This window comes from Cupressus sempervirens, chromosome 1, assembly GCF_028749045.1.
Source record: "Cupressus sempervirens isolate cs-2001-9-10 chromosome 1, ASM2874904v1, whole genome shotgun sequence".
Classification (NCBI taxonomy): Eukaryota; Viridiplantae; Streptophyta; class Pinopsida; order Cupressales; family Cupressaceae; genus Cupressus; species Cupressus sempervirens.
The window spans coordinates 55644563-55716651 of NC_143118.1; the positions used below are offsets into that span (position 1 = coordinate 55644563).

The following is a 72089-nucleotide window of genomic DNA, read 5'->3' on the forward strand; positions in this document are numbered from 1 at the left end:
ATTTGAATCGCTACTACAAATATTAGAGTAACAATGACTTGACGTGATTGTTGATGCAATTGACTTTGCTGATTCAGATCTCAATTCTGGCTTGATTTTTTATCCTCCTTGATCAGAATGTTCTTTGCAACTCGGTTAACTCGGATGCTTTGCCCTTTACATATATCCTTCAAATTTGCTTCCTTAATTCATCTTTTTTAATTCCATATTTCAATCCTCAACTTGACCTTTCAATATATGATTCACCTTGTCAAGTTAGCTTGAATACTCTTTTAATAAAATATTTTTTATCCCTTAATTCGGCTTGTATTAACCAATAAATTTATCAAATGTAATATATTGGCAATCAGCTAATACAAAATTGAGTACTCGGTCAACACAGAATATCCCTTTGTTAACCGACCCAACTTGGTTAGAATAGGAGTTCTAACATTAACCGACATAACTTGATCAATACTGAATTCATGTTGTCTTCCCTTTGTTAACCAATTGAATTCAATCAACATTGTCTCTGAACTTGGTTATTACTGAATGCTTGACATACACAAGAAACACCTTTGATGTCCAAGTGAGCTCGGCTATCACTAACTACTCGGTGAAGGATTGACATTTTGTGTAACATCAAAGACAATATACAATTGAATAATTATTTTCAACGGATACATAGTTTGGTATATTGGAATTTAAAAAATTGCCTTAAGTTCATCAGGGAAAAATAAAGTATAGGCATACTATTTTTGTCAGCGAAATCTGCAACTTTGGGATATGTTAGACTAAGGTGTCTACTTGATAAAACTATGTTCAATCAAGTTAATATGATAGTTGGAACATTTTTTGGATGGAAATTCAGCTAGCAATTTTTTATTGCATAGATTGAGTACACGAGACTATTTTTTTATTTGTGGCTAAGGCATTAAATTAACTTGTCAATTCAAAGACTTAGGAATGAAGTGATGACATCTTAGATGTTAACCATTACCTAGAATGAAAAAATATATATATATATATATATATATATATATATATATATATATATATATATATATATATATATATATATATATATATATATATAATGTGTTACTTGGTATTCAAGTTGACCAGTTGAAGAGTTAAAGAAATGGGTATAAAGCCAATTTTTTTGATGAGCAAAGTTTCCAATGCTTATGATATTTATTGATTGTTATGTGCGATCTTTGTTTATGTTGGATAGATTATGTTTTGATGATAAAATAAAAGAAGAGTTGTATGAGCATGATCAGATGTGAGGGGCAATAAAGGAGTAGTCCGATATTTTAGATATCAACTTTGCCAAGCTTTTAGTATTTCTCTATAATACTTGTAAAGTTGTATATTGTTGTAAGAGCAATTTGCTCACAATTTTGACTACAACTACTAATAGGGTTGAGGGTTTTAACAAGGAAATGTACACTATATGTATGTAATAGATTCCTAAAAGGTCAAAGCCTTTCACAAGGTACTTATGATTAGTGGATCATTTTGTAAGTACCATCCCCATCAAGATTTTCCTTTTGCCAGGGTTTCCTAGCTAACAAAATATAGTGTTATGAGTTTCTTTTTGGTATGCTTGTCATATCTATTTAGTTTAATTGTTTGTGCATGTTTAAGGTTCAATTTTTATGTCCATATTTGGGAAAAAAGTATTTTAATAATAATTACCTTAACCCTTCCCCCCCGCCCCCCCCCCCCCCCCCCCCCCCCCACCATTAGAATACTAATTAACCGCCCACCTCCCCTCCCCTCTCAATATTCTCTATTTCTAACAATTGGTATCAGAGCTTGATTACTTAGAAGAAGTTTAATAGATTGAGGGAGATCAATATGGATACAAAATATTTACAAATAAACTATGGGGAAGCACTTCAGGAATTAGATAAGGCTAATGATGAAAGAATGAGGGTGAAGATCAAGCTTAGAAATGCATAAGATTTCATCAAGAAGATGAAATATTAGATTGAAAATTCAAGATCCAAGAGGAGAGAATTAATTGATCAAGTCAAGGAATCATATTCAATCGTCAAGATGAAGAAGGAGAATGAAATATTGAAGCATTAACATGAGATCACATCATTAAAGATGAGTATGATGTTAGATGAACAAAAACTAGAAGAAAATCTAAAGATTGAGGTCACAAATTTGAAGTTGCAACTTACCAAGGTAGCATTTGAACTTTAGAGTACTAAGTTGAAATTCATTGAACTTGAGAAGTATAATAGCATTGTCAAAGGAGAACTCGTTCAAACCAAGAATCATCTAGAGAAGTTATATTCAAGCAAAAATAAACTTGATGAGAAACTAATGACACAAAAACCTAAAGGAGATATGACAAGTATTGGTTATTGTTGGTTATTTTCACCCCCGTTCAGCTCATCATATACAACCGATCCGAGAAAACTTCAATGGGTTGTATTCCACAGTGGGTTAACATGCTAAAATTGCAAGGTGAACATTTTATGTTATCCATGTTTTTCTATTTTGTGGAGTGACTTTCCCGTCCTTTGCAAAATAGCAAAACCTTCCTACATTAACCATTTTTTGATATTTCACAACGCTCCCTTTTGCCCTCTTGTAGAGTAGCACCGGTCATTGGATTTAAAGCTTATCTTCATCAACATTGGTGTTTTAAGCACTCATTAGGGATTATTCTGTTGTATTTGGGTCGTCCATTTCAAATGGAATATCTTAATCAATGGCCCACCTTTTTTCAGGGAAAGATTTGATCTTTTCCGCGCAGGTCAACTCTATAGGTATACACGGGTGGGTTAATATTGTGTGTTATCCCATCCTACATTTTTTGACAATGGTGCATTTTGGTTTCTTGCGTCCACAACACTCTTCCAAAGCCCATTCTTTATTGTTGAGCAACTTTTGACGGCTTGTTCCATGACGCTAATGTAGATGCATGCCTCTCTATTACTTGCAACGATCTTATTCCTCATATTTGATCTTTTACAGATGGGTGCATCTCCTTTTGGTTTTCTTGTCACTTCATGGGCAATTGCATTGTATGATCCTTCTGACTTCCAGTTGTTGCTTTTCTCTGCAACTCTCAACTCCATGGTGGTTGGATTTTGAACTTCATGTAAACATTTAACATCCTCCTTAGAGCACATGCAAACAAAATAACTAGTTTGGGCATTTCTTATCAGTAATTTGGGCACTAGGCCCATGGATTCCTCTAGATGCATTTGGATTCCTTATGGATTTTGGCCGGAAGCAAGCCGCAAGCCTTCGAATGCGTCTAGAAGCCAGCCACAAGCATATGGATGCAAGGCATTCGGAGTCCTGCGCTTGGCTTTTGGCCAAAATCCATTGGCTTCTTGACACATCCGAAGGGCTGTGGTTGGCTTCTAGCTAGAATCCATAGGGAATCTGGACACATTCGAAATTCGAAAGTATCCACCTAATCTAGGGACGAATCGGTATATTAGCTTTTTGGTTATAAGTCTTTGCCACCTTCATACTTCTTGCTCGTAATTAGGCATGCAGCAGAGTAAGGAAAAGATCTTATTTTGTGTGATGGCTCATATTAAGTAGCATTCAAAACATCATCGTAGATTTATCACAACTTCATACGGCCTGCATAGCATTTTCGTCTTGTTTTCACAATCTCAATTCACTTGCAAATCCTTCATAATATCTCGCAATCACATGCAGTTGTTATTTTCATTTGTCTTAAATATTGAATAGAGTGTCATCGTGGTGTGACCAATCCACCTAGAAATCTCCTACACATATCTTGTAATACTGTGTCGAGCTTTCTACTGGAAGACACAAGCACGAAAGTGTTGTGAGATGGATTAGAGGCTATTTCAAATATTGTTTGTTCTATGTTTGAAACCTTGGTCTTTGCTTCCACCAGCAATTGCTTAAGGACCGATTAAGCATTCAAGGAAGCAATATAACAATCAGATCATGCCGCTCTCGAGAATGTCTCCGGCTGCTCCCACCCACGCTGCGTTTCAAAATGCTAAACTTGCCCATCGTTCTCCTGTTGCTGATGGGGGAGATGCTTGTAAGATCCACGGTGGTCTTTCATTTGGTGGGCGAGCTCCAGCCAAACCCATTGCTACTGTGGAGCATGCTGCAGATTCTTCATTTACAGCGTCAGTTTCTGGGAGAGGTAGGGTTGGTTTGCTCACCCTTTCTTGTCCTTTTGTCCCTTTTTCATCGAGTGCTCATCCAGGTGTTGCAAGGTCTCCTGGCCTTGCCTCTCCTATGTCTTCTGGAGGAAGGACTTTTGCTGACGTGGTTGCCTTTGAAGTTGGCTTGCATGGTGTTGTCCCTCATGCCGGTCTTTTTTCTGGGCCTCTCGTCCCCATGAAGTTTCCCCTGTAAGTGTCTCAAACCCTATAAGCATTTCTTTAGACCCAGATACAATTGATGATATTTTCAATACGACAGAAGAGTTCTCTTCTTTTGCTACTATTTTTCGCTTTCAAGGTTTTTGGCCCTCTCTTGCTGATCTTCATGCTTGAATTTTCAAGCATTGGGAACCAATTTTAGACTATGATGTCCACATCTTTCCGAATGCAAAAGGATTCTTCATAGTAAAGTTTGAAAGTGCTAAAGATAGGAAGACTATTATGTGTGATAACAGTTTTTCATGGTAGGACAGATATCCACTTATGGCTAAACCGTGACATATGGATTTTGATTCGCTTACAGAATCCTTTATGAGGTTCCTATCTGGGTTCGACTTCCAAATCTCTCGATGCATCTCTAGCTAGATTTTGTTTTCGAAGCTATTGGGGATGCTATCGATGATTTTTTATGTGTATCAGACACTTTGAATACTTTCCATTAGACGTGTGCACAAATTCTTGTAGAGATGGATGTTTCAAAGGGCCTTCCAGAGAAGATTTGTTTGGAATCCTTGAGGGGTTCCTGGATCCAAATGTTGGATTACGAAGGTATCCCTTTTCACTGCAGAAAATGTCACATGACAGGTCACATAGCTACTCATTATGTTGTTGTGAAGACCAAATCAAGGCGACCACCCTCTTGGTGGTCAGGGGCCTCGTCTGAGCACTATACGATGCCTAAGTCCATGGATGCAATCCAAGAACCTATGGATGACTCTCCCCATGCGAACACTGTTGGCGAGCATTTGGTGCCAGTGGTAGCAGAGGAAGTCTGGACTTCAAGTCTGGATCCTGTTCCCTCTCCTGCCCCTACCCTTGTATCGGATGCTCTTTTTGGTCCTGTTGGGGCCCAGTCGTCTATAGACTCTCCTAGGGAGAATGTTGTTGCTTCTTATTCCCTTGGGTTCCACTGTTCAGTTTCTTCTAGAGATTGGGTTGCTGAGGCAGCAAAGGTGGAGGACAGTTGGACTGCGATAAAAAGAAAAAAAACTAAACCCTATGCTCCTCCTTTAGAAATGAACCTCCAGTCGTGCAAGGGAGGCTCTAAATCAAAGGGAAAATCGTGAGCTCCCTTGTAGTGGTTGGTTTATTTGGAGGTTGATCTCTGTTTGGTTTTTAGCCTCCTAGCTGGATGTTTGGTTTTGATTGGTGATAGGCTTTTTTGTCACCATGGGTACCCTTTTAGGGGGGTGACCGGTTCTTCTTTTGTCTATTGTACTTTTACATCTATGCTTATTGAAAATCTTTAGACTTGTACAGGGTTTCAGGCACCCTTCAAAACCTATTTTTCTTAATAAAAAACAATCATATCATGAAATACTTTTGCCTATTTATGTTATTTACAATTGATATAAGGCTCATAAATTTTAGCTTGGAGTTAAGAAGGTAATGTTATAATAGATAGAGCCTTGATCTGAAATGAACTATTTGTTTTCATTTGTGTAAGATTTGTAAATATGCTCCAGATCGAGCGAATTGTGCCAACCTATAATAACATATTATTTTCAAAATTATTGCTTAATTTGGAGTAAGATCCAACAGTGCAAGCTTATACAGAGGTATCTACTATATACCCTCTAAGATAAGAGATAACACTCTTATGAAATATTAGGAATAAATTGCAACTATCATAAATCTTTTGATAAGCGCCTAGGTCGAGCAAAATACAATGGCTATGATTATACAATGTTTAGACTATCACCCTAGAAAACTCATCAAAGAAGACCAACAAGGATGAGATGAAGGGTGTGTACTGATAACCATTGAACCATGGGTTATCCCTGCATGATAAGAGAAAGAACAGTTAGTAACAAATAAGCAAGTAATAAAAGTGTTTTAAACTGAGTCAACTCATGGTAGTCCATTGTATAAGTTTTGTTGTCAAGTCAAGTTGTGGGTAATTGTGTACATAGTGCCCACACAAATCCTTGGCCATGGTAGGTTAGTGTCATGTTTGTTGTTGTGATCACTAGAGGTCAAGGTTGCTAGCAGTTGGCAGATAGGTGCATGGAAGTTATCCAAAGCCTAGTTGGTTGTCTAGCTGAAACTCTAACACTAAGATGCTTAGTGGTTAAAGAGTGGTGTCCCAAGCCTAATCCCAAGGTAGAGAGGGCCTTTCTCAGTAGAGATTGTGTGGAGATACTAACAGTCCATGGTTGGAAGGTTCAGCACTTGGCAATGCATCTCCTCTCTTCCATATGTGAAGGCTTGCACAACTCAAGGATTAGATCTGCATGCAAGATAACAACATTTCGGGTATTTTACTTTTATATTTCTGCATTCTAATCTATGTATTGTTTAGACTGTTATAATTAGTTACATTAGTTTCTCTTTCATTGGATTTAGAATCAGTTAAATCTATTGCTCCTATCACTTGAATATATAAATAAAGGATGAAATTGTATTTCATGTGTAAACGATATGATGGCCGTTATAACTGTCCTCTCGTGTTTTTGGAAAAGAAATGTTATTTTGTTATTTAAATCAATTAAAGTAGGAGTAGAAATTTCAGCATGTTACACTTCAATCATTGTGCTTATTCTTCTCGTTGCATATGTGTATTTACTATTGATTATGTTGTTTCCATAATAGCATATAATTGTTGTGTATTACGAAGGAAGTCAAACAACATATATTGTATTACTAAGGAAGTTGAACAACATATATTGCAACTTTTACAACTTGTAACCAATTGACTTATAACTTTCCAAAATAGATCAATATGTTCCCAAATGGTCTCAAAGGAACTAATTAGACTCAAAAACACAAACAAACTAGAAACCAAAAATGACAAAACTTATGCTTAAGAGGCTCCCAATGCCCCTGCATCATAATGCTCTCTAAGTTTCTCTGCATAATGAATCCTGACTTGAAACTTTGGATACGTCAACTTTTCAGTTCTGTGAACTTAACTCCCAATTCATGATATTGAATCTTCAAGGATAGAGTAATGCAGGAGAATTCACTAAGACAGAGACACCCAAAATTGGCACGACATACATTTGACATCCAACCATGATCTTCGTGTCAGATGACTTGATCATTATACATTTGTCATGAACACTAATTAGCATATCTGATCAACACATATTTGAACCATGAACATTTGATCAGCACTTTTGACATCCAGTCATGAATTTTTATCAGCATATTTGACATCCAACCATGAACATTTGATCGATATATTGTAAGAAAGTAAAGTCCACCAATATAACTAAGAGGGTTGGGGGGGGATGGAAGGGGAGGACAGGGAACTGAATCAGTTATGTTCTTTAAACAACTTTTATCAACTTTAACAAAACTGAAATATGTAGCCAATAGATGCAATAACCACAATATAATAACCATGCAAAGTGACACAAGATATGTTAACTAGGGAAACCTTTGATTAGAGGGAAAACCCCAGGGGAATGATGCCCACAAGATGATGCACTAATATAGAAAGTTCATTGTTAAAGGGTGTGACCTTGTTTGGAGTCAAATGAATAAAATCAGTACATATGAGTCCCTATTACGAGACTTTGAATCCCTGTCAAGAGATTCCAACCCTATTAGCAGTCGATAAGAAAACAATTGAACCCATTGTTCAAATTGCTTAAGAACTATTGATTCCAAGAGAATGAACTGACTGAAACAACAACTCATCTTGCCAATACAGTTCCTATGAAGTTCACAACTTATCCTCAGCATCAAATACTGCTCTAACCTTAGCAAATTTGCATCCAAAGCTCGCATACAACACATATGACACACTGTCACACTTAGAACCAAGGAAACATATTTCCTTTATACCAAGTCCTAATAACTAATTGAGTCGGCCTTGAGGCTTTCCCAATGTATAATGAATAATATAGGACCGTCACAAGATCTTACAATTAGGTTAAACACGTTACATTACAAATTAAATCAATTACATAACTCAGTCAACCTCCAAGGAATAACCTGCATGTTATCCTTCAGAAGTCTTCACAAGCTGAAAACCAGATTCTACCATCTGGAACATAGCTTCACCAACATGTCTCTGACCAAAATACAAGCCTGCAGAACAAGTTTTAATCTCTCCAAGAAGATACAACATGAACAATGTACAATTTCCTGCAAACTGTCCTGCAGCCAGTCCTCTGTAAATCTTCTAGCTCACTGAAAACTTGATAACTCTTTCTGTGAACATAGACATAGCATCTATAAGCATCCAAAACTAACTGCTATCCCGGCTGAAAGCAATTCAGCAACCTCTGACCTCAACAAACAAAACTGTCCTCTGCTACTCTGTCAAAATTTTCCAGAAAGATGATCAACAGTGTTGAGTGAACTCGTAACAGTCCCTCTTTGAATTTTTGGAGGGTACAGCTCCCTTCCTCTGATATGAAACCTATGCTTCCAACTAATTCCTAACAAAGGGGTGTGCTTTCAACAAAAAAGCAGGAAAGGTGTCAAACAATTACCCGTCACCAGGAAGTAATTGCGTATAAGAAATTGGAATAACTCAAATGACGAAACACACATGTATAACCTCTAACTAATATCTTCACACAAAAAATGAAAATATAACTCAAACATCCAACACAAACCCTTTAACCAACAACACAAATGAAAAGCTTCATTAAACAGAAAGCACCACAAAGAATGCCTAGACTTGCAACAAGAAGAATTTTCTACCTACTGAAATTCATTCATACCTGTTAGCCAAAGAAACGAGAATCTTCATTTCAACTTTACTGAACAGCAATCAAAATTTGCTTTTCACTCAGTTGTCAACACAAAAGGGGAAATTTTGAAAAACTGTCTATCCTTTGTTTTTCCATCCATTTCCATATATAGTCTATTCTGTTGGACATTTTATTGGTCAATGATTTCAAAAGACTATTTAACAAGAACAGTAACATTCAAATAAATGGTAACCTACTAACAGCAATACATATATACATTTGGCTTACCAGTTTTCGGTAATCTGAACAGAGACGTCGAAGAAGACGCTTGATCCAATCATGAATGCGAAGTGCGTGTGTTTGATTTTCAAAGTGTTTGTGTTTGAATTGCTAGACAATATGACTGCAGCCAATTATATGTATGGTTCAAATGACACATCTGTAATATGTGTATAAACTGATGCAATTCATGTCCTTCAAACAAATATTGAAGGGTTTTGATGTCATAAGTCAATATCTCATAAAAAACAATTGCGCAGCATTTTGATGTTTCTTTTATCAGGCAGAGTAGAAATTGTTGTTTGTCTCTTGTCCGAGCAAGCTAGCTGTGTGTCCAGCAGCCCAATGATTTTACGAGGTTTTTGTCTCAACTGACTTAAGCTGTCTGTCTGCCTAATAGCCCGATCATGACATTAATAAAGCTTGCTTTGGGAAAAAAAACATTGGACTATATAGTGCACATATGGAATTGATGTTAAAGAATTAAGTTTAACTTGTTTGGTGTCGGCAAACTAAGAGAATCATTTTATTGGTCAGATGGTAGGAGCGATTGACAGCATCTAGAAGGGCCGTTATCTAACAATGACAAGATAGGAAAATATGCTTCAAGAAATGGCAAACTTATTAATTGGTTGAAGTTTGTTTCAACTTCCTGCGCCGAGTTCCAACACATAAAACTGTGAATGGTGATATCAAATTGATGATACTGTGAAGAGGCCAACTAGTCCAACACAGCGGCAATATAAGCAATGATTATTATAAACTGTCGGTTTCTTTTTTAATTAAGTAAACAATGCCAAATGCCTAATCATCTGTTTGAAGACCGACAGCTTTCAAATTCGTAATGCTAAACAGCAGTTGAAGTGGCAGCTGAGGATTAGTTGAAACCAACTCTATATGTACAGAGGGATCAAACTTATATAGTTCCATTCTTTCTGAGGATGAAATATAGTGATTTGATGCGAGATAAATAATACTCTGAGAAGAAAAATGAGAGCGTTCTGAAAAGAGAAACTAAATTTATGAATAGAATTTCATCAGTGTAAAATCAGCGGGAGATGTGCATTAATTGGATTTCATAAAAGGAACAGCCTGCTGAGAGGTTGTGTGAGGCATGAAGAACTGAAAATTTAATCATTCTGTGACTGCAGCCACTCAAATTTAGAACTGGTAATTGCTTGTAGTTTTTGAATTCTTATTTTCAGTCAAAACAATCAGTTGGAAGGTAGTTCTGGTATTTTGATATCAAGTGCGTATTCAGATTTTCATCAGATAACAGATATGACCAGGTTGCTATGAATATACTCAAACTGGATTGAATAAAAACTGCAGTTTTTGAATTCTTATTTTCAGTCAAAACAATCAGTTGGAAGGTAGTTCTGGTATTTTGATATCAAGTGTGTATTCAGATTTTCATCAGATAACAGATATGACCAGGTTGCTATGAATATACTCAAACTGGATTGAATATTTGTTGTGAAATTGTCACTATTTTCTTTTGGATTCAATTTGCAGAATTATTGGTCACAGGTTCAGATTGTGAATGAAAATTGTTGTTTGTAAGTGAATTTCAGTTTTAAGTCTTTTGACAGAAAGAGGTGTTTTAACTTTTGACATACCGGATTCTCAGATTCATTCATTGATCATACATTTTGTATTAACTTACACTTATATTCAAATTGATTGAATAATTGCTCAAAGTTCTAAACTTTGATCTTTGACAAAAATGAGCAGTTCCTTTGAGAAGAGTTGATGGTCTAAGACGGGTTTGGAGACTCGTTAAGGTTGGAGCCCTTAAAATTGTAACTGGATTTAAAATTTGTGAGGCTGGATTAGGACAGTAGATCCTAGCAGCGACTCTCACCATGGATTTCTCCCGCCTTAGGTTTCCATGTAATATTCTTGTGATTTGGTTCTTGATTTCACGGTACTTTTCTATCACTATGTTTAGATTCGATGCTCTAATTCAATCAAATCAGTTGACGTAACTTCATACAGTTTGAATTAAAATTAAAATTGGGTTTAAGGTTTATTCACTACTAATTCACCCCCAACCTCCATCCCCGCTCCCTCCCCTCTCTCTTAGTAGTGAATCTGTGTTCTCCATATTCAACTTCTCCCAAGAAAACTATTTAAGATCAGCTTATAATTAATGTCTCTTTGAATATAATTTTAAACAAAAGCCTTTAAAGCATACATTTCAAAAACACCCAAGATGAAAGTGATTAAAAATAGAAATCCTCTGATAACTGTCACCTTCCATGGGCAGTGTTATCTAAGCTGACTGTTGATTGTTATACACTTGTAATGCCTGTGTAACAGCTGCAATTTTATCATGATCAGGGATATGACATTAGCATGCTGAATTGCTTAGAATTCCATCAATTACCCAATCTCACCTGACTTTGCAACAAAAACTTGTGATGATTACTGCACCAAATTAAAATAGCATCAATTCTGACCAGCTTTTTATATTATTCTTTACAAAAAAAAGAGGTTCTGCAATGATGTTGATGTTATGTTGATACTCTTTTTTTAGATCATTGTCTGCTGAAGCAATTCCAGAATTATCTTTCTTTTGCAATTGACTACCGATATTTTTAAGACTTGTATTATTGGTCAATCAGTTCCTTAGCTTCTTCTAAGAGCTTGTTCATGTTGGACAAACTTTTTTGTATACATTCACATGTATACCTTGGACTGAACATCCATCTCTGATAGGGTTCCTTATGTGACTCTAAGATGCCAAGTTTAACAGTTGTATCTATTCCCATGTGAATTGCTTCTTGCAATTATTTCAGGGCAGTCTTAAGGGTAGATCCTTCCATCTTTGCTACCCTAAATATAGCGTTCCTGACTAACATCAAGGCACTATTATACTCTTCCAGCCTATCAATGAAAGGTAGACCCTGAGCCTTCAAATCTCCAATCCATTCTCTAGTTATTTTCCCAAACTGGCTATCAATTTGCAATTGGGGAATTAATTATTTATTCTTATCTGACATGGGATCTAACATGGCATCAGAAGGACCTGGAATTTGGGTACATAAAGGTGTCTGTGATGACCTCAGGCTTTTGAAAGCAAATCCACCATAGCCTTCGGGCGATCTTCATCTAACTTTGATTTTCCAATCCTTGTCGTCACCCTGTTATTTGAAAACAACCAATTAAACATATCTGCATCCAAATCCGGATCATCTGTATATTCCTCCTGATCATGTCAGGATGTTAATTTTTGGGAATCGCTGCAAATATATGCGTGTACGGTACGTGTTTTCCATGTGCAGCGATCACTTGTATTTATATTGAGAATAAACCAAGAAGAGATATGTCCCATAATGTCTATTCATTAATATAATGACAAAATTAATTCTATATATAGTTTAGTCACATAGGTTTATCCAACTGAAACTACAAAATATCAACACTCTCTTTTAGCTAGGGAGGATAAACACAATATTACCTCAATTTAAAATCAGGAATGGCAAGATTTACCATTTAGATATCATCTCGTGACATCAAGAGTAGTGGCGTCAGAATATCAAGTCACATGATATTCATCAAGTACTCAAAAATATCCATAGATAATGTATCCTCAGTAATACTTACCATAGAAACATTCATGGTCTATCATGATCTGCTTAGACATCATAAGATGTCCATTACAATAGAAGGCCATGGTCTATTTAAGGAACTTAATCCACCATGCAAGTAATCATCTATCATGATCTTAGACATCATAAGATGCCCACCATAATATAGACATCATAAGATGTCCACCATAATAGAAGATTAAGTTATTGAAAGATCGTCACCTTTCAATAACTTCTACAGATACAAGTGATAAATCATTTGGAAGTTGTCACTTCCATATGATGTACACAGTGGGCAAGCCCATTAAAATCATGGGGACACACAAATGGATATCAGACTCCCTCTGAATATCAATCTTCTAACCTCCTCACCCAAATGTTGCTTCTGATGAAGTGGCAAACTCCCTCTGAATCTAATATCAGTCTCCCTTTCCCTACAATAACATGCTCGAAGAGAAAAGAAAAAAATCAAGGCAAATAGCTCTTACAGTATGAATAGAAATACAAATAAGAGAAAGACTACCATTAATAGATGAATGTAATACTCAAGGAAAATACAATGACCAGGGAACGCAGGCTAGGACAAACTAAACATACGTCAAGTGACCACCATGAGCTAACTAGGTCAACAAGGTCAATAAGATATATAAATATTCATTGGTGTTATAAAGCGAATTGAAAACAAATGTTACCTTTGAGAAAATGAGTTGATCTCAAATCCTCCTTGTAATGGCAAACATGTTCTAGTATTATGGTACCCATTGTACTTACATCTGTACATGTTACATACATGTATATGTACATATGCGTATATGTCAGGAGTGTATCCCAAGTCTAGCCGACTAAGTGGTTGACACTCTAACACAAGGATGCTCAGGTGGCAGGACGTGATGGTATTCTCGTGCTCTCTCCCATGCAAAGTAGGGCCATTCTCAGTTGAGAGTGAGAGGGGATACACTAGGTCCACGGTTGGGTGCTTAAGCTTTTGTGAATGCTTCTCCTCTCCACCAATGCCTGGACTTGCACAAGACATATTAGGATTTCATTCATAACCAGATGCGGTTAACAAGTATCTTATTCCTTTCCATGTGTATCTAAATTCAATTATATGTATAATTAATTGTGTTGTTGCTGCATTACTTTCCTTTCTATAATTGAAAAGATATTTAAGTGTATCAACTAGTTGATGATCTTTATCATGTTCGGAATAGTTAGTTTTCAATTTCTCTTGTCATTGTCAGTTATACTATTTCCAAGAAACATTTAGTCTGTTATAGCAGTTAGTTCCCTTGCTATGAACATGTAATTTGCTCATTCTTGTATGTTAATAAAAGTCAATTAAAGGATATGAATTTAGGTCATTACAGGAAAAGAATGCCCCACCTATCCGAAGATAAGGATATTCTCCATGCAATTTCCTCCAATTTTCTTCATAACAATTTAAATTAACATTTTATTTTCTTCAGTCACTTGCGCATCTATTTCAATGCCTTATTTGTGGCTTTCCTCAGTTTATCTGTTGTTGTACTCCCATTATTATAAATTAGATGATGACGAAGATACTGATCAATCTCTTCAAGTTATGTAATTTTTATGCAGATTTCCAAATTTCTCCAATGAGATCTCGTACTGAGTCAATGAAAGAGTCTTTGATCTTTCATCTGAGATAAACTTGAACAGTGCTCTGATAACTCCTACATTTGCAACTGGCTTTGATACCATGTTAATTTTTTGGGGATCGTTGCAAATGTATTAGCATTGGTTGCATGGTATGTGTTTTCCAAGTACAACGATCACTTGTATTTATATTGAGAATAAACCAAGACATGTCCCTTCATGGGACATGTCTATTCATTAATATAACAATATTTTTAATTTTATATATATATATATCTTCAATAGTTTAGTGACAGGTTTATCCGACTGAAGCCACCAAAAATCAACATGGAATTTGTGAGGTGGCTATACTATGCTCTTTGTAAACCTTGGTGTGAACAATTGCCAAAAACACATGGCCTGAATTATCATCTTCTATGAGACGAGAGGTGATCTTTAACTTCTTGGTCTTACGAGTCAGGGAAGCATGCAATTTTTGAGCCATGGCATCCTTTGAAGGGAACTTTCTAGCTTCCCCCATTCTCTTGTTACCCAATGTAGCCTAAAGCCATGAAAGGGTTGATAACACTTGAGTTGTAGACTTTAATGGATCTAGAGATAGAAACATATTTGTTTTAATTGGCGGAGTGGTGTTTTTACTTAAGAGTTGAGAAATGAAAAAAATTCTTTACCCAAGACCAATTCGGGAACAACCATCAGAGTCCAATGTAGCGATTAGAACTTCACCCTTTTAGTAGTTGTGCCTTATGCTTTTTTCGTTCTTCTCATGAAAATTTCCTTGTCTTCTCAAAATGTCAAGTCTGTGTCTTTCATGTTTCTAAGTCAAGCAAAGGAGACTATGGTTGGTGCTGGAAGTATGATTAGGATCCGATAATAGAAATAGAACTAGCAAGGGGCTGAAGAAAAGTTCCTTAGATAAAGGCACAAAGTAAGCAAAGAAGAAGTAAAGCCTAGTTCCAAAACACCCGTTGAGATTGTGGGGATCGTAATCTTAAGTAGTTGAATAGACTATATATATGGAAATGAATGAACAACCTTAAGTCAGTTAAAGAACGACCTTCAACGCCCCATACCAAAAACAAAACATTTAAAGTAAATAGAAGAATAAAAGGGTTCTTATAAAGCAAAATGGAAGTTCCATTTTAAAGATTCGAGTCTAACACTATAAAAAGAATGCTTGTTTTTTAAATTTTAAAAAGCTGACAAATCCCAATGCCTGTAAAGTGTTTCAACATTTAAGGCACAAAAGGATGCAATTAAAGAGATCTAATAGAGATTCGTAATGAAAATTTCAATCACTCTTCAAAGATTGAGCCAAGGAAACTAGAGAGAAGTTAGGGCATCAAGCAAGTTGAGTCTACAAGGAGTGATCGCTAGTGCCAGTGAGTTCTTTCTAATTCCTGTCATTAATTGTTTCAAATTGATTATTGCTTGGGTGAATAGTTGTTAATCATAGTCATTTTTAAAATAAAAGGAAAGGAGGAAAGATGAGGTTTAAACCCCAAGGTTTGATCATTTAAATGAATTAGAAAGTGCTTTATTGGAAGTGGGTGACACCAAATTGGGGCATGTGAATTTAAGAAAATTCTGGGGCAAGGTTATATAGCCTAATAGATACCCGATCACAGAAAAATTGGTAGAAATTGGTCTTCTGGATTCCCTATCATTGTGCAAACTGCATAGTGTCAACTTGATTGTGGAGTGCATTAGTAGATGCAATCCAAACACAAGGCAAATCAGAACCCAAGATGAAGAAGTTTCCATCACTCTTTGTAGCAAGATGAAAAAGTTTCTTCTGATTGTTGATAAGGGAAGAATACGCACACTGGAATTTCACTTCTTTCCAAATCGAGTTTTAGCATGAAGAGGGGTGTGTATAGAACCAAGATTGCGGAGAATTGGTTTTATCCACCAAGGGTCAATCAAAACTGCCTAGAACTATCCCCTAGACATTTGTTAAAGGTGAAACTGCTGATATAATAAACTGTTACATAGACTCAAGGGAGATGAAGATATGATTTTCTTGGATGATGAATGTTCTTCTTCATCCAAATGCGCCAGGTCAAGATACCTAGATTGATCAGGAATGATTAGTGACTGGATACATCAATTATCAATGCATTTCCACTAAATCAGTTCTTTTATATGTCATCATATCTATTATATGCCCTAGTTCGCACTCACTATTGGTTGAGCTTGTAACATGTGCAAGAATTTGGAGAAGATATTCAGATTTATGACTTCTATTCCAGTTTGTAATCGCATAACAGTTATGTTAATTTCCACAGAGTGAATGACACCTTCACTATGGAGTTGGTATGTGAGTTGCAAGGATGTCTAGAGAGGAGGATTTCCCCTGATGAAAGACAAAATGAACAGCTCGAGAGATTTGATGGTATAGTCTGAAGAAGCAAGATATAGAAGTAAACATGAAAGATGTTTTCAAATTAGAATATTTGTGCAGAGATATTTGTTGTGGGAGAGCATAAGACTTCCGATGAAGAGGCTAACCAAATAAGCATCCATCATCTGAAGCCATGATGGAGATGGTAGTGTGCCAGAAATAAGAGTGCCTCATAAATTTTAAAATTCTCAAACCAGTGATATATATAAAGCAAAAATCATTAACCCATTAGCAAGAAAGAAACCCGATGGTAAAGGAAGTGAATTGGTTTTCCAATCACGTCAATATCAATGTTATGTTCATCAGTGAACAGTACTGATTATTATTGGCAATCATTATTAAACGTACAATATCCAGTAAATGAAAAGGAATCTCCAAATGTTTAAAGATAACTGGCAATGATGAATATTCTGGAATTTACAGCATGCCTAAGGAATATGTTATTATCTGAACAGAGCCCTGTCGCCCTTTGCACAAGTGTATGAATCAAGAGTACAAAATACAGCGGAAGATAAAATGACAAATGGAGTGTTGAAATTACCCACGCATCTATCTTCGAAACATCCATCGTATGAAGGGTATCATCCATACATAGCGGCAATATCATACCTTCAAGGAGGAATATATTTATAGCAAAGAACGAGTACAAGTTCATCTCATACAAGTGATCGAATCAATAGGAAATTTGAAGACAATGATACAAATGGCGGCAACTCAACTATTGGGAGCAGCTTTGAACGAATCAATAATAAAATGCATAGTTCCAATACATATGATATGTAAGGGAAAGATATATTAAAGAAGATTAGAGTTGATGATTAAAAGAATTATGTTATGAGAAACTGTGATTTATATTTGAGAGACACAACCTTTGAAATTTGAAAAGTCGTGTTGCTTTTATTCTCCAAGATATAAAAGGGAGATCATTGACCCAAAAAAGACAAGATTCAATATCCGAACATTTTATATTCTTAAGAAGAACTATTTTATATTTACTTGTACGGAGGGATAAGGGCTACATTATGACTTTGTAATATAAATTCTTTTATTTTATTTTAATAATAAAATAAAATGTTCTTTGTTTATTATTAAAGGCGTGGAGATTTAAACTACAGGCAAATCGTCCTTTGTAATTATTTTCTAGAATTCTGTATACAATTTAAATATCGGATAAGTGGAAATGGTCATTTAGCATTTTAAATTTGATCAACGCAAATATTGTGAAATATTAAATCATTTCCGTATCTGTGTCCAATTTGTCTCCCTACCAGAAAGGTTAAAATTCAATCTGGACTAATTAAAGATTGTATAAATATCTGATCGGTCGCATCTTGATTATTTAATTGTTGTCAGTATAAGTACGTAGACTATTATAATGTTGTAAGTTAAAATTCACTGAAGTTGACTCCATTGCCCGGATGAGCAGAGGCACTGGTCTTTTTATTATTGAAGTCAAAAAATCTATATATTCCTTCTATAAGCATCAAACTAATTATTATTTAATTATAAAAAACATTTAACCATTCTCCAACATCCAGTTTTCATTTTGATCGAGTTCGAGGACCTTGCCAATCGGAGAACTCCAGAAGTTTAAATTCGCTATAGAAAAGCCTTGAACTAGATAATAAGCGTTTGAGGAGAAGGTCTACCCGCCTAGGTGTAGTGGACCTTGAAGTGCAGGGGAATCGAGAAGTATTTCCATTCGTTGGCCAAAACTAATTGAGAAGTCATATTAGAGAAGTGGCAAGCTCTTGGATTTCCAATCTGCGGTTTTGGGAACCAACAAATCCCATGATATGAATTCGTTCATATACTCTAGTGGCGACAAATATGAATTCCTTAAATATTACTAATGATGACGAACCATGAGCATATCCAATAGCATGACAAATAGAACCTCAGATTGCATGAACACAAAATTGATTGTTGCCAAAGCTAGTGACACAAATATATTACTTTCAGATCCAATACTTTAATTACAAGTGCATTGGACAAGATTCGATCAGATACAAACAGTAGCCAAATGATGATGAATAGCACATCTAGTGCACACATGAGATCTCTGAATGATACCTCCAACAACAAAATAGGGTGGCACTTAGCCACCAAAAATGCAACAAGAGAATAACGAGGGTCTTCCACCAGTAAAACTGCGCACAATGATCCCTCAACCTTCAGCCTATGAAAATATAAAAAGAAATCAAATCCAATCTATGATGGATTACAATGCCTGACCATCTTCTTATAAAGGCCTCCAAGAAGCATTTAGAGATTTACAATAGGCCGACAATGTTATTTATTTTATTACTTAATTAATTTGGGCCTTGTATTTATTCATTAATTAAAGGTCCTTTATTATGGGATCAATTAATTAATTAATTAATACATTAAAATCGAGGACATCACAAATCCTCACTGCCCAAAGATTGCTTGCCCTCAACAAATTCGTAATTGAACAAAAGGCCATCAGCTCCAGGGTCACAAACCAACCGTACCGACAGGATGAATGAATTGGCATCAACCTTCTGCTGCAACACTCTAATATAATCATTGTCAAGTTCGGAGTCACCAGGATCCCAAAGATTCCCATCATAAAATACATCAATGTCATCAAGATCATCAACCTCTTCTAGAACCTCGTAGCATAGGCAAGCCTTGTTTCTCTCATGAGGAAGTCCCTCACACAAAAAGATTGTAATTATGCACGCCATGAGCACTATTGAAGGATAGACTCCAGAATCAATCAATAGTGGTAATTGTTCCTGCAAATGAGTGTTGATAACATCTACACTTTTATGTTTGTGATTCCCTTGATGGAACTCCAAATTGTTATTCATACGCTCCAGAAGATTTGTAGCCTTTCTCTCCTTCCATACGAGACATAATTATGAGGATCCACTTTGACATTGTCTAGATTATCGTGCTATTTCAGAATTGCTATTTTGTTTTGTTCCCCGACCTCAAATGTTTCTCCAGCATCAACCTTGTTTAAATCATCAATGATTCTCCATCTTCAATCTTCTAATTGTCTTGAGATTTTTGTTCTTCTCCATCTGAAAGGACAATTAAGAGTCTTTTGCTTGTCCATGTCCTCTGATGTCTACATGCCTTCATCTGTAGCCACATATCAATTTCCCGCTTCAAACCATTGTTGAAGAGTATATTGTGCTGAGATGGACACTTCATTCGCAATTCTATATAATACTTCAGAGATATATCTCTCTCCCATCCATCAATCACCCAATCTTGCTTGATTTGCTTCAATGACTCAGCCAAAGTGGTTGTTTGTGATTCATGACGATCAGCCCTAGGAGTGAAATTTGTCATCAACGACCTTGTGCCTGCCAAGAGGTTGAGCATTTCCTTTGTCGATTGCAAAACCTTTCTTGATTTCTTAGCTCATCAACCAAACCATCACTCAACATCATGATTCAAACTCAATACCCGACAAACTAGCAAGATCACCAGCTTTGATATCACTGTAATGTTTTTGCTAAACGAGGTTCATAGTACAAAGATATCTCACACACGCAGATGAAAGGGAGATGTTATACGGTGGCAAATTGAGGGTCGTACAGTGGGAGTTGAGTGTCTATACAATGTTGATGAGGGAGTTGAAATCAGCGTATGATGTATGAGGCGATCGTATATCAAGAGGGTGATCGTATGGTGGAAGGATGTAAAGAAGTGTGTGCAACAATGTACAGGAAGAGGTGGAGTGATGGCGTATGGGTGGGTTCAAGGTATGATTGTACAAAGTCAAGATCGTACAGTGAGGATATGATGCTAAATCGGTACATAGTCTTAGCAAACCATAAGGTGGGAGTTGTGATCCTCCGTGACTTGATGCTTGCCTTCAAGAATCCCAGGATATGAATAAGTTAATATACTCTTGCAGCGACAAACATGAATTCATTAAATATTACTAATGACAATGAACCACAAGCATATCCAATAGCATGACAAATAGAACCTCAGCTTGTGTGAACACCAAATTGATTGTCGCCAAAGCCAATGACACAAACATATTACTTTCATATCCAATACTTAATTTACATATGCATCGGACAAGAATAATATGCTAACATGAGTTAACTAAATATAATAGTATTTATTATAGTTGATAATAATAATTATAATAACAACAATATACTTATTCAAAATAATCTTAACATAATTAATTGTAAAAAGACTTGACTCGGCTAATCAATTATGCATGATCCTACCATGCGGCCAATCAAGGATCTTGCCCGGATCCTCACGAATCCAAGCCAGATTCAAATCCAGATCCGACTTGTATATGAAAAATCCGATAACTAAGGTTATTATTACCCACAGATCCTAACGGATCCACATGAAAAATCAAGGATCCTGCTCGAATCCAGTGCGGATTCGCGTAATGCAAGACATAAAAACAAAAAATGGTGGGCCCAAGTGCATTTTTAAATTTTTTTTTGCTTCAAACCTTTAAAATGACCCTTTTATTCATGATGCAAGTTCATTTGCTCTCTCATAGTTTTAGAATTATGTATTATTCTCTTTTTTTAAGTATATATATTACACACACACACACACATGAATCCTCCACAAATCATAATTGGGAAAAAAAAACCTTGAATCCACAGATCAAATTCATGTCCCTGAATCGGATTCGCTTCACCAATCGGCAACTAAGATAATAACAAATGAACAAAATACATATATATTATAAGAAAAAAATAATACTATTACTATTTATATAAAAATAATACTATTACCTCAGCTTGTGCGAACACCAAATTGATTGTCGCCAAAGCCAATGACACAAATATATTACTTTCATATCCAATACTTAATTTACATATGCATTGGACAAGAATAATATGCTAACATGAGTTAACTAAATATAATAGTATTTATTATAGTTGATAATAATAATTATAATAACAATAATATACTTATTCAAAATAATCTTAACATAGTTAATTGTAAAAAGACTTGACTCGGCTAATCAATTATGCATGATCCTACCATGCGGCCAATCAAGGATCCTGCCTGGATCCTTACGAATCCAAGCCAGATCCGACTTGCATATGACGAATCTGATAACTAAGGTTATTATTACCCACAGATCCTGACGGATCCACATGAAAAATCAAGGATCCTGCTCGGATATAGCGCGGATTCGCGCAATGCAAGACATAAAAACAAAAAACGGTGGGCCCAAGTGCATTTAAAAATTTTTTTTTGCTTCAAACCTTAAAAATGACCCTTTTATTCATGATGCAAGTTTATTTGCTCTCTCATAGTTTTAGAATTATGTATATTTCTCTTTTTTTTAGTATATATATTACACACACACACACACATGAATCCTCCACAAATCATAATTGGGAAAAAAAACCCTGAATCCACAGATCAAATTCATGTGCCTGAATCGGATTCGCTTCACCAATCGGCAACTAAGATAATAACAAATGAACAAAATACATATATATTATAAGACAAAAATAATACTATTACTATTTATATAAAAAAGAAGATAAAATAAAGTAGGGGTAACATCAACGGTCGATGAGGAGTCAATAGAAGATAAGAATGGGATTAGCGCAGCATGTATTATGAAAGGTATGACTTAAACTAAACAATGATAAATGTATACTGACAACAATTACTATTAAATCCATTGTCATAGAAGATGTGATTATTAAGAGACATGTCTCCAACAAGGAAACCTCTCTACCGTGTATATATCTGGGATTCGAATTCACAAGGGAGGGGATGAAAATATGACAACTATCGACATGGTTAAAGGAAGAATGTAAAGGGAATTCATGATGAATACATACGAAAATAATGGTTCAATAGGCAATGCAAGTAGTCAAGCATATATTGTCAGCACCATGTAGGAACAGAAGATATAAAAAGAATAAAATAGGAAGAGCAATAACAGTATGAGTAATAAAGATCCCATATTGAAAATGTAAGCACTTATTAAGATGGGAGAAAGATATATATGGAGTTTGTTTGATTTGCATCCAAGGCAGTGGGTGAGTCTCAAATAGTGATAGAACGCATATGCATATTCACGGAACTACATTGGTAGAGCCATTATAAGCATAGCCATTTAGCATGTACCACAGTGATTAATAGAAGAGTGTATTCAGGAGGAGAGCTCACAATCTACATATGATTATTAGAGAAGAGGGGATGGATACTCAGTCGTGACTCATTCAGCAGTGATGGGGTACTAATATTCTTTGCATATTAGGTAATAAAACCTTGGAAAGGGGAATATGTGTGAATAGAGAAGAGTGGATACAAAAAAAATGAATATACAATCAAATTAATAATCTGAAATATAGATATTAGAGTGGAGGACAATGCAGAAGGAGATTATAATCAATGAGTACTCTTCAAAAATCGGCAATGGTAAAATTTATTTGTTACTCTTCATATAGAAGAGATAAAGAAATAAATAAATCATTTGGAATGCGGGTAAGCATTGTATGACAGAAAATGATGCTGTAATACATTTATGGGTTAATACTGATTTTAAGAGATACAGTAAGTCATGCATGCTAAAGACATTATTATTTTAGTATTTAAGGAGGGAAGTCAAGGATGTGTTCAAGGAGAGGCTAGTGTAAATTCCAGCCAATTAATTAATCCCAAAATAGGGTGGGATCAGCGACCCCGAGCACCTTAAGGGCGTCATACCAAGAAAAGCTTAACAGCCTAGATCTGTAAACTTTGAGGGAGAACCTACTGAGGATTGTGTCTAAGCAACATGATTACATCCAAAGCATCCTTAAATTAAAGTATTAATAAGGATTAGATAAAGTTAATTATCACGGATAATAAGATCTCCATTCTATTTAATTAACATATAAATAGTTTTCTTACTTGCATAAATTTAATACGACCTATTAAAACTTGGACAAATCTATGATTAATTGGTCTAAGCTTACTAGGAGACATTACACTTAGGGTACTACAAGACTATAAAGAGGCAAGAGAGCATTATTGTTGTTGATGGCTCAACAATGATGTCTTAAAACATATTAGGGAATACTTGATTTGTCAGCAAAGCAAAGTAGATAATGTATTTCTAGCTGGTTTGTTATAGCTTATACCGGTTCCAAATCACAAATGGGAGGGTATTTCAATGGATTTCATCACAAGTCTTCCAAAGTGCAAGGTAAGGATTACATCTTCATGGTTGTGGATAGACATGCTATGTATGCTCACTTTTATGCCATATCTTCAGAATTCAAGAATCAACAAGTGGCTGATTTACAAACTTTCTTATGAGCTTGTTTTGGCAAGACTTCTGCTGATTGACAAGCACGAGATTGACTTCAGGCACCAAATATCACCTCCAATCAGATAGGGAAACAAAAAGGTTTGAGGGGTATTTAAGGAACCACGTTACAAGGCGGAAAACAGACTAGGTCAAGTGGCTCCACCATGGGGCCTATTGCTACAATGCTACTCAAACTATGTATATAGGTATGAATCCTTTCAAGGCACTCTATGATTATGATGCAATTCATTTATGTATTTGATAATTTTCAAAAGAAGAGTTCTTGAAGTTAAAGATTTGGATCAATACAGCTTAAATGTTGTGAATACACTCAAAGGAGAGCCTATAATAGTCCCAAAACCAAAAAAATGCATGCTGATCACACCAATCAAATAGAGATTCTTAAGAGGGAGATACGGCTTTCTTGAGCTTACGACCCTATAAACAATCTTCTCTCAAGAGAAGTAATGCGAAAAATCTCAAGTCAGAGTTTTATGGACCTTAAAACGTCATAAAGAGGATAGGTGAGGTTGCATACAAGCTGGAACTTCCCGAAAACAGCAAGATTCACAGTATTTTTCAAGCGTTGCATTGAAGAAGGCCCTTGGAAAGCAAGTCATACCTTTATTTGAGCTGCAATCACTTGATGATGAAGGGAGATTGATTTCAGAGTCAAGCCATTAACATGAGAGAAAAGAAGCTAAGAAATAAGGCTATTTCAAATTATTTGCTGAAATGGAAGAATATTGCACTTGAGGACATTACATGCAAACGAGTGGAAATTTTCAGCACCCATATGAAATTACTTGAAGATAACCAATTTTGGGAAGGGAGGACTATCACACTGCTCCCTTATTGAGGTAGGTTTCCTAGTGCATCTTTTAAAACAATACCTATTAACAACATTTAGATATATAAATTATAAACGACAATTTTTTAAATATATAAAAAAAGTTAAATTTAAATTTCAAAACTTTAGCACCCAATTTAGGGCCTTGGGACTTGAACAAGAGCCAGGTATTTATCCAAACCTATGAACCATTTGAAGGTTGTGTTCTTAAATGTTATGACTGTAAAATTGCTTTGCAATCAATTCTGCTCTAAACAGGGATGAAACCCTCTGTGGCTGAGCATTGGGAGGTGATGATGGAACTTTTCCACTCATAGATTACTATTACATAAGATTTCAGACTAGCAAGTTAGCTATATTCTCAATTATTGAGCTTGTTAGAAACCTGATTCCATCAAAAGAACAGAGCCCAGCTGCTAGAGCTTAATATACACCAAGGATTCCATAACTGGGAAAACAGCTTCACAAGACAGCACAGGGTTTATGATGTCTGTTGAACACTAACTGCAAATTTTACCTACAGGATGACCACATAACGTGATCACCACCCTTGCCTGGGATTTGTCACCTAGATGCGGATTCCCCTTAATAAACTTTAGATGCACTCACTTAGAAATTGAGCCTCCAACCTCCATATTCCAGATGTGAGTAAATAGCATAACTATCCAATTGTTGAGCCTTGCCAGCTCTAAAAAAACCCTAAGAAATCGGCAATCACCAAAATAGATAACAAATTTGCAACTTTCTGGAGCATCTCCTGGAGATCCATCACATACCAGCACATGTATATCACTTGCTGTCCACTTCAAGTAATGGATCTGCAGGTTAGGGAATCACTGTGTTTGACCTGATCCAGGTTGAAGTTTGCAAGCAAGAGGCAACTAAGACTTCATTGACACCTATAGTGACTTCGCCAAAGAATTTGGGCTTTTTATGCAACATAATCTGGGCTTTTTGTGCAACATACACTGTTCAAGGGACTGTAGCAACAAATTTATAAGGGTTGTGGTCTCATATTTACATCAGAAAATTCAAAAATCAGACTGTTTTCTGCAGTTGATTCTACCTTTGTGCATAATTCTATGACTAAAACTTTGTTAATTCATGTTGTGAATTTATTGGAGTAAATTGAAGTGCTGAAGTTGGATAGATATTTGCTTGTGAGGAATATTTTAGCAATAATTCAGTGATCTGAGCTGGCTAAAACAATTTTTAAACCCTAGTGGTGTAATGTCCCTATTTTTGGAGGAGTATATTATTCACTTAATAAAGTGATATATTTTATAAAGTCATTAAATAAAACAATCTTCTAGAGGTTGTTGGAAGAAGCGGACAAAAAATTAAAAAAAAGAGGCCGACCTATCGAGAAAAAAAGAATAAATAGGCATTGAGGGCTCATTTCCTATCATCGAGATTTATTATTGATTTTTGCTTATGTGCATTGTGGAACCTAGGGTTTCTGCAAGTAGTCAGAATTGACCATTGAGAACGAAAACTCTCAATTGGTACGCAATTTTGAGAGTGTGAAAGATCACCAGAATTATTGCAGCTGTGGGAAGGATATTTTAGTCCTTTCACTTGTGCTTAATTGCTGGTTTGGAGTTTCAAATGGAGTTACATTTTCACCATATGATCTTCAGCAGTCAATCTCCAGTATTTGATAAATCCAGGTTCTTCATTTCAGTTTGTAGTTGTAATAAGTTCTCAATTGTATACAGCCAGTTAGGGTTGTCTGTAATGTGCCATGTCATAACGTTTCAGTGCTGAAAATTGCCATATCATTTGTAAAAACATTTGGTTTTCATTGAATGAATACATTGGCACTATTATTTCCTTATTTCAGCAATATACTTCAGCAGTGTATTAAATTTAGGGTTTTGTTTAGTGGCCTATTGGAAAGGGTCATTACAATGGTATCAGAGCGGTTTCCTGCCAGCCTAATAGGGTTTATGTAGCCAATTTAGTTTACAAAAGAACCAACATAACTGAGAATATGGCTGAGAGACATTCTCAAAGCCCACCTAGAACTATGCATGATGATGAGACTTTACAGCATCAAGAGAGGCTTCTACAGTCAATAGAGGCAAGTACACAAGCAATGATGGTTATGATGCAACATTTGATTGGGGAAAATAGGAGAAATAATCATAATAATGACCAGGATGACAGGAGCATAGCAGGATGACAACATAGGACATGGTCTGGAATAGCTGACAGACCCACACGTCCTACATTCAGGGAAGAAACTCCAGCATGCACTCCTGATGCTATGGTAACAGATATTGTAGATGAACTCTGACAAGCGAGGAATGAGTGGGATTCATTACCAGGATATGTACAGGATGGATGGACTTTTGACAGGTACCTAAACTACAGAGCTGCCAAGCAGAAGCAGACAGATAAACACGGTGAGTTGCAACAAGTCACCAACAAGTTGGTATTACCCACATTTGATGGCAATGGAAAAATGACTGCTCGTGCTTGAATTCATAAGGTGGACACTTTCCTATCTCTGAAGACTATGACAGAATTTGAAGCACTCAAGTATGCCACTTTACACTTAGATGGGGCAGCACATGATTGGTGGACACATGGCATGATCACATTGCAACAAATCAGGAGTTTGTGGATAGATTGATAAAAAGGTTTGATAAAAAAAATCCTGAAGTTTATTTCCGGGAGTTAGCCCAGTTGAGACAGTCAGGAGGCTTAGAACAATTTATCAATAACTTCCAAAAGCTTGCAGTGATGGTGCCTAACATTTCAGAAAGGAGGCTAGTCATTTTATTCACAAAAGGATTAACTGAACCACTCAAGGGGTGGTGGTAAAGGCCTTTGATCCTCCTACATTAGAGGAAGCCATGAAGAAAGCCCACAATATGGAACTTGCAGCTCCAGCAAACCGGTTTAGTTCAAAGGGTTCTTCATCATTTAGAGATAACAAAGGTGAATTCAGCAAAGGTAAACCAGAAGGTTAGTGACTCAAAAGGCAAGCCAGCTGCACCTTGGGATAAGGAAACGCTTAATGACTTACGTAGGAAGAAGCTATGCTTCTTTTGCAAAGTTCCCTATGAGTTTGGTCATGATTGTCCTATGAGGCCTAAAGGGAAGGCTAATCGGGTGATGTGGGCTTATTACGAAGGTTCAGATTCAGACATCTCAGAGCACCATGATGAGGATCCTAATGAGGCAGAGGGTGAACAAGAGGTAGATAGTGCTGAGAAAAAAGAGGCTCCAGAGCTACATTTACAGGAGGCACGTCTGTCTAGTATTCAAAGAGAAGGATCTTTCAAATTCCGGGGAGTCTTGGCAGGACAGAAGGTTATTACTCTGTTGGATACAGGTGCCACGCATAATTTCATTGACGCACGATTTGTGGAGAGGTGTGAACTCATTACTGAGGAGTTTGAGGGACTGAGAGTCAAGGTAGCCGATGGATATACTCTTCGTTGTGACAGGATGGTGCGAGATCTACCTTTGCGCCTAAACAACTATGAGTTTAAGGCAGACTATCATGTGGTCAACATGGGTGACATGGACATAGTACTTGGGATGTAGTGGCTACATTCTTTGAAGGAGGTTACCTTGAGATTGGAGGATATGGAGATACGATTCGTGGTGGATGGCATGACTCATGTGTTGAAAGCTATCCGTAATGGTGATGTCAGGACTATCTCATTTAGGCGGTTGGAGAGATTAGCTAGGCATAATAATATAGAGTGGGCAGCAATATGCGCCTTGATGCCTACCCAAGAGGAGCAACATAAGACTAAATATCATCCAGCTATTCAGAAATTAAGAATCAAGTATGAGAAGGTATTCAGTGAGATTCCACCAGGTAGGCCACCAGACAGAGGTATAGAGCACATTATCGAGCTAGAGGAAGGCGCTAAGCCTGTCATGATTACACCATACCGGCACCCAAAACGACTCAAAGATGAGATCGAGAGGACCATCAAGGAGTTGCTAGCAATGGGACACATCAGACCAAGTAAGTCACCTTTTGCATCTTCTGTTGTTTTGGTAAAAAAGAAGGATGGAACTCTACGAATGTGTATTGATTATAGGGTGTTGAATAAGAGAACTATAAAGAACAAGTATCCCATCCCACGCATCGATGAGCTGATAGACGAATTGCATGGGGCTTGTTATTTCACAAAAATTGATTTGAGATCAGGCTATCACCAGATCAGAGTTCGAGAGCAGGATATTGAAAAAACTGCTTTCAGATGTCATTGTGGGCATTTTGAGTTTATAGTCATGCCTTTTGGTTTGACTAATGCACCTGCCACTTTTCAATCCACCATGAACAAGGTCTTCCACCATCAGTTGAGGAAATTTGTGCTGGTATTTTTCGATGATATTTTGATCTATAGCAAGACATGGCAGGAACATTTAGAGCACTTGGAGACAGTATTGAGCATTTTACAGAGGGAGTCCTTGTATGCCAAGGAGTCCAAATGTGATTTGGGGATGACAGAACTATTGTATCTTGGACACATCATTAGTGCAGAAGGAGTGCGAATGGATCCTGAAAAGATTCGCGCTATTGTTGATTGGCCACCACCAGAGAACCTTACACAGTTAAGGGGGTTCCTTGGTCTATGTGGACTATTGCAGGTTTGTCAATGGCTACTCACGACATGCAGCACCCATGACAGATTTGTTGAAGAAAAGGGGATTTGTGCGGACTTAGGAGGCACAAGACTGTTTTATGCGGTTCAAGGAAATAATGACTACATGCCCAGTATTAGCATTGCCCGATTTCACGAAGCCATTTGAGCTTCAATGTGATGCTTCTGGAGAGGGAATTGGTGTTGTACTCATGCAGGACAAGCATCCTATAGCTTATGAGAGCAGGAAACTCAGAGGGCCTGAGAGATCATTCAACATATATGATAAGGAGATGTTGGCCATCATGCATGCCTTGGCCAAATTCAAACAGTAACTTGTGGGCAGCAAATTTTGTATTAAAACTGATCATAATTGTTTGAGGCACTTTTTGGGATAGCGGGACCTGAATGATCGTCAGTAGAAGTGGGTGAGTAAGTTAACAGGCATATGATTTTGATATCACATATGTTAAGGGGACACAAAATATTGTTGCAGATGCTTTATCCTGTAGGCCACACCTCACTTCTATGATTCAAATATCAGAGGATTGGCGACACTTGATTGTAGCAGAATATGCCAAAGACACGTGGGCCTGCTATAGTGGAGGGAACAACAATCGACACCGGATACACTCTCATAGATCATTTGATCATTTATAAGAACAAGATTTACTTAGTCCCAGGATCGAAAGTGAAGCAATTGATTTTGAGAGCGTTCCATAATTCACCTACAGCAAGCCATCCTGGGTATTTCAAGACTTACAGGTTAGTACGAGAACAGTTCACTTGGAAGGGACTTAAAGCTAATGTTTTGTAGTATGTGCGTGAGTGTCATGTTTGCCAGCAGAATAAACAAGAGCACACTTATCCAGCAGAGCTCCTACAGCCACTCTCTATTCCTGACAGGAAGTGGGAGTGCATCTCTATGGATTTTATCACGGGCTTGCCCAAGGCCCAAGGGTGCGATTGTATTTATGTGGTGGTGGATAGGCTAACAAAATATGCTCACTTCTTCCCTATCGCTACTACATACTCAGCAACTCAGGTGGCAGAGGTCTTCTTCAGGGAGGTCTTTAGATTACATGGTTTGCCTCAGAGCATTGTGAGTGACAGGGACAGCCGCTTCATGAGTCACTTTTGGCAGGAGATACGGTTGTGTGGCACTGAGCTTACACCTAGCACCAGTTATCACCCATAGACCGATGGTCAAATGGAGATTGTAAACAAATGGGTGGAAGGGTATTTGAGGAATTATGTGGCAGATCAACAGCGAGCTTGGGTCAGATGGATATATCTCTGTGAGTATTGTTACACTACATATCATATGACTATACAAATGACACCCTTCATGGCACTTTATGGTTATGAGGCACCTAGTTTCTAAGATTTGTTGTTGGGAGACAGTCGAGTACCCCGTGCAGGTGAACTATTACAGGAAAGTAAGGATATAGTTGCTACTCTCAGAGACAACATTGCTAGAGCTCAAAACCAGCAAAAGCAGTATGCAGACAAGAAGAGGACTTGTTGTCTCATAAGCAGTCCACTCTCAAGAAGAGTGGTGCAAAGAAACTCAAGCCACGCTATTATGGACCATTCAGGATCATCAAGCGAGTGGGTGAGGTGGCTTATGAGTTGGAGCTTCCCACAGATAGTAGAGTGCACAATGTGTTTCATGTATCACGCCTCAAAAAGGCGTTGGGTTAGAATGTGATGCCTTCTGCAGTATTACCTCCCTTGGATGATGAGGGGAAACTGATTTTAGTGCCAGAATCCATTCTGAATAGTAGAGAGAAGCAGCTTCACAGGAGAGTAATCAGAGAGTATCTCGTTAAGTGGAAAAATTTACCTGTTGAAGATGCTACTTGGGAGGGAGAAGTGATTTTGCAGCATCTAGCATTAAGATTGCTTGAGGCCAACCAATTTTAAGAGGGGCGGACCTGTAATGTCCCTATTTTTGGAGGAGTTAATTATTCACTTAATAAAGTGATATATTTTATAAAGTCATTAAATAAAACAATCTTCTAGAGGTTGTTGGAAGAAGCGGAGAAAAAATTAAAAAAAAGAGGCCGACCTATCGAGGAAAAAAGAATAAATAGGCATTGAGGGCTCATTTCCTATCATCGAGATTTATTATTGATTTTTTGCTTATGTGCGTTGTGGAGCCTAGGGTTTCTGCAAGTACTCACAATTGGCCATTGAGAACGAAAACTCTCAATTGGTACGCAATTTTGAGGGTGTGAAAGATCACTTGAATTATTACAGCTGTGGGAAAGATATTTCAGTCTTTTCACTTGTGCTTAATTGTTGGTTTGGATTTTCAAGTGGAGTTGCACTTTCACCATATCATCTTCAGCAGTCAGTCTCCAGTATCTGATCAATCCAGGTTCTTCATTTCAGTTTGTAGTTGTAATAAGTTCTCAATTGTATACAGCCAGTTAGGGTTGTCTGTAATGTGCCACGTTATAATGTTTCAGTGCTGAAAATTGCCATATCATTTGTAAAAACATTTGGTTTTCATTGAATGAATACATTGGCACTATTATTTCCTTATTTCAGCAATATACTTCAGCAGTGTATTAAATCTAGGATTTTGTTTAGTGGCCTATTGGAAAGGGTCATTACGAGTGGTATTACATGATAAGCAAGGACAAAAGAAGAGACAAAGCATGCAAGAATAAAAATTACAATACTAAAGAAAGTCATTCCTGTGGAATTGATCATGAAAATGTGTTGATCAAGAGAGAATCTAACTTGCAAGAAACTGGTCTGCTACCAAATCACAGTATCACATGAAAGCATAAAAGCGCTCTACAAGGGTGTCAAATTTTGAGAGAATATTTCATAGTTGTCATATTTGATAACCATGAATTCAATGCTACAACCCCACATTGTTAGACCTTGTGCATATTACATATAAATTCAATGCTACAGCCCCAACATTTGGCTGCCATTAACAAATATTGACAATTCCCACACTGCATTGAGCCAGTTAATACATTTCCCTCACAAATTAGCAAGCATTAGATTATACAGAATACAAGAAAGAAAACACAATTTAATTTGGCCAATATTTTATTGTTGTAACTTTCAGGTGAAATATTAATCTGTTGATATTTTATGTGATATAGGAGTCGATCCGAAATACTTTTCTCATCTAATGGGTCATGAAGCTATATAATATCCTAATGTTGGGCGATCTATTTTCAATCTTGCAACATTATTGGATTGGGTAGATTGAAAGTTGAGCCATATTTTGAAATATTTTGAGGGGGGTGGCTATTATGTTTGCTATCTTTTGAATCAAAACAAATATCAAACAAGAAAAAGGCTGCACAGATTCCCTTGAGCTTCTTTGTGAGTTTGCTAGAGAGGCAGTTCCAAACTTTGTTGGCTGCTTGTTATATTACTTGTTTTGGTGTGGGTAATATTGCTTGCATGGCTTCTTTGTCTAGCATGAATTCTTTCTTTGTGTTAGTTGGGTAATGTGGACAGCTGTTCCTCCAGTTGCCAGAATTTAGTGAATAATTGTTTGTCTAAACAAATAGGTTAGAGTAAAGACAATTATCTATTAATTAATTAACTCCTTTTGGAGACAACTAGAAACTAATTTGTTCGGATTTGTTAAGTTGTTTTATATCTCAGCCATCGATTGAGAATCAATCTTGGTCGTTTTCCAACGAGAGTAGTATAAAGGGGGGTTAGTGGGCACTTGGAAAACACAAGTTTGGGCAGTATTTGCAATGATAGCAAATAGTCTTGCAATGTTGGCAAGGGCATAGTGATAGCGTTAAGGATAGCAATGGGGAATATCAACGGGAGAAATTGAGAGATTGTCAGAGTTCTGCCAATAAGAGGCAAGGAACTTTGCTAAAGTTTAATATAATTCCTCATTTGTAGAATTGACTTTCCCTTAGAGGTTTTCCAAGGACGATTTGTCTAGAAATATTGTGTTCATTGTGTTTTCTTTCCATATTTACTTTTTGGTGAAGTTGCATTTGTGTTATTTTTCAATATTAGCTGTGAATTAATTTTTGGCAATTAAATAATCTTGTAAGATAGGAGATTAATAATCAATGACTGCAATGGGAATTTTCACATGGTATTAGAGCAATATTGAGGGTAGAAAAGTTTTGCCCTAGGAAAGAAATCGAGGGTGTATAAAACCTAGTTTAATCTCTTTAGAACTATTATTACTTTTATCCCTTGAGATGGCTTTAGCTTGGTTTAGAGATCAAGACAAATTGGACGGTGCCTCAAATTTTGGTGTCTGGAAAGCCAGACTTCCTTTGTTGTTGGAAGAGAATGGTATCAAGGATTATGTTACCAGTGTTGTAGTTGTACCTACAGATGCAACACAGCTTGCAGCATACAAGAAGGACAATGCCAAGGCGAGGAGGATAATCCTTGATGGTGTGAAGGACCATATTGTTCCACATATCTCGGAGCTAGCTATAGCGAAGAAAATGTAGGATGCCATTTTGAATCTGTATCAGAATGCTACCACCAATAGGAAGATGACTCTCAGAGAAAAGTTGAAGAATACCCAGATGAACAAGGGAGAAAACATCACAAGTTACCTTACTAGGCTTAGACTTGTCAAGGATGACTTAGCAATTGTTGGAGATAGCCCCAGTGATGATGAGCTAGTACGAATAGCCCTAAATGGTTTTACTAAGTAGTGGAATGTCTTTGTTCAAGTTGTTAGTGGACGAAACACCTTACCGAGTTGGGATCAACTATGGGGTGATTTCACTCAAGAGGATTTTAGACTAAGTCTTGTAAATGGGGCCAACAAGAGTCAAAAAAGTGAAGTGGAAAGAGAAAGTGTTGCCCTAGCAGGAAAAGGGAAAGCAAAGGTGTCTAGCAAAAGTGAGAAGAAGAAGAAGGACCTAAGATCAAGTACTTTGGTTGTCACGAGTATGGCCACTATGTCAATGATTGCTCGCAAAGGAAGAAGGGAAAGAAGCAAGTGGTAGCTTCAGCTAGTGCGGAAGAGCTCTCTAGTAGAATGGAAGATGAGTTTGCACTCATATCTTGTATGGTTAGCTCAACCTCATAGTGTGTTTGGTATCTTGATAGTGGGGTGTCATTTCACATGATAGGAGTTAGAGAGTACGTCTCCAGTTATAAGGAGGACAATACCAATATCCAGATTTCTATGGGAAACTTGTCCAAACACAACTTAGTTGGGAAAGGGATTGTTCAATTTCAGAGGGAGAATGGAAAGATAATTCCACTTCATCATCTATTGCATGTACTAGGCTTAGGTATGAGTCTGATTTCCATATTTGTCCTTCAGGATAAGGGGTATAATGTACTCTTTAGAGGGGCACATGTATTGATCAAGCATAAAGATTGGAAATCACCAATAACTATTGGAGTTAGGAGCGGTTGCCTTTATAGGTTGCAGTTCGATACTCCTAAGGCACTCTTGAGCAGCAGTAATCCTAGAGATCTTGGAGAGATATGGCATAGGAGGATGGGCCATATTCATCATGGAGCAGTTAAATTGGTTCGTGAGATAGTGACAGATGTTCCAAAAGTGAGCACAGAGCATGATGATGTATGTAAGGGATGTGTGTTGGGAAAGTTTGCGAAAGCATCTTTTCCAAGGAGTGACACCAAATCTGAGGGTGTTGTTGATCTAGTACATGCAGATGCTTGTGGAGCAACACTGATGAAGTCTCTCAGAGGATATGAGTACTATGCTACTTTTATTAATGATTTCTCCAGGAAGACTTGGATATACTTCTTGAAGACCAAGGATGAGGTTTTCGGTCGAATCCAAGAGTTCAAGGCTCTTTGGAGAACTCAAAAGGAAGGAAGATAAAGGTTCTTCGGTCAGACAAAGCAAGCAAGTACAAAGGAAATGACTTCTAGGAGTTTTCTACCAGAGTAGGAATCAAGAGAGAGTGGATTGTTCCTTGCAATTCACAGTAGGATGGAGTTGCTGAGAGAAAGAACCGTTCTATATTAGAGGCCACAAGGGCTATGCTACATGACCAGGACATGCCCTGCTACTAATGGGTAGAGGTGTGTAGTACAGTAGTATATATACAAAACAAGGTCACACACAAGGTACTAGGGAAGATGACACCAGAGTAAGCTTTCATGGGGAAGAAGCTAGATATTGGTCACTTCAGGATATTTGGAAGTTTGGCATATTGTCATATTCCAAATGATATACATACAAAGTTATATCAGACTACAAAGAGGGGTTACTTTATTGGGTATAGTGAAACCTCAAAGGCATATAAGATTTTTATTCTAGGGACCAAAAGAATTATTGTCAGATGTGATGTCAAGTTCATGGATGACAAGACATTTAGAAGGTCCAAAGATTTGCCAATAGATGAGCAAATTGTACAGCTAGTAGAAGCTCTAAGGCCAAGTCAAGGGCAGCAAAGCTCAAGTACAGTTACAAGTACAAGTGTAGGCTCGGGTAGTGAAGATTCACGTGATATGGAGCAACCAGTGCAAGAGGAAATGCATGAAGAAGACAATGAGGTTGATATTTCATCCTCTATAGTTGGCTACAGAAACTGTAAGGTTCAAGATATACAAAGGGATACTCAGGAGTTTGTAGGAGCTCCTAGGAAGAGTAATAGACAACGGAGACAACCAACCTAGTTCAATGACTATATGGCATTAGTTAGTTAGTTGGTAGATAGTGAGCCTTCCAGCTATTAGGAGGTTGCAGAGCATCAAGTATGGTGAGATGTTATGGTTGAGGAAAATTCCTCAATAATGTAGAATGATGTGTGGGAGCTAATGCCTAGACCAACAAATAGGGCAGTAGTTGGATCACGCTGGATCTATAAGATAACGCATGGTGTAGATGGTAGCATCAAGAAATACAAGGCAAAGCTCATGGCAAAGGGGTTCTCTCAAAAGGAGGGAATAGACTATGAGGAGGCATTTGCTCCAATGGCCAGGTATAATTCTATACGAGTTGTGATCTCATTTGCAACACAGATGACATGGCAGATCCATCAAATGGATGTCAAGACAGCATTCCGTAATGGTGAATTCAAGGAGGAGGTATACATAGAACAACCGAAAGGCTTTGTAGCACACAACAAAGAGACCTACATGTGTAGATTGAAGAGAGCCTTGTACGGACTCAAGGAGGCTCCCAGAGTGTGGTATGAGTGCATTGATACATACTTCCAGGAAATGGACTTTGTGAAGAGTGAGACAAATGGTAATCTCTACTACTTGGTGGTTGGGGTGAGGTTCTCATTCTTGTTCTATATGTGGACAACCTGTTTCTTACAAGTTCACTAGGGCTCATAAAGGATTGTAAGAAAGACCTTGCAGAAGAGTTCGAAATGAAGGATTTGGGACTTATGCACTATTTTCTAGGCATGGAAATGTGATAGACAAATGGAGATATTTTCCTTGGTCAAGGGAAATATTGCATTGAAATCTTGAAGAGATTCGGATTGGAGGATTGCAAAGCCATGTCTACACCTCTGATCACAAATTGGAGGAAGGTAGATATATCCAGGGAGAAGAATGTAGATCCCACCTTATATGGGCAATTGATTAGTTTGCTCATGTGTTTGGTCAACACCAGGCCAGATATAGCATTTGCAGTAAACTCTCTTAGTTAGTTCATGGTTGAACCAAAGAGAGTGCATTGGACAGCGGCAAAACATGTGTTGTGTTACTTCCCTGGTACAGTTGAGTATGGAATCAAATATGTTTGAGGTGAAGGAATTAAGTTGATAGGCTATACTAACACAGCTTAGGCAGGAAGTACAATAGACAAAAGGAGCACTCAGGTTGTTGTCTCAATTTGGGATCAGGAGTTGTATCTTGGTTTAGTAGGAAGCAGAAGTTGGTGGCTCTAAGTTCAGCAGAAGCAGAATACATAGCAGCTAGCATGACGACATGTGAGACTATATGGCTTCAGAAGTTGCTAGTAGCCTTGTTTAGTCAGAAGGTTGAGACTATTATGATACACTGTGACGATCAGAGTTGCATCAAGTTGTTTGAGAATCCAGTTTTCATTATAGGTTTCTAACTAAGGCATTGGGGAAGGCAAGATTCATCTTCTTCCAAGATAAGTTGGGTGTCAAGCAAAATAGCTTACTCACTAAGAGGGAGTGTTAATTGGGTTGCTTGAACAATTGTTTGTCTACTTGCTAGAATTTAGTAAATAATTGTTTCTCTAAACAAAATGGTTAGAGTAATGACAATTATTTATTTATTAATTAACTCCTTTTGGAAACAACAAGAAACTAATTTGTTAGGGTTTGTTAACTTGTTTTAATATCTCAGCCATTGATTGAGAATCAATCTCGATTGTTGGTTTTCCAACAAAAGTAGTATAAAAGGGGATTAGTGGGCATTTGGAGACGGGGTTAGTGGGCATTTGGAGACAAAGTTTGAGAAGCATTTACAATGATAGCAAATAGTCTTGCAGTGGTAGCAAGGGCGCGAAGATAGCGTTGGGGATCACAATGGGGAAATGTCAGCAGGAGAAATTGGGAGATTGTCTAAGCTCTACCAATAAGAGGCAAGGAATTTTGTATCTCTTGATTTGTTGAAATTTAATATAATTCCTCATCTGGAGAACTAGTTTTCCCTTAAGATTTTTCCAGGGACGATTTGTCCGAAAATACTGTGTTCGGTGTGTTGCTTATTTCTTTCCGTATTTATTTTTTGGTGAAGTTGCGGTTGTGTTATTTTTCAATATTAGTTGTGAATTAATTTTTAGCAGTTAAATAATCTTGTAAGATGGGAGATTAATAATCAGTGAATGCAATAGGAATTTTCACACCTTAAAGTGGGTATCCTACACTTGGGCCTAGCTATTATTTCTAGAAGTTGAGGGTCTTACATTCATGTGAGAATCTTTCTCTTGATGTATTCTTCATTGTGAACAGGTCACTCCACTTAAGTGCTGGACTTGTTAGATGTCATGAGGGAAGATAAGTGTGTCATTCGAGGTCCAGTTTTCAGGAAATGGAGATGCCAATTTGCTCCTTCATAATGTAAGTTTTCATTTCCTTAGTGTGGGCTCTCACCTCTTCAGCTATGGGGTATCTATGATGGTGCATGTAGCTGAGTTAAGGCTAGCAACTGTGCTATTTATTACATTCTGAAGCTTCTATTAGTGGTGCAAGCTAATTTCTTGAGCAATAGCTTCTCTTCAATTGGTGTGAACTTTACCTTACGTTTGCATGGAATTTTTCATATGAAAAAATATGCTTACCACCTCCAACAAAAGCATTTATCTCCTGATCAAAATATCTGTTGACTAGCTGAGTGATCTCCGTTATACAGTCATTACTGCAATAAACGTCAAAAATTATCTAGTATGTAATCTGTTTTTTCCTGAGTATATTTGATATTTTCGTTTGAATGATACTATTTCTATTGTGTCCTTTCTTTTACAAGCAGTAACGTCATTTTGCATAGTAAACACTATAAGCAAACAACACAAACAACCAGCAAAATGGGTTTCCGAATAGTAAACAAACAATAGATAGTGTGATACAAGGCAAAAATTTGATTCATATGTCAAACCAACATATTTTCTTTCTAAACGGAATTTTTAAACTGCTCGGCAATAGTGTGGTGTTTGGCATGTGTATTTTTAGTGTCTGGCATGTGTATTTTTAGTTACTAATCCATGTCATAAATTGATGCCCTAATTTCGGATTCCCGTTTATCAAGAAATCAAATTACAGAAAAAGAATAGCGAATCGCCACAAAGCTTAACAAAAATATTGCATTTGCGTCGATTCTTTGTTGATTGAGAGTGGAAAATTTAATAAATACCTTCCTCGTCTCTATCGTCGTCCTTCTTAACAAAGGTGTGAGCGAACTCCATTGTTTCTTTCCACCCGCTACTAGAATCGTCTGGTTGCTTTACTTTAGCTGCGAGACTGGGGAATTGCTGCACCTCTGTTCTTACACACGTGCCTCACACAATCCCTAATTGTATCATTTTCAATGGAATTCTGTCCGGCAGGTGGAATTTCAGAGAGCGGCGGCCACCTTGGTTCTTTTAGGCTGGGGTCCTATTGGCACCCGCTTCCTTAAAAGTAGAGCGGATGCTTTGAGATTTTTTAGGCATATTTAAAAAGGAAGTGGTCCTATGCATTTATATGTGAATCTACTTTAAAAATTAGTTCCTAAAGTAATGGAGATGATTGTCGTGAATTTTGAATTTTTTTAAATATATTTCTTCTTAAATTTGTTTAGTGAGATTATTTCATTTTGGTGGGAAAATGAAGAGTAGGTTGTTGACAAATGGCATAAATCTTCCCTAAGCTGGTGGGGCTAAATCTAGCACCACCCCATTTTCACCTGCTCGAATTGAGAGCGCTAAAAATCTGGGGCTTCTATTTTGTAAGAAAAGATTCCAATTAAAAATTTAGCCCCCTCTAAAAAATTGTCATAGAGCCACTTGCTCCACAAAAATAGAGCCCAAGCCCCTCTCATGGGACCTATTGGGACTAAAAATTGCATGGTCAATTTTGAGTACCATTGAGAATTTGAGCCCTATGAGCGCTTTTAAATGAGTATGTACCAGGTTGTACCTTTGAGCCTCATGAGGTGTTTAATGCTTCTAACACCTTCCATTCAGCTTGTCCACTTGTTCAATAATGATAAACTGTCATTTTGAGTCATTCTGTGAAGTCCTGTTTTGATCATTTGTCAAATCTGCATTTTATCCTAAGTGTTAAACAGTGACATAAGGCCATGTTTGCAAATGAATATCTCGCAACCAGAAATGTTTCATGATTCATTGCTTTGGGAGTGTCTAGTGTCCATACCTGAGAGCTTATGTTTCAGATTTTGAGTCATTTTAAATCCGTTGGACTAAGTTTTGAATCCCTCAAAGTTGGTTGTTTGTCAATGTAATGTTGACGTGAATTGCTCAGAATTTTGGAAAGCCCTATTTGACGTGTTATAATTTTGACCCAGTTGACCAAAATGTGAAAATTTCTTTTGTGTTGCATTGTAGAGGTTAGAGACTTGTTATGTTTCAAGTTTCAACTCATGACAAATCCGTTTGATAAGCTTTCAAACGCGATTCCAAATGAATTTTCTAATTTTTTACCGGTGTCAGCATTTGCAAATCTGTTAGTATCCCTGTTCATGATGTTATATCTTGAAATCTGTGATAGGTGAGGTCAAATAAATTGTACCACTGTGTTGTACTCCAAAACTACTTTAAGTGTGCCAAGTTTCACATCTTGACGAATCCATTTGCATACTTTCCCAGGTCAATTTCATTCACAAAAAATGTTTTATGTCAGTGTTTCAAGTTTGCTAATTCTGAGTAGCCTACTTTGACTGCTCGCCATTTGTGTCTTGTTATTCGTCATGAGCTCAAATCGCATACTTATACGCTCCTCATGACAATGAACTAATGTCCCAGTTTTCATTTTCCCAAGTGCCCATTTGCCCAATTTTCAAAGCCAAATTTGAATGCAATTTAGTGTTTTCTGACATGTTTTCTTGCAGGTAGTTCTGAGATATCAACTTTGATGGTCAATATTTTTTGACTCTGAATTTTTCATGAGACAAGATTTGACAGGGTGCAAGAGTGCAGAACAGAGAATCAGTATGTTAGGTTTCAGAGCCCAGCCAGGTGTTTAAGTCCATTTTAAAAGCCAAGCAACAGGCCTCCTGACACATATTTCACAATGGTGTGGAAATGATTTAAAATGAGTTTTAGTGGCGAACTTGTAATCAAATTTGATTCCAACCAATTCAAGAGTGATGAATGGATCAGTTTGCCAGTTCAGTTGTTTGAAAACGAAATTTTTTTTAGTCGGACCCACTTTGGGCCCGACTAATTTCTGCAAATTGATTGGAACAAGATTGGAAGCGACACCAATAAGTTCAAAGAGTAAATAATAATAATGTTTTGGGTGTTGCTATGAAAAAGGAACCTGAAGATATAAGTTTTTCTCTATATCCCACTGCCCATACTGCTAGATCAAGGTGTCAATGTCATCTATTCAACATGTGAGTCAGTCATCAAGTGATTGACTTGGTCTGCCCATAAAATCTAATAAATGTGAAACATGTGGAAGTGACAAGCTTCATGATTGTGATGGTCATTTTGGTCATTTGAAGCTCCTGACACCGGTATTTCATCTTTCTTTTGTACATGAAGTTGAAAGGATTCTTGGAAGGATATGTTTCAATTGTAAGGATAGCTAAAGCCATTAAAATTCACACATTATAAGGGAGCCTATGGTTTTTTTTTTTTTAAATAAGGAAGCTTCGAATGTTTTAAAGAACGCAGCCCACGGTGCCCAATATTGAAGAAGAGCTCTTCACAATCTGACAATGTCAACACCTGCAGAGAGGCGAGATTTTTGAAACCTTCTGGCAACACAGATAGTTGTGTGCATGAATAGGCTAAAATTAATTTTGTCAAACAACATAAATTGCCAAAATTGTCTTGAAGGCTCAATTATTTCCTGCACAATTATACGTAACTCATTCAAGTCTCTAGTTGACAAGAAAGAATTCGTAGACCTAAGGGAGATTCAAGAGTAGCAGGGGATTTTCAAACCATGTGGAAGGAGGAAGCTTGTGTAAATGAAGACAATCCATGCAAGCATGGTCAAAGAAGCTGCCAAAAGACAAAGAGTAGGTCCACGGCTAAGACCAAGGAAGATAGACATGCCTTCTATTGGGGTTAGACCTCAGGGTGATCGTGTCTCAGAATGGAGTCTCAGCTCCCATATGGAAGAAACATACAGGCAACCTCTTATCGCCATTCTTTGGTAGGATGTCCTCAAAATTTTATCAGATGCCTTACCAAAATAGTGCAAGCACACTGGATATGAATGTTTTAATATTTCCCATGGAGATGAAGGGGTCACTGTGCATTTCAAAAGAGAAGATGAAATGATTTCAATAGAAGCTCCTTTGGTCATAGGCGCAAATGGGATACACTCAACTACAAGGAATATTTTGTTTGGTACAATACAACCTCGTGACAATGGGAGGAAAATGTGGCATGCTGTAATTGACAAAAGTCTCTACTCACACAATTCCTTGGTGACTGGACTCTTGCAGCGATGAAAAATGGTTGAACAACATTTATTATAAATGGTGTGAAAGATAAATTATATTGGGCCTTAAGTGTCATAGATGAATGTACTCAAGAAGCTTCAACTTGCAAACAAAGACCCATGCAAGAAGAATCTACAGGTCAAAGATGCCCACGTAGGGAAAAGAATGAAAAGAACAGAGCAGGCGTATGCTGTGAGTAGGCAAGGAGGTTTTAAGAAGCCAAAAATGCAGGGTATGCAAGGAGAAACCCACATCAATATTGAGGAGACCATAACAACATTAGAAGAATCCCATTCCATGCCCACGGCCACTGTAGCATTGAGCATGAGTTACATGGCAGGGAGAAGGCAGAGAAAATCTGCTGCATTTGTCCCACATTGGTCATTAGTTGAAATTTTACAATGTTTAAATTAAAGGGCGCTTACCCTTGAAGTGTCTTCAAGATACGTAAGGCTTATAAAACCTTTGGGGTCCGTTGTGGTCTGGACATGGTCAAAATTTTGAGTAAGCCCTGTAGATGAGACACGTGGCAGTCATTCGGGAGATCGGGAGGCACATTTCAAAGGCTTCTTGATGCTACGAGAACACCTTCAGCATATGCCCGGGAGGAATTTATGAACCTCTCCAATGCCTACGACTATGAAAGGTTCCTCATGAAAGTGTAAGACAACTTTTAAACCTTTCCGATAATACACAAGGTACAAGAGTGGCGTATGAACCTAAAAATGCGGGTTACGTGATATAATATTAATATATCATTCACGTATGAACGTAAAGGGAGAAATGAATGCCTCTACAGGAAATGATGAAAGCGTATAAACGTGAAAGTGTAAGACAACTTTTAAACCTTTCCGATAATACACAAGGTACAAGAGTGGCGTATGAACCTAAAAGCATAGAGGAGGAAATGGAGGAGTAAAGGGGTCTCGGGCTACGTGATATAATATTAATATATCATTCACGTATGAACGTAAAGGGAGAAATGAATGCCTCTACAGGAAATGATGAAAGTGTATAAACGTGAAGCCAAATGAATGGAACTTCTGGTGCTATGAGCAAGAATTAATTAATTAATTAATTAAAAATATTTCAAGAAGGGTCATAGTCAAATAGGGACTTGCCACATGGTGATAGCAGGTTAAGGGAGAAAGTAAAGATTAGGGAGAAAGTAAAGATTTGAATTTCAGGTGGAAATTGAGATGCTTTGGGAGAAAGTAAAGATTAGGGAGAAAGTAAAGATTTGAATTTCAGGTGAAAATTGAGATGCTTCAAACGCATGATGAAATATTTGAAATATTTTGAATTTTTATATAGTTTAGATTATATAATTTTTTTAAATTTTTCATTTTTTAAAGCTCTAGTTCAGTCTAGGTCTGAATTTTTCAAACTGCTACCAAGGGGGCATTTTTTGTCCAAAATATGCATTATAATATACTGTCGGAACCGGGAGAAGCTAAATTTTCCATACTTGAGATCAGATTTTGCACAACAATTCACCGGTTCAGTCTATAAGCAGTTTTGCAATTTCAGGGGCATTCTCAGTAAAAGGGGTAGAATTCATTATGGAAAGTCAGAATCAGTTAGGGAACATATATTGGAGTCTTTTGAGGGTAAAATGAATTCTGGAAAAGTTTGCATGTTTCTGGAATTCATATTTTGAACTGATTTGTGTTGTTATTGTGAGTTAAAATCAGGCATAAAATCAGTTATTCTTTTCATCAAATATTTGAGATATTTTGTGTTGTTGAGGGCCAAATGATGAAGATTTGATATGCAGTTATAGAGAGAAGGTAGAGAGAAGCTTTTTCATCTTCTTGGGAAGGAATTCTGAGGGTACACATGTCAGTTGCAGATTCAATCCAGGAATTTATCTTCCATATCTCTCTATCTTTCATTCATGGTTGTTGTTGGCAGTTTTCTCTGGGTAATACCAGTAGGGTTCCAATGTTTTACTGTGAAACCATTCTTTTAGCACATTCTCTCTTGTATGAACAGTATTAAGAAGGTTAATACATATAGTTTAGATCTGTTAGGTTGTTTCATGTTTTCATTTCATGCATATGACTGTATAATTTCAAGGAAATAATACAAAGAGCAGAAGAATTTCATTAGTTTCATTCTGATTCTCGTCTCTAGTCTCAGTGAATTTTCAATGTTTTATGATCTTTGAACAAAGATCTTAGGTCATAGTTGCAGTCCCTTAAGGTTGTATGTTGTTTTATTGTTGCTTATGACTCAAGGAGTTATGTAAATGCTTCAGGGAACCAACAGGGTTGCGAGTTTATTGAGAAGGATATCATGTAAGAATGAGATTCAGATTGAACATGGATGTTTGTTTACAAGTTGAATAGATAGATCAGATATCTGAAGATACAAATAGGTATCAGATATCCATATGTGTGTTTTTGATTCATAGATTTTTCCAATGGATAAGACACTGATCAATTTACAGGATCATTAGGTCTTACTACTGCATATCTGAGGTTTTGCTGAATTCAACACTATTAATCAAATGTGTTTTACCCTTTTATGTTGAAGAGCTATCAAAGTTTAACCCTCACTCAACTTGTGCATTTCGTAGAGTTGTAATTAGCTATTGCACTTCTTTGTTATTGCATAAGTCTTTAGGAGATATAAGGGGTTTTCATCTGCTTAATAGATTCAGGGATATGTTTTTGCACTGGTATGGTATCAATTGAATCGGAGGTCTACCCACCTAGGTTTAGCAGAGCCTGAAGTAGAAGGGTCATGCCTTAAAATTGTCCCAAGACTGCAGTCAGGTGCATTCATCATAGGAATTTGCTAGCCTTAGATGCATTTGTTTGGTTTCTTGGTCATTTTCAAAATTGTTAAATCAGGAGCTAACAAGACCCTTGCCTTATATTATAGATACTCGTTGCTTTCTCTAACGACTATTTTTTTTACTCATGTTCATCTTCTTTGAAGTAGGGATGTTTTTATTATTTCAAATTATAGCTTTTGTTTTTCTTATTCTAAGTTATGTAAATTGGTGGGAGGTAGGTAACTTATGCATTTATTAGATGCTAAGATACAATTAATTTAATCAATAGAATTTAAAAATATTTTTAAGGTTCTAGCTTTTGACATATTTATAAAATCTGGAAATAATTGATTTTCTAACTTCTTACTAGCTCTAAGAGAAAAATATGAGGAAAAATAGTTTTGGAGACAAAAATTATCATATCAAAATGCACAAATGTATGTTTGTTTGCAACGAGACAAGCTAATCTCCATCCAAAATGCACTAAAGACAAAACAAAGTCAAACTTCTTTTTCCCAGATTCTTGAAAACATAGTGATTTATTTTCCAATTTTTTTGTTGTTTTCGACTACAAACTATGCAAATCATGAAGATCAAATGCTAAAATTTTCAAAAAAATCCATGATGTTTTTTATCTTTTGAAAATTCATCAACTGTACAGTTTGGATGGAGGATAGTCGCGTCTGTTTGCAACTATCAGTAAGAATGATGAAGGCATCCACACTTTTGTCCTCCGAGTTGGAATCACATCTTTTTATTGACGTCAACAAGAAGTTTGCTATTTTTTTATAATTTTAATAATATTATGTTTATATATATATATATATATGAAATTATTAATTTATATAGTATTCATATAAGATGATAATATTATTTTATATTACATATTATAATAGTATATGAATATTATAATGTTTATATTAGAATTATATATTATAATATTAATATTATGCTAATATTAGATTATACTATATATTGTTTATTAATTAGTATTATAATAAATAATATATTAGTGTTAATTATCATTGTATTATTATTATTATATTAATAGATTATATTATATCATTATTTTTATTTACTCAATAATCATTTAATTATTAGTTATCAAATTATATTTTAAGAATGGGGACATAACATATTTTCAACAACAATTCATAATACTAGATGAAATGAATAAATTGAACAAAACACTTTAAGAGCTTTATCTGACAATTTATTCTCTATGATAAAATACTACAAAAAAAAATTTATAAAATGCACAAAAAATATCATTGGACAACATTCTAAAGAAATTGATCAACCATTGGAGTGCCTATTAACAAAAATATATATTTTCTACTTGGATTACCAACTCAAGAAATATTTGCACAATCTATATAGCTTAGTACCTTCTCTTGGTATGAAACTCTCAAAAACATATTAAAAATGGTTATGATAAGCACATTCATTTTCAACCATGAAATTTTAAGCTATATCCTTTTTGCCTTAGTCTTTCAAATATTAACTATGTAAATACCCAATTGATTACTTATTCTAGAGCAAAAGAATCCTAACAAAAAATATTTTTCTCAAATGTAATATTGCTAGAGTTTATCCAGTATCACTTTTTTTTATATGTCATTTGCATCACCTATAACACATTGATGGATGTCCATACATTGTTCCAGAACTCCAATTTTATCAAAGACAGGGAGAATGCTTGCAAAGGTTGTGGAGTTTTTCTTTACACTAGTCTGTAGTAATTACTTGAATGTTTTTTGAGTGGATCAAGATACATGTCTAAAACCTATTCCAAGGGCATAATAACTACCAAGGAATGAAAATAGTATAGACCACAATTAAAAGTATGACAATAATGAAACTTATGTAATCCTTGTTAAATCCAAAAATTGCATACATAGTTTGGTCACCCTAGCTTTTTCCCACCTACTTTTTTTAGATTAGTGAAGTCTCCAAAAGGAGAAATAATGTATCAATAAACTAACCATGCTAGTTTATAACCAACAAGGAAACTTACTCCAAGATTAAATTGTTGAATCCTTTCTATAAGGCTTGAATCGATCTCATTTCCTCCAAATAGAGATAAAGTATTACTGGGGTTGGTAATCAATGACAAACTCTTGATGTTTTGATGAATATTTTATTGTTGGTAAAATAAATGGCCCCTATAATAATGTAAAAAAAAATTTCCCCTAAACTTTAGGGCAATTAGTGTGAGATTGTTCTCATCTCTTAAAATAACATAAATTTTCATATTTTTTCAAAGCTTGATATAGTGTACCATCTTAAATTTGAGGGACTTTGATTTAAGACCTTTTAGCTCCTCTTTAGTGTGTTTGCATTTCATGTTTTCACATTTTGCACACACCTCACATATTTTCTCTTCTTTCTCTTAGGTGAAATTGAGTTAGGACCTAATCGATCCTCCTTGATTTCCCTTCATCCTTCACACAATCATTGAATCATGATCTAATTTGCTAGTATCCTCCCTTTCTAGGACCCCAAAACCCTAGATTGGATCTTCGGATGACAATCCAGGACATAGATTTCATCACTGAACCTCTATTAGTTTGGAGTCTGGTTAGGAAGACTCTAAAGGTTAGCCTTTTGGATTAGGTCAAACTAGTCTCAGTGCTTCTGGTGATTTTGGGCTTGCAGGTGTTTAACACTCCTATTAAAATCCCACTTGTGCAGTCAGCTCCACACGATGTAATTTTGCGATTATTCAAAAAAATCACTATAAAAAGGGATTGAATCCCTCATTTTCACATAAGATGATAACAAGAGGATTTGAGGAGCAAGGAACAAGAAATCATGGACACCCCAAACTAACTTTGAGTAATTTCAAGGTGGAAACAAAGGCTAGTTTCTTATTCTTCATTTCTAAGCAAGGCTATTCTTCATTCAAGCATTCAAGGTGAATATATCAATCATGGAGTTGCAAAGGGATCTCACAGATGGTTAGAGTACTTTAGCCTTTGGGGCTTGGTATGATTTCTACATCATTCTTTAGATCTGATTCTTTACACCTTCATACACATACATGCATGCACACTTACATGCTAGGGTTTCACTCATATAGTAGATTTTTAGCATCTTTACATTCTAGATCTACAAATCTAGGGTTATGCACATACACACATATCGTAAATGAAAATTTCCCTAATGGTTATTCATGGATGTGTAAATCACCAAAATGGGGGATTGACTAAGGAAAAACCCTTTATAGCCACCCACATGCACAAAATTATTATAGATTTGCAGATGAGAGCGAAAAGGATTACAGATATGGAACCTATAGTTCACAAGCTTTCTAGAGTCACCAATTTTAGAGTCATGGACTATGTCAACCTGGTTGTAGGACATCCTTCCAAGACAATCTAGTCCTTCAATATCAAATTTTAGGGAGATTTCTAGGTTTTGTTCCTTTCAACATTTTATTTTAAGATCTGAATCGAAAGTTCAGAAATAGTTCAGACCTTCAAGTTTGAAGTCCAAATCATATCTTCCACTACACATTTCTAGATAAGTACTTTATCTATTCTTCTTTTTCTTAGCACACATCTACTTTTAGATCTTTACTAGGCTATTCCTTTGTATTTCATATTTATACTTGTCATATCTATTATTTACATTGCATGAAAAAGAACTTGCTAGCATACTTCCTTGGTGAGTTTCTTGATTTTACATTAGTATACCTTTATCCTCTATTGGGTTTTGTTAATTAAATTTAGGGCTTATCTAAAGTTATGTTTGGAACCCCCTATTTCTTTTGTATTGAATGTCTCGGAGTGAAAGGGTTTGACTTGCCCAATTTTGCTTGCATTATTATTGATGTCATTTCCCCCTGAACATTTTGGTGAACCTGACGTGAACACTCTCTTTTGTTTGATCTTGGTAGTTAGATCTTTCTTTTATTCATTGCATTTATAAAAACAAAGATATGAAAGTATTTTGCGTTGTTTTACATGTTAGTCTTAAGTAATTTTGTTTTACTTCAAGATGTATGATTTCTTTTATGAGTGCTCCGATGATGTGTTTTCTAAAGAAGCTCCAAAGGTGTCTAGTAGCGAAGAGTCAGATGATAAGAATGAGATCTTCATTGAATCCATTCCTCCTACAACTTCCTCTACATCTTTTTCAACTAACCTTAATAGTAGGGTTATATCATGGCTTCCAATGTGTGATGTTGTGTGTAGTATTGAACCTATGTGATTTTATCAACCTATTACCATTCTTAAAGGATGTCCACCACAACAACCCATTATCACTCTCGAAGGATTTTCTTGGGATGATAAGCATCTTATAGTCCTTAAAGGACACTTCAGTTTATCACACTTAAAGGACATAGAATAATCCTCAACCAACCATTTTATTAGCACCTACATCTTTACCTCCATCTCAACTAGTGCTTCCTCAAGCACCTCATTTACCAAGTTCCTTTCGAAAGGAGTATGACTTAATTGAGCAATTGATGCTACTCTTGCTAAGATCTCTTTATGGGAACTTCTTCAAACATCACCTACCTATAATGAAACTTTGTAGATGGCTTTATCTACTCTTCATGGACCTCCATTTAATCCAAATAATGTAAATTCTTTCTTAGAGTGTATGAATGCTACACCTACACCTCTTCAGATTGTGTTTACCAGCAAAGATTTTCCATCTAAGGAAATTAAAGATCAATATGTTGTTATTATGGTTGTGGTTCTCATCAATGGGAATTGCATTCATAGAATCCTAATTGATAATAGATCAGGATTGAATGTTTGTAGTCTAGATATGTTGAAAACTATAAATATTGATATCTCTACTATAGGGCTGGATAACCTACCTATCTATGGTTTTGATAACATTGCTAAGAAAATTTGGGGAGTTATAACTCTTCCCATTAAGGTTGGTCCTATTATATTAGATACTTTGATCCATGTGATGTTGGGACCTCTCAACTACAACCTTCTTTTAGGGAGACCATGGTCGCATAATATGCATGTTGTTCCCTCTACTCTGCATTGTAAAGTGAAGTTTATCTATGATAGCATTATGTACACCCTTCATGCAGATGATAAACCTAATAATTTCTATAGTAATGAAGCTTCTAAGGTGCTAGCACCTAGGGAAGAGAAATAAAAAGAAAAAGTCGAAGTTAAAGAACAATCAAGTGAAGAACCTTTCTCTTTATCTGATGATGAATGGTACTTTGGACTTTAATTCGACATTTATTGGGGAATACAATGTCTCTAATCTCTATTTTATGAAGACCTCTAAACAACCTAAGGAAGGAAAAGTTGTCTCAACTCCTCTTTCTGATGAACTAAGTAACACGTTTATTGCTGCATCATGTAAAACCACCATTGAAACAATTAAGCCTGATGATTACGTGATAGTTTCTTGTGAAGCTCCTTTGACTATCTCTGATATGGTAGATCTCTATGGTCTTACATATCATTTTCTTTCTAAGTATGGGTTTTATTGTCAAGGATGTGGAAAATATGAACAAGGAATACAAGTCCCTTTATCTAATGATGTTTATGAGCATACTTATGGTTTGGGATTTAACCCTTATAAAAAATCGCCATTCTTTATTAATGTTAATCATATTTGTAGTGGTCCTTTAAAGCTAACAAATCCTCATCTTATTGCATTTGATCAATCCACTTCTTTAGATTTTTCTCCTCTAATGATGCCTTGGTTGATTTTCTAGGCACATATGAGGATTTACATTCTTTTCATCAAAATAAGAGAAATCCTTATTGTTCGGATATTAATGGATTTTTTGGAGAAGAAATTGAACTAGATTCACATATTGATCCTCCTCCTATTGAAGAGACACAAAAGAATAATATGTTGATAACTAATCTGATAGATGTGCCTATCGATCCTGATGACTCTAAAAAGGTTATTAAGATTGGGAAATGTCTAGATGAAACAAATTGAAAGCATATTACTAAACTTCTTCTATAATTTCCTGATATCTTTGCTTGGAAATATTCTTATATGTCTGACATTGATCCTAAAATCCTCACTCACAATATAGTCCTAACATCATATGCTAAACCTATTAAACAAAAGATTCATAAAATGAATCCTAGTATTGCTCTCTTGGTTAAGGCTGATATAGAAAAACTTTTAGAAGCCACATTCATACATCCTATAGATTATTCCCCTTGGATCTTGAATATCATGGTTGTCTCTAAGGGTGAGAATAAGATAAGGATGTGTACTATTTTTTAGGATTCAAACAAAGTTTCTTTAAAAGATAATATCCCTCTACTGAATATTGATATGATAGTGGATTCAACTATTGGACACGCATTTCTATCTTTAATGGATGGGTTTTCTAGATATAATCATATTTCATTCCTCCTTACGATCAATACAAAACTGCTCTCATAACTCCTTGGAGAAATTTTTGTTGGGTAATGATGCCTTTTGGATTAAGAAATGTGGGTGCTCCTTATCAGTGTGCTACGACATTAATTTTTCATGATTACATGCATAAGATTCTTGAAGATTATGTGGATGATATTTTGGCAAATTCTATAAGATGTGATGAGCATGTTCCTATTCTTAGAAAGATCTTTAAAAGGATAAGAAAATATAATATGCATTTGAACCCATGAAAATGTGCCTTTGTAGTTGAAAGTGGAAAGCTCCTTTGGTTATCATATCTAATAGAAGTATTGATGTAGATAGAGAGAAGATTGATGCTATTGTCAATATTCTTCCTCCTCATAGCATCTCACAACTTTGTAGATTACAAGGAAAGATATTGTAAGCTATTTGCAGGCTTGTTTCTAACATGGCGAATTGTACTATTCCCTTCATTTCCTTGCTTAAGAAAGATTCTACTTTCTCTTGGAATGAAGATTGTAAGCTCTCATTTGGCAAGGCTTACCTTGGTAATCCTCCTATTCTTCAACCATCTCAACCTAATAAGCCAATTTTTATTTATACTTATGCTTCTTCTAAGGCATTAAGTATTATCTTGGCTTAGCATAATCAGGATGGTAAAGAACGTCATATTTATTATATAAGTCGTATGCTAGTTGACTATGAAACACATTATAATATGACTGGGAAATCATGTTTGGCTTTACTTTTTGCTTGTCAAAAACTCAGACATTATCTCCTTAATACATAAGTTAACGTCTATGCACAAAGTTTGATCCTTTGAAGCATCTCTTTTTTAAAACAAATTATTTGGGCGACTTGGTAAATGGGTCATGCTCTTAACGAAGTTTGATTTAAAGTTATATCTCATAAATCTATCAAAGGGCAAGCCTTTACTGACTATTTAGTTGAGGCTCCTTCCTTTATCTCAACATTTACACTTGATAACTTTCTTGACAAATTTGTATTACCTATTGAGGTTGATGAGACGTGGGAATTATACTTCAATGGATTTGGATAACAAATTAGGTGCGGGGCAGGTGTTATATTAATACACCCATCTAGGAAACCTATCCCTTTATCATACAAACATATATTTGTGTGTACTAATAATATTTTTGAGTATGAAGCCCTTATTGTTGGATTGAAAGTAGATTTATCTTTGAATATTAGACATATTAAGATCTTTGGTGATTCACAACTAGTCATGAAACAAATTAATGTGACACATCAAGTTGTATTGTCTTAAAATGTAAGCACTTCCATGTTAAGAGTGTTTATCCCTCCAAGTAAGTAGTTTGGGGTCATGTCAAGTGCCTTGAATGGGTACTTGCATGGATCTGGTTGTTTTGCCCCTGTTATGCTTTTCTCTCTCTATTTCTAGCCTATTTTTGACAACTTTCTCTGTGAAAACTAAGGACTTTGACTTTCTGGGTCAAGGAAAACCTTTTAGGGCAAGGCCAACCTTGACCTTGACCTAGGTCAAGGATGACCTCAACCATGACCTAGGGCAGGGTCAACCTCATCCCTGACCCCTAGTCCTTTTTTTAATTTTTGGGAGTTTTGGGACATCGGGCTTTGGAAAATTTCTTTTTCCCACTTCTGGGTTGGTTGTTTTGGGTTTCACAATGGTAGACTCTTAAATTACGTTTAATCTAGGTCCATTCCTAGGGGTTAAGGTTAATTGGGATTTAATACTCCAATGTCAACTTTCTCTAGAAGTTTGTGCCCTAGACTCTATATAAGGAAGTCTTCTTCCCCCATTTTGACATCTACTACTAGGAACTATGATCTACCCTTTATGAAGTGCATCCACCTACTATGAAGTGAAGATCTACTATCATTCAAGCATTCAATTATTCAAGCATCCAAGTCTTGAAGGAGGTCCATTTTTAGCTATTAAAGGATTCAATCTATATGGAGCCCTCTTGTTGAAGATTTCTCCATCCACATTCATTCAAGCCTTCTTCTATGCAAAGATACATTCAAGATTGGTGTTGAAGATCTAATGCCATTGATTTGAGATATCCTACATACATTTTTACATTCATTTGGAGCATCCATAATTGTGGATTCAAGGATTTGAATCTGTTGGAAATAGAATAGGGAAAGTAAACTCTATGAATCATTCCTTCAAAACTTTATCCATAAAATCATTCACCACACATCCATCTCACAGTTTAAATGTAAATTGAAATAGCTAGCTAAACATACTCATCCATAGTGTGAAACCAAATAACATTCAACACATTTATGACACAAGACAATGAGAAGGTAAAATTGGGGTGGGGATGACACCCACAAATCTCCACTATTGCAATAATAAAGTGTATCCAATTAAGGCTACAATGTTTGATCATAAACTATGATCTACCCTATGAAAGATCTACCATGTTAAAGGCTTCAAATATTGTTAGATCTTACCTTGTTAAAGGATTTCAACACCTTGTTAGAAGTGTGCCTGATTAAAGGACTTTAACTTAAAATGAAGTAAGCACCCTGTTAAAGGATTTACAACAACTTGTTAGGACTACTCTGTTTAGAGATATAACTGATTCACCTACTAGGATATCTCAGCAATGATCCTTCGGTTAGCACTCTACTACTAGATAACAAATCACCTCTTTCTTGATGTGTAGTTGATCCTCTCTGATCAGATGTATCACTTATGTCCTCTGACTCCTTTCCTTTGTTCTCCTCTAACTGATTCTACAATGTATCTCAATTCACAAGTCCTTAGCCACCATGAACGATATGTTTGCACATGTAAACTTCTCTCTTCTCGCATTCCACTTTTTCATCTTTTAGAGTTTTTCCTCCTTATGAAGACTTAAGTGACTTAGGTTTAGGTATGAATCAATGATTGTGGTTCACCCCTTTTTCCAGTTAAAACATCCCTTCAATTGATAGGTTGCATGTACTTCATAGGATCTGTAATATAAATTTGTCCTTATCATCTTAGAATCTCAAAATAATCCTTAAGTTGTCTCAAAAATAGTTTACATATAAGTTTGTGCCATTACAAACAACTATGCCCAAAACTATTTACTCAGCACTTGAAGTGTCTAATGCTCAACATCCACTATATCTTTAATGTTGTAACTCTACCTCTGAATGACTCGACATCCATTGATCACTTGGCATTTGAATGACTCAACATATACTATCTGCTTGACACTTGAGTGACTCAACACTTACTAGTTACTCGACACATACTGTATAGCTAACAACTTACACTTGTGTACAGTATTTGTTCATTATGAACTAAGAAAATGACTTAAGTATGTTGTCACTAATATGTCATAACCAATCTGAGATTAACAATCTCCCCCTTTGACATGAGTGGCAAAAACACTTGGTCATGCATGAATAACGTTAGCCCTTGAGCATAACTCAAATAATCTCCATTTCAACTTACTTGGCTTACATACAAAATTTTAAATTTTCAAAATTTGCAAAACACTTATGACTCTTAACAATCATACCTCAAAAATTCTACAACTCCCCCTAAGTTGATTGTTCTATTATGATTTTGAAACTAAATACCTCCTATTGAGTAGATCAATCTCCATCTATGTTTGGTCTCCCCCAAAACTTATTTTCTCCTTTCATGCATTCTTCCCCTTTCTTCATTCTCCCCCTTTTGACACTTATGTCATGGGTTGTACACAGATTGTGTGTTTGTCCAAGAAAGATTTATGGATCTCCATCATTATCTTTAGTGATGCATCCCAGTTGTCACATGCTATTTCCAAAGATTTTATCTGTATGTCTAACTTGACAAAAAGGGTGACTAAGCCTTCACGTGTAGAAAGATGAGGATCTTTCTTCAACAATGTCTCTGCATAGGCTAGTTCCTTGTGTAATACCTCCATGTGAAGGGTTAATATGGATTGGATGTTGATCAGTGTAGCCCTAATATTTGCACCTTGAGCATGTAAAGATGTTAACTAACCTTGTGTTGATAATAAATTCTTGAAATGAGATTGACTTTGACCAAGAGATTGTTGTAGAATGTTACCTATTTTCTTCAAATCTCCCTCCAGGTGGTCAATATGTCTCTGCACTTCTTGTGTGAATATGGGAACATCACACAACTTGGTGTAAAGAGAGAAAATATTCTCCAACATCTTCTTCACAACCTCAATTTTGGTTGCTAATTCAACCTGGTGTAGTGCAATGGCACTAGATATTTTTTCATCCACCTTTGTTTGAAATTTCTTCTCAAACCATTCTATTAATTTGACATTGGAATGTAGGTCTTCATCATTAATATTTTCCACAATATTTTCCAATGCTCAATGATTGGCTTGGATTCATCAAGTGTAGGTAGGATGAATGCATCAAGAAATATATCCTTGATGTCATGAAGTGTTTGTTTCTACCTATGCTCCCTTTTGAGCAGTTCTTGGTGTTTCTTCCTTTTCAAAGCATCCTACAATATGCTCATTTTCTCTATTGTGATTATTTTAAGATCATACTTTGGCAACTCAATCACCTCATTTATGTTTATATCACCATATGGTGTCACCTCATCAACCTTAGATGTGCTAGGACTTGGCCTTGATGGTTGCAATGGGCAAGCTTTTGTACTCGGCCTATGAAGTGCTTGACTAGGAGTAAGATTAGTAGTGTCTATATTGCTATTACTTCCTCTAGCTTAGTAGTCAAGACTGAATCTTCAATCCTATCCTTCTCCTTTTGTTTGATTTCTACTCCACCTTATGTTTGTGGTGTAGGTTCAAGATTGGCTTCCTGACCTGTTTGGACTGGTGTCCTTTTTTTCTCAATTTTTGTAATTATTAGTATTGAAACATTTTGTACCTTAGTGCTAACATTTGAGGACATTTTGTACCTTTGTAGATTGAGATGGGGTAATGGATAATGCTTGTGTTTTCTCCCCTGTAGATGCCAATTCTGCCTTCTAAATGTCATCTACATTCACCAAATAGGAAGACTACATAGTTGTGCCTTGGCGGTGGAATCAGTCGATATCTTCTGCATATCCTCCTCTATTAGGGGATTAATGTTATGAACATTGTTGTCAGAGACATCCACAATCTTTACTGTATCTGCCTATGGACTAGCACTTGACATTTGTACTTCTGGTACACTCTAGTCTTGTTGTTGCTCTTCCTTAGTTGTTGCCTCTGTAGTGCCTTCCCCATGTACTTCCTTTGCAGATTCATCATTAGTTACTTCAATTACCTTTTTTTGTTCTTTGACTTCACCTACTTCCTTAGGTACTTTCTCAATATCCTTTTGTGTTGTCTGCCGATAGATCACCTTCCATATTTGTGTGCTTTGCTGAACAATAACTTCAATTTTGTTCTATAAGATATTAAAGGCTTGGTACTTTGGATAAAATATTCCCTTATACTTGTTAATAGCTGATGAGGGCACAACCCAAGACAAAATGAACACAATAGGAAAAGGGAATATTATTATCAAAAGTGATAAGCTATTACATTTAGTACATCAAAATAGACTCCATGACATGCCCTATGGGCTTACAATGTTATCAGATTCTAGAGAAAAACCCTTCTCATAGTACCTTCTCCCAAACTCCACCAAAAACTATGTTTACAATGCTAGAAATGACCTTAAGTAACCCGAATTAGGTTTAGGGTTAGGAATACATTTTAGAATATGCTATTTGACATCCACCACCAAAATAGAAGGTTCTAGAAAACACGTCAGAAGTTGGTGCAAAATTAGAAGAATCCAAAAATGGTAGTCCAACTTCTAGGAGGCGTAATTTTTGATTCGAGACTCTGATTGACAAACCGTTTACATTTTTGGAAAGCTCTCCTAGTTCTATAGCCTTATGGACCACCTTTTCTTTCCCCCATTTTTTGGTCCCATATGAGGCCATTTAGTGCCTCAAATCTAACTTTGAAGTGATCTTAGGGGGTTCCCAGGCAACTTAAACTTGGACTAACTTTCAAACCATAAAGCCTTTTGAATTGATTCTTTTTCTTGAGTGCTAAAAATTACAAGTATAATCATCCCTCCAACTTACACCCTCTTACTCATCATAATTATGGCTCAATTACAAAATAACCTATTTTCCACATTGCCACATATCCCAAGGTGCTCAAAAATACTAACCCAGAAAACCAATAGTGGAACTATGAGAGTTGGGATATCTAGAAATAAAAACACATTAAACATAAACTAACACTATGTATATTTTTGGTTGATACAAGATTGACCTTACAACACTATATGCTCCTTCATCAATAGCTTTTTTCATCTCATATTTGTCCAAGTCTAGCATCACTCTTGGAAGCATAGTCTCTCTAATGTTTCTTTCTATTGTGAAACTATATTTCCACCTTTACTCAACTGTATCATATTGGATCTTGGGTAACGAATTGGCAATCTCAATTGGAGTCATCTTAAAATTTTCCATCATGGCATATATAGACTCTTCTACTTTATCCATATTTAACTTCCCAAGTTTATCAAACTCAACATGTCTAAATCCACTTAAGTCAACATTATTCTTGATATTTTCACACAAGCTGTCCAAATCAAAAGAGGGACTATGACTTACCACTTGGAATTGGTTGTTATTATCTAACTCAATCCTCTTCTAATCTAATTTAGCTAGGGCAATGTACTTTCTTCTTTACTTTTGCTCAAGTTCATCTTCTTTTGTAGTTGTGCTAGCTCTTTTGCCTTTAGTCTTTTGAACTTCTCGAGTCTTCTTGGCAGTAGCTCTTTTGCTAGCCTTGGTAACATGAATTGCAGGTTTTTTTTGTGAAGGTTTCACAACCTTTTTAGGTTTTCTTGTTGTTGGCTTCTTTGCTTTCCTCTTCTTCCCTCTTGTGGCAATAGGTGCTTCATCGATTTCTTCTCCCTTGACACCTTCATCAATTTTTTCTTCTTCTTCTTCTTGGTCCTCACCTTGACCTTGTGTGAGAGAAAGTGTTGCTTGGGTAGGTGCATCTTCATCATCTTCATTATCTTCTTCCCCTTCATCTCCTTCTACCCCTTCACCAAATTGTTCCTTCAGATTCTTCACAAGCTTATTCTTCTTCCTCATCACATAACTTGTCTTCAAATCCATTATTATCTTTGACTTTGCTACATTATAGTTTCCAAAAGTAGTAGCATCCTTATCTACTCTTCTGCTAGTAGAGTAGTTATGGCTATAGGTGCCTCATCAACACTAATCTCATAAGGTAATGGTCTAAGCCATCTCACCCTTGGAACAACAGGTTGAACATAAATGAAATTAAAATCAACTAGAAAACAATCATTATTGAAATGCTTCTCTACAAGTGATATTGGAATCCTTTGTCTTTGTTTCATTGACTTCTTAAAGTCTTCAAAGTAACTAGTCATAATAGTCTCAAAATTATCTCCTAGTTGCTCTATAAATTCACCAATCTGCACTGCAACTAACATGTTAGTCTTCCAAGCTATTTTCCCAAATGTGGGAAAAGTGTTCTCCACATAGAAAAATATGTAAACAAGTATTGAACCATATTTGCATTGTGCACTTTTTGCTTTCCTTATGGCTCTCGAGTTTTCAGATAACTGCAGGAGTTGTAACTCAACAAGGTCATAAGAATGGTCCTTCTTCACTATCTTGTAACCCAAATCCACAGGCATACATGGTACAAATTTTAACCTGTCAGATTGAAAGAACTTATGTGTAATGATTCTCACTGCAAATGCAATTAGGGGATCAATAATTGTGTTTATGGTCATCCCTCTTTTGTTCCATAGTGCCCCTGTATTCTTCTCAATTGTCTTGTTTGCATCACTCCTCATTATCTTAGGTCTATCTAGGGTTGGATATCCTATCACTCTGTGAATAAATCTCTTTGTAATTTTGATAGGGCCATTCTCCAACCATATAGAATTGTCATGAATTCTACCAAGAAAAATCTTTATCCATTCTATCTTGAACACGTTTGGAAATTCTAGGGCATGGGTTAAGCCTTATTTCTCTACAACTTTGTATTCTTCTTTCAATACTCTTTTCTCACACAATTTTCCATATAAGTCTCTTATTTCCATGTTTCCAATGCTTCCAACCTTACAAGTGTAGCAATACCTTACATCTTTTATCATCAAAACTTGTGGTGGTATCATAGATAACACACTAGACGAGTCTCCTTTATATGAAATGTCAGCAATTACCTGGAAATGTGGTTGTTTGATCTCATCACTTATCAATTGAACATTCAAAACTTCCTTTCTTCCTTAACTGTAGTAGTAGAAGAGCTAGATGCCATAACAAGTAACTAGGGTTTGCATGAATTCAATAGTGTAGCTCAACACATTATAAATACCTTGAAAATTTTGATGACTAGTGTTGAGTAGCAGTTGAATTCAGTTTATAAATGCTTGAATCCTTTTCTCCAATTTGCCTTTAGCTCTTCATGCTCTCTTCAATCTCGAATAATTGCAAATGAGTCAAAAATTAACCATGTAGCCTTTAAAACTTCACAATAAATGCTCAGTGCTTACACAGCTATAAGCTTGGCTCCAATATCAATTTTGACTCACTCAACTTCCATGTAATTCCTACTATGCTCAGCAACCATAGTGAGCTCGACCAACATTATCACCTTTTATAGCTCGACAACAACTAGCTTTCACTCGATAACCATGGTGAAATTTTTCATGCTCGACAACAACATAAAAACTTATAGATTTCTTCTAAGTTCTAACCAATACTTTCCATCTTACTTCATGCTTATATGATATTTTCAGAACTCAATCCTTGGAACTGATGTATAATTGAACTTTGAAATATCATTCCCACATAGACCTCTTAATTGCCTAGTTGGAGGTGGTGTGATCACTTGATCCATTGGTAGGACTAACACAGACCAAAAAAGAAGCCTCTACCAAGAATGCAAAGTTATAATTGTAGGTTAAACTGTTGTATGAAAAAAAGACAATGGTTAAGAAGTTTGGACCTAAAGATCTAGTTTTAATGTGGAATGCTAGGATTGAAGACAAAGTCAAACATTGCAAATTTGATCCTATATGGTTGGGTCCTTATCTAGTTGATCCATCACGGGGAAAGGATTCATACATTCTAACTATCAGGTGATATTCTTGAGCTGACAGTTCATGGAAAGTTCTTGAATAGGTATTTTTCCTTAAATACTTGTTTATTCCATGAGTAATAGTTTAGGGTTCCCTATAAATTTTTGCAAATTCTACATATCCTTGTATAGCCTATGTTTTTCTTTGTACAATTATTTTCCTATTTGTTATTCCTATTTGGTTAGGTGTGTTCTCTGAAAAAGTTGTGATGAGTTTCATGTGTGTGGTCTGCTTCTGCTAGAAATTCTACATTCTTGGATGGATACAAGTTATCCATCATCCCCAAATAGAACCACTATTGGCCTTATTTTTCATTTGCTTGCAGTCTTGTTTAAATCTGTGAAAATTAGGAAGAAATATGAGAAAAGCTTAGTGTTTCTAAAAAATTATGTCAGACCTCATGAAAAAACCTTAGGTAAAATATTTGTCTTGTATATCGTTTGAGTTCATTTGAAATGCATTTTCCTTTTAAAAGGGAGATATGTGAAAAACCTTGTTATATCTTTATATCCCTAAGTTTTAAGCTAATGTTTTATCTTTGAATTTCATGATCTCTTGTATCTTTTAAGTCACAATGGTGCAAATTTCCAATAGTCGTGCCATCGCTCTATTATGCACACTAACTATTTATAGGGTTGCAAAAGGATGGAAGGTCTATTTTAAGTTCTATATGGCTTTGCAGCGGTCATTGACAACATCTATTTCTAATGTGCGAAGGAGTGAAAAGGGGAATGAGCACATGGTTGTAGGTCTTTTCTGGCAAGCTAATTTATGTGGTGACCGTCCAAATAAGAAATAAAATATATGAAGGTGTATCCTCCCAGATGAGTTAAGACAACCTTAGGTTAGTGGAGCATGGCAACAAAAGCTTTTAGTCACATCTTCGTGAGGTTATATGTTAGCTTAAGGTTTTAAGTGGCGATAGTACGAAGCAAAGGAAAGTAGTTAGCGTAAAGGGTAATCACATTATCACAAGGTTAAGTGGCAATGGTGGTAGTGGAGTTGCAATGTCGCAAAATATATTTGACAGTTAAGATTTATGTTATTGCACCATCGCTTGAGTTATTGATTAGCTCATGGTAAAGGCAAAGAAGTGTGAATGCAGTGCATCACACTATCACAAGGTCTATCTCTAGTTACCAAGTCAATGTTACAATCAAGTGAAGACATGTTCAAAATGGTTAAGGTTAAAGACCATCACATGTTCACAAGGGTTTGTGTTATAGTTTAAGTTCAAGTGGCGAAGCTACGAGAAGAAGGTAATGGTCAATTAAATCAATGGAGCGCATCTTCGCAACCAAGAGTAAAGATAAACAAATAATGATGTGAAGCTGTGAAAAAAAGAACTATTGCAGTTAAAAGGTATATTTTGTACCCTCGCACGATTCTTTAATCTTTTAAGATATTAAGTTGTGATGTTGCAAGATAAAGAAAAATGTTTGGTACAACATCACACAGTTATAGTGTGCATCTTGTCTGATGGTCATGAAGGGGAGATAAGGTAGGAATGTAAAGTAGTGCATCATCGCAGGCATAAAATGTGTTAAGTGATGAACAGTTGTGAAAGTGTAGAATGTTAAGTAAAAATCTCATCACTAGATCGTGACAGTTATGAATTTAAAGTAAAATTGAGTTCTGAAGGAGAGAATAAGGACATTTGTAGTATCATAAGCCAAACTCAGCAGTTAGAAAGATAAAATGAGAGGATGTGAAACATTAGAAAGATAACCCTAGTTGCATGATCGCAACCAAAATCAAGAAGAACATAAAAGCCACGGTGAAGGAGCAATGAGTTGGTTTTTGCATCCTCACAACTGTTAGTTTTAAGGCATGAAAGTATTTTTAACAGCCATGTGTGAGCTAGATAAAAAGAACATGAGCTGGATGTACAAAGATATGAAAAAATATAGATTTTGCCAACTTTTTGAGAATTGATAGGTTTTTCAAGTGTGTTGATCTTTATTGCCATTAATGCCACGCTTCCCTTGTAGAATCAAATAAAGTCTAAAAGATAGAGAAATTTTAGTTACCATTTTCATAATTGCTTAAGTTTCCAGAGTGAATTCCAATAACCCTTCAACATCCATTATACAAAGTTGGTAGAATTACTTGTAGAAATGGCTCAGTGAGAAGAATAACTAATTACACAGGTAGTGATTGGAGACCCAGATGTACCATCAAGGGTTCCCAACACATTTGTAGAAGAGTGGATACATATTTTAGTTGGTTCCACCAATGCTCAAAATGTAAATGATCTTGCCTTCAAAGACCCATATGCATCACTATAGAAATGGGTATGAATTGTTCTAGTATTTTTGCAAGAACAAAGCAACAAAGGTTCTAGTATGTAACTCTTGGGTAAGTAATTTGGGTAAGTTGATTATGCCAAAAGTGTTTGTAGACATGGACTTGGTGACAACATTTATTAAATGCTACAATTCTTTTAATAAGTCATTTCACAGAAGAGGCAGAAGCATTTTCCTATCTTTGGATAAGGAAACATTCATAGAGGCATTAGATTTGGGTGGACCTATGTCACTGCGGATTGAGATAGAGAAATTGAATGAAAATTTCAAAAAACATAAGAGTTTCTACATGGGTAGGAATATGACCAGACAAATTCCTTCAGTAAAGAAGAACATGGGAAACATTCCAAAGAAGAAAGATATTGAAGATATCATGCCCTTGGAATTCTTTTAAAGATATTTTTAAAATACTATGTTTGGAATCAACAAAGCCCTAGGTTTAGATGGAACCATGAATGCTTCAGGAGCACATTATATCATGGCTTTAAATATCTAAGACCCAAATCATAATGTTTGGTATGATTTTGTGGAATATATTATTGATAGGATACATAAGGAGATCACTCTTGCCCATAAAGGAGAATTGAAGGATTTCAAATTCCATCATTATTTCCTAATCATGCACCTGATCCTGTTTAATAATGCTGATATATTTGATCAGAGTTTCTTCAAATCTACACAAGAGTTGGGAGAAAGACTGCCAGTATAAAGATGGACAAGGCTATGGAAAATGTTTTAACCATATTCTAATGTCATAGCTTTTTATAATGATTTTGTTTATCCAGTTTTAAAAATGATAGGATTATTACTTGAAAGAATCCCTAGGAGTGTTAGAAAGGTTGTTAAACCTAAAATATGTTTTGATGCTGGAAAGCAATTAACACATGATTAGGGAAGTGTTTTCTTGTTTGAGGAATAAGAATCTTTGGATGTACTCAACCACTACATATCCTACCCAAATATGTCCTTGGAAGGCTAGGGTTTGTGGAAGTCTTTTGGTAATTGATTAATTGGGCAAGGGTGTTAGGAAGGGAACCTTTCTGTGTAGATGCACAAAGTATGAGACTTTGAAATTGGAAAAAATGCAATTGAGGAAACCAATGCATTCTTGAAAAATTGTAAGTTTCCAATCAGGCCAACCAGAACTTATGACCCATTCAATGTAGTTAGACATGCCTTAAAGAATGAGGGGATACAATTTGCCTCCCACAAAGCCTATGTGGGAAGAATATATTATTTTTGACAGGCTAAATGATGATATTTGCAGGGAAAGGATGGTTAAGTATAGAGATATTGTTAGATTTGAATATGAAATTAAAAAAAAAAAAACAAATCCATCATTCAAAGGGTTTTATCCTGATGAAGATTACTGGTCCAAATTGGACAAATGTGTGGAGAATTTTGATGAGTAGGTATTTCAGGTCCATGAGGCAATCAAAAGAAAGATTGACCTTAATTATTCAAATGATGAGATTATGGTTGAGGTCTTTGATGATGAGGACCAACGTGAGTAAGATATCCCTAAGAGTTATGAACGGGCAGAACAAAGACACAAAAGGTAAAAGATGGTTGAATTGCCAGAGAAAGCCTAGCAAAAAGCCCTCCAAATTCTACCAAGGGGTAGTAAGTATTTTGTTGATATAATAATAAGGTATTTGATATCTCAAGCATTAGAAGATGAGTAGAGAGAAAATAAATTACAACTAGAGGCTCAAATGATAGATGACAAGATTATTGAAGCTCATGAGTTCATGAGTGATGATAGTTTTTTAAAATCTAAGGAGCTTAAGAGATTTTTATTCAAGATAAAGCATAATGAACTTGCTCTGCAAATGAACCCAGGTAATTCAGATGAAGTAGTTATTGGACTTGTGAAAAAACTTCAAGAATATGATCCTACAAGTGAAACCCTTACTGTTGAAGAGGCTAGAGACTTGATAACAAGAAGTGGCATGATTGTCTTCCCAAGATGGGATCTCAAATCATCCTTTCTTCTAGATAAAATGAGGAGATAGGAAAGAATAATTTAATTTAAAGATGAAAATTTGAATGGAGAATTGAGAGGGTCAGGTTTCAACATAGATGCTCAAACAATGACGATTTGGAGTTTAGCTCTAGAGCACGATAAACCTACCCTTATGGAAATGAAGGAATCCCCTAGGGGGAATGTTATTTTCTAGAATATATAGTCCATCTCCAGTGATTAGTTATATGGGATGCATACTTTAGTAGGACTAACGAACAAAAACAAGATGGATAATCTTCAAGCTCAACAGGAAAAAACGTATGAAAGATTTATCAAGACAAGAAGAAGCTATGAAGAGGAAATGAAGAAAATATTTGTCTTGCATAAAAACACTATCAAATTGGAAATGGAAGTAGCATCATTAAATAAATTGTCAGGACTACTATAGAACTCCATGACAAAAGTGTGCAGACAGAAGGCCAAGCACCTGAAATAGGGGAGACATTAGGCCATGCAATGGATATTGATGAAGGAAATTTAGAAGCAAGCAAGGATGTTGAGATCGGAGCAATGAAGAACTTGCTAATTCATAATATAAATACATTGAAGACAATTTCTCAGAATGTCCATAGAAACTACCTTGCATTAGAAGGAGTAGAATATAGATGTTTAGCAGCTATTGCTTTGTTATCTCCACTCTTTAATACATGGGGCCCTTACATGCAATTTTTTGACAGTTTAGTTCCTTTGCTACCTCATAAAAAAGACTTGCCAAAGGTAACCATTGTGAATAATAGAAAAGTTATACATAAGGTGAAAGATTTGAATGGTTTCTTTGGTGGCAAGATGCATCTAATCCAAAATAAGATGAAGATAATTGCTGTAGGTACACCTAATTTTGTACCTACAATCTTGGATAGCAAAGGTAAAATGAAATACTGGGTAGAGTGGTCATCCTCTTTTGAAAACATTCTTGATCATCCTAGGTTTTTGTCCTTTTGCAATAATGAAGCAAGTCCTACTGTAGTTTATGATATGGTTGATATGCTTTATAAGATAGAAGCAAAAATGTCTATAGTAATTGTTGAAGTTAAAGCCATAATAGATGTAAAGTGGACCAAGTGTTTAGATGAATTGGAGGTAGTTAGAGATGCCACTTGACCAAATGTGGATACATATATTGCCATATGGGAATTGATTGTAGACATCAAAGCCTTGCTATCTAGTGACAGTGATTAGTGCAACTAAAGAATGCAGTTAAAGGTATAAAGGATAGGGAAAAGCCATGGATGGTGACATTAGCTCAAGACAAAAAAAAATTTCTCAAGAGATATCTGTTGACAAATGCCACCTGCCAGTTTTTGCAGCTGCATAAAATTTTTTGGCCGAAGTACACATAATGTTTTGTATTGTAACAAAATAGAAATATCTTTGTATTTGCTTTTGAATATGTTTTTGACAAGTGTCCTCCCATCTGAACTTGTTGCAATCCTTTCTATAGAAGGATTTCCAAGATGTGGAGTTGAGGTCCAAATTTTATGCGGTTTTCAGTGTTATGCTAGTCTTGCATTCAGTCCAGTAGTCTTAGTGTTAACTTTTTGATGTATCCATCTCTGCAAATCTAAGAATACATTGAACATTGAAAGATCATGTTGTCTTGTCTTGAGTTATTGTGAGTTTACATCAGTACTATATGATTTTCAAGGAGAATTAACACGAGATGAGTATTATGCCATATCTTTTTCTCTAAATTCTGTCTCCATTTTTATTTGTTGGTTATGTTGAGATTGTATGAACAAGGTCTATGCAATTTAATGCAACTAGGATAGGTTGTATATCAATTTGTTGTTGCTCTTAATTCTAGGAATTAATTAAATGGTTCATTAAATTGATAGGTTTTTGAGTGACATAAGAAGGATATTCATAAGACTGGGGTTTAGGGTTAATTACTGATATAATTGATTATAAGGCAATTAATTAGATCAAAATTTCTAGGTAGACTCTGAATGCCAATGGATAGGGCACTAATTTTTTATTCAATTACATGTTGAAGAAATCATGGAGTTGCATGAAGAAAAACTTCAAAATCAAATCAAATATTACTTTCATGCATGAAGAGTTAAACTGTTGGTCAACACTTATTTGCAATAATCCCTTGTATGTAATTGTTAGCTGCTGCTGTCAAGTATTATTTGTAAAGTTTAGAAGAATTGTCACCATTTTCTACTATAAGGGATAGAAGTGAAATAGGAAGATGATGTTAATAGGAATATGATGGAGTCATGAATCATAAACCAGTCATGTATCCCCATATCTCTAAGGTACACTAGCCTTGGGTTTGTAGAACCTAAAGAGTAGATAATCCCTGTGGTTTTATTAAAGTTGGATCTAGATCTAGAGATTTCTTAGTTCAATATAGAAGGTGGCTAACCCTTAGACCAAGAGGACCTTGGTGCTTGGTAATTTTGAAACTCCAGCAGAACCTAAGAGTGACTATGAAGTATGTAAAGATGATCATTGGATTCAAGCAATGAAGGAAGAATTAGATTAGATTGTAAAGAATGAAACATGGGAGTTAGTTCCTAGACATAAAGATAAGAATGTGATAGGAACCAATTGGGTATACAAAAACAAGATAAATGAGTAAGGTGAAGTTGTGACGAACAAGGATAGACATGTCTGCAAGGGATATTCACAACAAGAAGGCATAGACAATGAGGAGACATATGCACATGTAGCCAAAATGGAAGCAATAAAAATGTTCTTGGCTTATGCACTGAATAAGAAGTTCAAGGTATATTAGATGTGTTAGATATAATTAACTAATTGTGTGTTGTCTTTGATGTTACACAAATTTCATATTAGTTGTCAGTCAGTGATTCCCAAGCTCATGTGGTCAGCAAGACAGTTCTCTCTGTCTACCGAGCATTCTTGAAAGGTTACTCTACAAAGATAGTGTCTACCGAGCTCACTCAAGTGTTGAAAGAATTATGGTAGAAAGCAGTGTTAACCGAGCTCTCATGGTTAGCAAAGGAAAGTTGACCAGAGTTAGTATTAACTGAGTTCACTCGGTTGCCAAAGGATTTTGCAAGTTCACAGTGTTAACCAAGCATCTGTTGGTTAACACAAGAAATCATTTCAGACGTAGTGTTTACCGAGCTAGGTCGACTATTGAAGGATTTTGTTGATTTGAGATATGAAGTTTAATTATTTCAAGTATTGATTCCAACTGACTATGGTAATGATTATTGATCATTGTAATTTGTATTGAGCCAACTTGACGATCTAAACGATATAAATATAAGGTGAAGTTGTGATTTTCAAAGTATGTAAGTGTATTGATTGATTGAGAAGGGAAGTGTGTGAGTGAACTTGGAGGATGGTCAGATATCCTTGTGGAATAACAAAGTAATATTCTGTCAGGAAGGATCTAGTATGAAGCAGAACAAAGATCTGTAATCAGCAATTTAGTTGCATCTCAATCAAGTCATTTCATTGTTACTTTCTTACCATTGTAGTAGTTATCCAAAATCTCTTAACAGAGTTGGTTTAATAGCCAGTTGTAAATCCTCTAACAAGGTGATAGTTCCATTGAATTGTTCTAAGACCTATTGCAAGGCCACTCCTAACAAGGTGATTAAATCCTTTGACAAGGTCACACTTAATAGTGTGTTTTGTAACCTTTAACCGGGTTGTCTCCTAACAGGGCTCACTTAAGAAGAGTGAAAAAAGTAACTAGTTACATTGGTGATTTTTCCCATATTGGCTTCCCATGTTAAATCCTAGTGTCTCATGTGTTCATGTTTTTTCTTTTATGCTTGCAAGGTAATCACTATGAATGTTTAAGATCAGTTAAAAGTAAATCACAATCTGCATTTATCGAGTTACAACATATTTTGTGTGTTTACTGAATAACATCACCAATCAGTTTTATTGTTAACATCCAAGGGATCTAAAATATTTTAGTGGTAACTGATTCACCCCCCCTCTCAGTTACTTGTTCTATATGTCCAACAAGATGGATGTTAAATCAACCTTCCTGAATGGAGAACTTGAAGAAGAGGTATATATTGAGTAGCCTAAAGTTTTTCCTTTGATAGAAGACAAAGACATGGTATGTAGACTAAAGAAAGTTCTTTATGGTTTGAAGAAGGCATGTAGAACCTGGTATGCAAGGTTGGACAACTATTTGGCAAAGTTTGGATTTGCTAAAGGTACGACATATAATAACTCATATTTGAAAGAAATTGAGAATGGTTTGCTGATAATAGTAATATTTGTTGATGACATTATATTTGGAGGAAATGATGAAGCAAGTGATAAGTTTGTTGCAGAAATGAAGAATGAGATCGAAATGAGCATGATAGGAGAAATGAAGTTTTTTCTACAATTGTAGATTGTGTAGAGTAGTGATGGAATTTTCATTTCACAAGCTAAGTACTTGAAGGATTTGGATTGGAAAGTTGTAATCCTATTGGTACACCTATGATAACTAGTCACAAGTTATCTAGAAAGGATGACACACCTATAGTTGAGCAAAAGAAGTATAGATCCATGATTGTAGGTTTGCAATATCTAACTCACACTAGACCAAATATAGAAAATGTGGTTGGGATTGTAGCTAGATTTCAAGATGATCTTAAAGAATATCATTATGCAACAATAAAGAGGATATTCAAATATTTGAAAGGAACATTTGACTATGGAATTTGGTATGATAGATCAAGTGATTTTACTCTATGTCCATATACTGATGCAGATTGGTAGGTAGTATGGATGATAGAAAAAGCACTAGTGGTGGAGCATTTTTTCTTGGGGGAAGATTGGTTTCTTGGCTAATAAAGAAACAAGATTATATTTCTCAGAGTACATCCGAGGCAAAGTATGTTGTAGCAACAAAAAACTATAACCAAGTAATGTGGATGAAACATATGTTGAAGGATATCAAAATTGAGTTTGCACAACCTATTATCATTTACTATGATAGCAAAAGTACAGTATGTCTAAAAATATTTTATTGCATTCTAAAACTAAACATATACCCTATTAAGTATCATGTATTGAGAGAGAAAGCAATAGAAAAGCAAATCAGATTAGAGTATGTGAGTACTAAAGATTAGATTGTAGATATCTTTATGAATCCATTACCTAAAGATACATTTGAGTACCTGAGTGGTATGCTTTGGTTTATGCCCCTACCCACTTCTGAGTAGGTGATGTAGTAAGTGCACCAATCTAGTGGTGTAGAGCATGATTGTTAGATTAGAATGAATGTTGATGCTTCCTATATGGGGGAGTATTTGTGATGAGCTGACTCATTGAGGACTCTTGGTATTTGGTATTGAACAATGTCTTTGGACACTTGAGCTAGTCAGAGTAGTAAATTGACATAATGAGGACTTTTTCATTGATGTCAATGGGGGAGAGAATATGCATGAAAAACATCTTCTAAGTATGTATGGGGAGAGCGCATGGGAATCTCTACTTTATTAGGGAGATTTAGAAAGATTCACGTAAAGGAGGAATATCTTTGTAGGGGAGATATGTATTATGAGTTCTTTACTATGAAAAATAGTTGTCGATCCTAAAGAAGAAGAAGAATAGTGCAATGTTCCAGAGGATTTTAGAATTGATTAATAAACAACAGAACAACAACAATAATAGCAAGGTACTATTTTGGTATTCTTGAAACTTAGATGTTTTTTGTCTATGTTTCCATCAATGTCAAAGGGGGATATTTTTAGCATGAATGTTGGTGATACTAATTTGGGGGAGTATCCTAACCATTGGAGATTTTTGACGTGTTGCATTCATGATTGTGTTTGTCATTGATGTTAACATAGTTGTAAGTTTGTGAAGGCTCGTAGAGTAAGAGAGAGATATTGGCTGTACAAACAAGGTTTTACTTGTTTGGTTATGTGCAGTCATGGACATGTTCAGTACTATGTCCTAATGAACTAGTTCAATGTGCATCACATAAGTCAAAGACGCACAAAAGTTGTACCTAGTTTACAGTGAGCAGTACAGAAATGAAGTATTAGGAAACTAGTTCCTAATGTTTGTTCGCTATCTTACATCTGAGATGCAATGAAGAGATGCATGATTAGCTAGTGAAAGAGGACAATTTTTTGGTGATGTCAGCAAGTGTACAAGCCCTAGTATTGCACGTGTGAAGTTTTGTATAGACTGTGAGCCGACAGTGCTATTGTAATTATAATTAATTAATTATATTATTATAATTAATTGGGAAAGCCTCAAGGACAACTCTAGGAATTATTTTTGAAGAGATGGTATAAATGAAATATTTTTTCCTTGTTTGTAATGTGTTGTGATCAATTGTATAAAGTATGAAGTGTAAAAAAGGAGCAAAGTATTTACTGAACATGAGTAAGCGATCCAAGGGATTATTGGATGCGAGATTTGTGATTTGGTTACAACATTAGAAGGAGAAGAGGTTTGGTTGACAGGACAGAGGAAGGAAATACTACTCAATTCTACTATTTTGCAAGCAATAATATAGAGTTCATTTGGATATTGGGTTGATTGGTCTTTCCCTTAAAGTTGTTTGGGTAATGGATCCAGTTGTCTTCCACAACTCCTAATAGGGTGGGAATCTCCTAATAGGGACTGATATGTATTGAATATTGTTATATAATCCTAATAGGGTCCATCCTCTAATAGGGAATATTTATATTAGTACATCATCTTGTGGATACCATTTGCATCAGGGTTTTCCCTCTGATCAAGGGTTTCCCTAGTTAACATACTTGGTGTAAATGTGTATGGGTATCTTGTTCTGGCTTCTAATTGTATTACTCATATGGTTAAGTTTGTTT

At 35.9% G+C, this 72089-nt stretch overlaps 1 long non-coding RNA gene across 1 annotated transcript; it reads right to left on the reverse strand.

Moving 5' to 3' along the window:
- Positions 1–7751: 7751 nt before the first annotated feature.
- Positions 7752–39790, reverse strand: LOC149576139 (uncharacterized). Its single transcript, XR_016361394.1, has 2 exons — positions 39468–39790; positions 7752–8792 (listed from the first exon to the last, which is right to left on the reverse strand). It is a non-coding gene; the product is annotated as an uncharacterized LOC149576139 (long non-coding RNA).
- Positions 39791–72089: the final 32299 nt, after the last annotated feature.